General features: G+C 42.3%; 1 protein-coding gene and 1 non-coding gene across 5 annotated transcripts; one reads left to right on the top strand and one right to left on the bottom strand.

The window, feature by feature from the left end:
- Positions 1-37,622: 37,622 nt before the first annotated feature.
- Positions 37,623-61,347, bottom strand: rhbg (Rh family B glycoprotein). 4 transcript variants are annotated; one of them, XM_034696984.1, is made up of 10 exons: positions 60,947-61,347; positions 51,559-51,745; positions 49,611-49,761; positions 49,347-49,494; positions 49,088-49,254; positions 45,301-45,438; positions 44,956-45,089; positions 42,919-43,037; positions 40,635-40,708; positions 37,623-38,530 (listed from the first exon to the last, which is right to left on the bottom strand). In XM_034696984.1, the coding sequence occupies exons 1-10, from the start codon at positions 61,122-61,124 to the stop codon at positions 38,453-38,455; spliced, it is 1,374 nt and encodes a 457-aa protein (XP_034552875.1). In that variant the 5' UTR covers positions 61,125-61,347; the 3' UTR covers positions 37,623-38,452. The 4 variants fall into 4 exon arrangements, with proteins under 4 accessions (XP_034552875.1, XP_034552877.1, XP_034552876.1 ...); XM_034696986.1 differs by lacking the exon at positions 60,947-61,347 and adding an exon at positions 57,244-57,293; XM_034696985.1 differs by lacking the exon at positions 60,947-61,347 and adding an exon at positions 52,215-52,307.
- trnaa-cgc lies at positions 52,335-52,406 on the top strand. The gene has a single exon. It is a non-coding gene; the product is annotated as a tRNA-Ala (tRNA).
- Positions 61,348-72,089: the final 10,742 nt, after the last annotated feature.

Below are 72,089 nucleotides of genomic sequence, written 5' to 3'. Positions count from 1 at the left end.
GACGGGGACGGAGGGACACTGACCTGGACGAGTCTGCGGGCGTTTTCACACTCAGCCCTGTCGCAGACTTTCTACCCTGAACCTGAACCTGAGCTCACGACGCTGGTTAGTTTGTCCTTCAACTGGACTGAATATATTTGTTATTATTCCTCCTGTAAGATGTCTTCATCTTATTAACATCACATAAAAGAGTCCAGAACACTCCTGATCTCTCCAGTGTGGCTACAAGAATTAAAGTTATCTAACATTTAATCTTTCAGACATCAGAAGTCGTTGCTCTATAAACCCTCTTCTTTAGTCTTGAACGCTGCTCAGGCTTAATCTCTGCATAATAGTATTTCTGCAGCAGCACAGGGCCTCAGTGGGGCCCGGTGGGGCCTCCGCTGTGAGGCGACCATGTCAATTTATTTGATCCCATAAGGTTAGCTGTTGTACACCTTAATCCACATGCACGCCTCCTCCCTCTTTATTCAGGAGCTCTGATTGGATTACACCACCGCTCAGCCTGTGTGCGTGTGTGTGTGTGTGCGTGTGTGTGTGTGTGAACTGCCTCTGGCTCTTTTCACACACATCATTCATGTACAGCAGCACTCTCTCTGCGGCTCCACGGTTTAATCTTCAGCAGCTGATGTGATTTTTCACGTGAACGAATCAGGAGTGACGCTGAAAAGAAGATTTCTCTTTTGACTGTTTTTACGTCTCTTTAGGATTCATGAACACAAACACAAACGTCTAAAACAAAACTGAGCTCCTCTAAGAATAAATGCTACAATAACTTTTACAGTCAATGTTAGTTTGTATAATCAGAAAAGAGGAAGTGATTTAAGGTTTTATATCTGAGGCGAAGGGAAACAGAAAAGCTTGATGCTCATTTCACTTTCAACCCGTCTCACCACATCTCTCCTTCATGACTCCTGACGGTGGCGGTGCTCACATCCATCCTGCAGTTTTACTTTTAGAGGCGTTTTAATCCTTCAGTCATCAAAAGTCATGATGCATCTTTACATGACGTCTTGCAGTGTTCTGGAATTATTGGGTTCTCTATGATTCCCATGGACGTGTGAGGATTGTTGCAGTTAAAGAACAACTCAAGGGAAGCACCGAATTATGCCAGACCCTGGAATCGATCCTGCAACCAGCGCTGCTATAAGCTTAGACTGCCGGGGGAAAGGACACGAGGAAGAGAGCGCACATCTCTCCAGTATAAGCTCCCCATAAAATCTAGACTAATTTAAAATCCTTCTTCTGACCTACAAAGCCCTTCATGATCAGACACCTTCATATCTTAAAGATCTCATAGTGCCCTGTTACCCCTCTAGGACACTACGCTCCCAACATGCAGGCCTGCTCATCGTACCTACAGTCTCTAAAAGCAGTATGGGAGGTAGAGCCTTCAGTTATCAGGCCCCTCTCCTTTGGAATCATCTACCAGTCAGGGTCCGGGAGGCAGACACCCTCTCTACTTTTAAGAGTAGGCTTCAAACTTTCCTTTTTGATAAAGCTTATAGTAAGAGCTGGATCAGGCTTGGACCAGGTCTTAGTTATGCTGCTATAGGCTTAGACTGACACACTGGGATCCTGTCTTTCCCTCTCTCTCCTCTCTCTGCCTGTCTCTCACTTTAACTCTTCCTGTCCCATTAAAGTTACTAACCATAGACCTTTCTGGAGTCCCTGAGCTCCCTTGTCTCGTAGGTTCCTCTGGATCTCTGCTGTAGATTCCTTTTTGGGGGTCTGTTATTCATCCTTTCTTTCTTTCTTTCTTTCTTTCTTTCTTTCTTTGTTCTTTCTTTTATTCCTCCTCCTCCCTCCTTCTTTCTTTCATTCTTTCTTTCCTTCTTTCTTTCCTTCATTTATTTCATTCCTTCTTTCTTTCCTTCCTTCCTTCTTTTTTCTTCTTTATTTCATTCTTTCTTTTATTCCTCCTCCTCCCTCCTTCTTTATTTCATTCCCTCTTTCTTTCCTTCTTTCTTCCTTCCTTCCTTTCATTCCTTTCTCCTTTCTTTCTTTATTTTAACTCATTCCTTCTTTCTTCCTTCCTTCCTTTCTTTTGTTCATTTTTCCTTTCATTCCTTCCCTCTTTGTTCTTTCCATGTTTCTTCATCCTCTATGTCTCCTTTTCTTATCCCGTCCTTTCCTTCACCATTTCTTCTCCTCTTTTTCTTTCTCCTGGTCTCCCTCTCTTCTCTCTTTTCTTAGACCTTTCTGGAGTCCCTGAGCTCCCTTGTCTCGTAGGTTCCTCTGGATCTCTGCTGCTGTGGACGTGGTCCAGACTCCAGCTGCTACAACTACTACTATCCGTCTCCCCACTATCATCTCTCTCTCTCTCTTCATCTCCCTCTATCCCTCTCTCCAACACGGTCTCAGCAGATGTGTGTCTAACATGAGTCTGGTCCTGCTGGAGGTTTCTGCCTGTTAAAGGAAGTTTGTCCTTGCCACTGTAACTTGCTAAATGCTGCAAAGTGCTCTGCTCATGGTGGATTAAGATGAGATCAGACTGAGTCCTGTCTGGAAGATGGGACTGGATCTGATCCGGTCTTGGTGTTGGGTCTTTGTTAATAATGGAACATAGAGTACGGTCTAGACCTGCTCTGTTTGGAAAGAGTCTGAGGAGAACGTTTGTAGGGATTTGTTGCTAAATGAGGAAAACGTTGATGATTTAAAGACTCAGCATGGAGTGAAACAAAGACATATTTATTTGATTCAGACTTTGGTCGAACAGAAATGATCCTCTTAACACATTTCATCACCTCGGTCTGAACCGTTGCAGGAATCAAACTCCACGTTAAAGAGAAACCCCGGGGATTTAAAAACGACGAGAGGAATAAAAACCTGCAAATGAAGCCATGAGCTCACCTGCAGCTCCACCTCTTCACCTTTCTCTCTGCATTAGCTCTCACGCCGAGGCGGAGGGGAATCGTCTGGTTCAGGGTGATGCATGTTTTCACGGGGAGCTAAAATCTCCTCTGGGTGCAGATCATGAGAGTAGATTTTACATTAAATCCACACTAAGCGCGCCGCAAATTTGAATAATGGCATTTTAAAATCCTCTTCTGAACGCAGCCCTTTTTCTGTTTATTGCATATCTAACGGCTGCAGCGGGTCTGCAGATCCTCCCTCTGATGAATCTGAGCGTTAACACTGAAACATAAAGTTTGAAATGAAGTTTAGAAACTTCAGAGCGAGAGGTCAGACTGGAGGAAAACAGCGGTTTTGTTTTGACTCGTGTGTGCGTCCCTCTCAGAGCGGGTTATGTAAAGATTTGACAGTTTTGTTTTCAGATGCATGCTGTATATATAGAACTGTGGAGAGGCATTAAAGTATTCACACGGCTGAATAGTTGCACATGGTTGCCTAGTGATAAGATAAAGCTGGAGAAAAGAGCGACTGTGCGTCTTCTCGCTGTAAAAATATAAGTGAATAGGTTGTCAAATGTCTATTGTTCTTTACAAATCAAGAAAACACAAAGTGCTTCACAGTCAGTGATTACATTTGACTTGAATGTTTTTATCAAACCCACATGATGCCGAGAGGCAGACTGAGCTATGACTGAAAGTTTAACACTCTCAGGGTGCGGCGCTTTGACCTCTGACCTCGTCCCTTTTGGTACTTTTCTGACACCTCCTCAAGCTGAGTATCCTGGTTTAGATCGGATCCAGTTTTTGTATTTGTGTGTTCAAACATCACATCCTGATTTTAGATTTTCAGGTTTAATGAAACCAGACTTTACTTCCTGGAAAACTCTGAAAGAAGACGTGATGCTGTGGCATGAATGCAAGGCGTGGCCTCAACCGAGAGTAGGCTGAGAGTAGGCTTCAAAATCTGAGAGTATAGGCTTCAAACCTTCCTGGGATCCTGTCTTTCCCTCTCTCTCCTCTCTCTGCCTGTCTCTCACTTTAACTCTTCCTGTCCCATTAAAGTTACTAACCATAGACCGACCTGGAGTCCCTGAGCTCCCTTGTCTCGTAGGTTCCTCTGGATCTCTGCTGTAGATTCCTTTTTTGAGTCTATTATTCTTTCTTTCTTTCTTTCTTTCTTTCTTTCTTTCTTTCTTTCTTTCATTCCTTCTTTACTTCCTTCCTTCCTTTCTTCCTTCCTTCCTTCCTTCCTTCCTTCCTTCCTCCTTTCTTCCTTCCTTCCTTCCTCCCTCCCTTCCTTCTTTAATTCTTTCATTCCTTCCTTCCTTCCTTCCTCCCTCCCTCACTTTCTTCCTTCCTTCCTTCCACCCTCCCTTCCTTCTTTTATTTTTTCATTCCTTCTTTCATTCCTTGCTTCCTTCCTTCTTTCTTTCATTCCTTCCTTCTTTCTTTCTTTTACTCCTTTCTTTCTTTCTTTCTTTTATTCCTTCCTTTCTTTCCTTCCTTCCTTCTTCCTTCCTTCCTTCCTTCCTTCCTTCCTTCCTCCCTCCCTTCCTTCTTTTATTCTTCATTCCTTCCTTCCTTCCTTCCTCCCTCCCTCACTTTCTTCCTTCCTTCCTTCCACCCTCCCTTCCTTCTTTTATTTTTTCATTCCTTCTTTCATTCCTTGCTTCCTTCCTTCCTTTCTTTCATTCCTTCCTTCCTTTCTTTCTTTCTGTTCTTTCTTTCTTTCTTTCTTTCTTTTATTCCTTCCTTTCTTTCCTTCCTTCCTTCCTTCCTTCCTTCCTTCCTTCCTTCCTTCCTTCCTTCCTCCCTTCCTTCCTTCTTTTATTCTTTCATTCCTTCATTCCTTCCTTCTTTTATTCATTCCTTCTTTCTTTCCTTCCTTCCTTCATTCATTCCTTCCTCCCTTCCTTCTTTCATTCATTCCTTCTTTCTTTCCTTCCTTCCTTCATTCATTCCTTCTTTCTTTCCTTCCTTCCTTCCCTCTTTCTTTCATTCCTTCTTTCTTTTTTCCTCCATTCTCTTTCATTCTTTCCTCTACTCTCTTTCCTTCCTTCCTTCCTTCCTTCCTTTCTTCCTTCCTCTCTCTCTTTACATCTTTCTTTCTTTCATCCCCTCTTTCTTTTTTCTTATTTATTTAATTCCCTCTTTCATCCCTTCTTTCTTTCTTATTCCTTTCTCCTTTCATTTATTTCTCTTTATGTTCTTTCTTTAAAAACAGACACGAAGGCGTCTTAGTTCTGGAGTGGGGGAGAAACTTGAGTTGGTAATGAAATAATTCTATGAAACTTGATGTTTCTGAGAGAGAAAGCATTGAATCTGGAAACTCAATGATGACAACCCTGTCCAACCAATCATGGCTGAGGTCTCTGAATCTCGTCCTGTGCAGCTGCGACATTGAAAGCCGCTCTGAGAACAAATACACACAAAACAAGAACACAACCAGAGCCTGGGGTCAAACCCACAAGGTCACCTCCTCTTTTCTTCCTCTGCCCTTCTTCTTCTGTCCTTCAAATCAGCAGAAACAGGAAGGTCTGAAGTGACATTTCACCCTGGGAGTCAAGGCAACCTTTTTTTCCTCGCACCTGAGACGCACAAAGGAAGGTGGACCCCTGACAAAGACTCTGACCTCAGCCTGATAAAGGGCTGCTGGGAATCAAACCATCCACATTGGACCACATAGGGGGGCAGGAAGAGGAAGTCTCAGCTTGTCACTTGACCTCTGCTGTGTGACCGACCGTCCCCTGGGAGAGAGGACGGCAGAGGACGGAGCGTCTTGATGGCCTCCTGCAGCCGGCTGCGAGCTCGTCCTGGACAATGAGCAATCAGGAGTAAGTGTTGGTGATTAGGAGCACTCAGGGCAGCAGACCTGGTCTCCTCTGAACCTGCTGAACCTTCATGATGATATCAGCCTGCAGCGAGCTCCTCAGATCCTGCCTACAGACGGACCTGGAGGCGTCTGTTCAAACATTCTTTTTTGATGCATAAGCACGATGCCCGCCATCCTTTAAAGCAGTTCTTCTCAAAGTGGGGTCCTGGGACCCCTGAGGGTCCGCCAACCATAGCGTGGGGGGCCGTGAAATAATTTGAATACATTTCTAATAAATGATCAATTGTGCTGTGTCATTACAAACAGCATATCCACCATTGTTCTGATACCTACTGGTGTCTGAAGGGATATGTGAGTCTTGCTCCTGTTCATTTTCTGAAAGTGTTTCAGATCAATTAGTTGAAAAGTCTAAATGCTGTCATGTTGAGTCCACAAGGAATGAAATGACCCTCTGTTTTAAAGGATACAAGTGGGATTTACTTGATTCAAATTGAAGTGTTCTCTGTTTATCACTATGGTACAGGTCTGAAGGATTTACAATGATACGTTTTACAATACAAATAGTTCCAAGGGAAACTCAGAGTGTAAATGGTAGTAAGCATGAGCTTTAGTGATGGGAAGTTCAGCTCTTTACAGAGAGCCGGCTCTTTGGACTCGGGTCCCAAAGAAGAGCCGGCTCTTTAGACTCCCGAACAGCTCTTAATTTAGGATCTTTAGTAGCCGAATGTTTGACCTTAACTTTGAAAAAAAGAATGGTTTGTGTTGAAAAACCCTTTAACAGTGTTTTTATGAGAAGATTTATAACTGACCGATTATGTGCGTTTATTCTGTTACAAAACCATTCTCACCCTGGTTAGGGTTAGGGTTAGGGTTAGGGTTAGGGTTAGGGTTATGATTAGGATTATGATTAGGGTTAGGGTTAGGGTTATGATTAGGGTTATGATTAGGGTTATGATTAGGGTTAGGGTTAGGATTATGATTAGGGTTAGGGTTAGGGTTATGATTAGGGTTAGGGTTAGGATTAGGGTTAGGATTATGATTAGGGTTAGGGTTAGGATTATGATTAGGATTATGATTAGGGTTAGGGTTATGATTAAGGTTATGATTAGGGTTAGGGTTAGGATTAGGGTTAGGATTATGATTAGGATTATGATTAGGGTTAGGGTTAGGGTTAGGATTAGGGTTATGATTAGGGTTAGGGTTAGGGTTAGGGTTAGGATTAGGGTTAGGGTTAGGGTTAGGGTTAGGGTTAGGGTTATGATTAGGGTTAGGGTTAGGGTTAGGGTTAGGGTTAGGGTTAGGGTTAGGATTAGGGTTAGGGTTAGGGTTAGGGTTAGGGTTAGGATTAGGGTTATGATTAGGGTTAGGGTTAGGGTTAGGGTTAGGGTTATGATTAGGGTTAGGGTTAGGGTTAGGGTTATGATTAGGGTTAGGGTTAGGGTTAGGATTAGGGTTAGGGTTAGGGTTAGGGTTAGGGTTAGGGTTAGGGTTATGATTAGGGTTAGGGTTAGGGTTAGGATTAGGGTTAGGGTTATGATTAGGGTTAGGGTTAGGGTTAGGGTTAGGGTTAGGGTTATGATTAGGGTTAGGGTTAGGGTTAGGGTTAGGATTAGGGTTAGGGTTAGGGTTAGGGTTAGGGTTAGGGTTAGGGTTAGGGTTAGGATTAGGGTTATGATTAGGGTTAGGGTTAGGGTTAGGATTAGGGTTATGATTAGGGTTAGGGTTAGGGTTAGGGTTAGGGTTAGGATTAGGGTTATGATTAGGGTTAGGGTTAGGGTTAGGGTTAGGGTTAGGATTAGGGTTATGATTAGGGTTAGGGTTAGGGTTAGGGTTAGGATTAGGGTTAGGGTTAGGGTTATGATTAGGGTTAGGGTTAGGGTTAGGGTTAGGATTAGGGTTATGATTAGGGTTAGGGTTAGGGTTAGGGTTAGGGTTAGGGTTAGGGTTAGGATTAGGGTTATGATTAGGGTTAGGGTTAGGGTTAGGATTAGGGTTAGGGTTAGGGTTAGGGTTAGGGTTAGGGTTAGGGTTAGGATTAGGGTTAGGGTTAGGGTTAGGGTTAGGGTTAGGATTAGGGTTATGATTAGGGTTAGGGTTAGGGTTAGGGTTAGGGTTATGATTAGGGTTAGGGTTAGGGTTAGGGTTATGATTAGGGTTAGGGTTAGGGTTAGGATTAGGGTTAGGGTTAGGGTTAGGGTTAGGGTTAGGGTTAGGGTTAGGGTTATGATTAGGGTTAGGGTTAGGGTTAGGATTAGGGTTAGGGTTAGGGTTAGGGTTAGGGTTAGGGTTAGGGTTAGGGTTATGATTAGGGTTAGGGTTAGGGTTAGGGTTATGATTAGGGTTAGGATTATGATTAGGGTTAGGGTTAGGGTTATGATTAGGATTATGATTAGGGTTAGGGTTAGGGTTAGGGTTAGGGTTAGGGTTAGGGTTATGATTAGGGTTAGGGTTAGGGTTAGGATTAGGGTTAGGGTTATGATTAGGATTATGATTAGGGTTAGGGTTAGGGTTATGATTAGGGTTATGATTAGGGTTATGATTAGGGTTAGGGTTAGGATTATGATTAGGGTTAGGGTTAGGGTTATGATTAGGGTTAGGGTTAGGATTAGGGTTAGGATTATGATTAGGGTTAGGGTTAGGATTATGATTAGGATTATGATTAGGGTTAGGGTTAGGGTTATGATTAAGGTTATGATTAGGGTTAGGGTTAGGATTAGGGTTAGGATTATGATTAGGATTATGATTAGGGTTAGGGTTAGGGTTAGGATTAGGGTTATGATTAGGGTTAGGGTTAGGGTTAGGGTTAGGATTAGGGTTAGGGTTAGGGTTAGGGTTAGGGTTATGATTAGGGTTAGGGTTAGGGTTAGGGTTAGGGTTAGGGTTAGGGTTAGGATTAGGGTTAGGGTTAGGGTTAGGGTTAGGGTTAGGATTAGGGTTATGATTAGGGTTAGGGTTAGGGTTAGGGTTATGATTAGGGTTAGGGTTAGGGTTAGGGTTAGGGTTAGGGTTAGGGTTAGGGTTAGGGTTTGGATTAGGGTTAGGGTTAGGGTTAGGGTTAGGGTTAGGGTTAGGGTTTGGATTAGGGTTAGGGTTAGGGTTAGGGTTAGGGTTTGGATTAGGGTTAGGGTTAGGGTTAGGGTTAGGGATAGAACTGAAACTGAGCAAACAGAACCAAACTCATGCAAACAGAACCAGATCCGAACCAAACCAAACCAGAACCGAACAAGAACCGAACCAGAATCAAACCAGAACCAAACCAGAAACAAACCAGAACCAAACCAGAAACAAACCAGAACTGAACAGGAACCGAACCAGAACCAAACTTGAACAGAACCAAACCAGAACCGAACCAAAACCGATCTAGAACCGAACCAGAACCGAACAAGAACCGAACCAGAACCGAACCAGAACCAAACTTGAACCGAATCAGACCCGAACCAGGACCGAACCGAATCAGAACCGAACCGAACCGAACCAGAACCGAACATAACCAAACCAGAACCGAACCAGAACCGAACCAGAACCGAACCAAACCAGAACCAGAACCGAACCAGAACCAAACCAGAACCAAACCAGAACCAAACTTGAACCAAACTTGAACCGAACCAGAACCAAATTAGAACCGAACCAGAACCGAACCAGAACCGAACCAAACCTGAACCAGAACCGAACCAGAACCGAACCAGAACCAAACCAGAACCAAACCAGAACCGAACCAGAACCGAACCAGAACTGAACAGGAACCAAACCAGAACCAGAACCAAACCAGAACCGAACCAAACCTGAACTGAACCAGAACCAAACCAGAACTCAAGCAAACAGAACTAGAACCAAACTGGAGCAAACATTATTAATGTCCTCAGCTTGGATGGTCTGATCCGGTTTCTCCTCTCAGTGAGTATTTGCCCGGTCTTTGAGAAGAACCCTAACCCTAACCCTCTCAGAAGGAACAGATGAAGCCACGATACACAGCCTCCCCTCCATCACCTGGATCCTATATCCTCACATGTGATTGGCCGCATGGCCGCCATGCTGACCAATCAAAACAAAGTTCTGTTGTGAGCAGAGCTGGGGCTGAGCACTGAGAGAGCTAAGCAGGGAAAGGAACAAACTGGGAGCCGGCTCTCTCTGGATGTGAGCCGGCTCTTCTGATCCACTATAAAGCATCGACTCTCAGAGCCGCAGCTTTTGATCATGACACATCACTAATGTGTTTAATCTGAGTTACAATTATGAGGGGGTCCTTGGACTATGTTCTCACCTGTAAGGGGTCCCTGGCTCCAAAGAGTTTGAGAACCCCTGATTTAAACAGCCTAACAGGTGAGGTAATCCTGCTGTTAGCACCTGTAATGGTCTACCTCCATTACATGTAATGCTTTGTTGGGGCGTTAACCTGACTCATGCAGACCGCTCATCCATTTGTTTTTCACCGTTAGTACAAACGGCCCGTTTTCATCACTAATGGCTGGACGTGCGTACGGGCCCAGGTCGACGTGACATCAGAAATGAATGTCCGGCTAATATTTACAACCATCTTTAATTAGACTGGAGATAAATTTATGAGAACATTTTCACAGCAGAATAAGAAACTTCTTGAAACCCACAGCTGCTGCTGCTGCTGCTGCTGCTCGGATCAAAACTCCACAGTGGATCCAGAAATCAGTCTCTGCCGCCAGAACACCCTCACCGCTCTGTTCTGATGATAATTAGCTTCTGCTTTAAAATCCAGAGCATATCTGCCGTCTTCAAATATCTGAAAACAACAGTGTTGTAATCAAAACGGCTTCAGTGTTGAAGCAGACGCAGCGATTACCATATGGTGACAGCAGAGCGCACAAAGACGTTCCCAGGCTTTGACGGTAAAAAACAGAGGACGCCATTGATGCTGCTGTGAATGCGATGCGCCCGTAATATGCTGCATATGTTTCTCATCCCGGTGCAACTCTACAGGATTAAGCCTGCAAAGCCAGACACACACACACAGACACACACACACACACACAGATAAATACACGCAGAGACTACGGCCTCACGAATCTCAGGGTCCCCCTAATCATGTTCCTACCATGGGTGCCCCTCTCTTCATTAAAACTCAGACAAGAAAAGGGGGTGCAGACGGGAGCAGGGTGCCAATGAAAGGCTGCTGAGACCGAGTCCTCCAGCCTGTCTGGTTAGGAGTGTGGGAGCGTGTGTGACGGTGTGTGTTTCTGGGAGCAGGGGGGTTGTATGGGAATTGACTCTGGTATTAAACTGATTGAGAGACAGCCACCCGCTCTCCTCCCCCGGCCTGCAGGACGGGACCGAGGAGAGGAGAGGCGAGGGAGCCGCCGACTTCCACCGCAGCAATTTGCTGTCTGGGTGGCACAAAGGAGAGGTCAGAGGTCAAATAAGTGCAGTGACATGGGGGGGTGCTTTCTCATGATAATGCTGCCACAAACAACTCTGTGTCATTCCAGGGATGTCAGAGGAGAAGTTTATGAATTCTGATGCTCTGGGGGAAGAATGACGTCTCAGAGGAATACATGGAAATAAAAAAAAGGAGCGTTACGCTGAATTTAAGAAGTGTGAATCACAGACAAACATCCTGCAGACCAGCCGCTCTGACACACATGTTCAAAACATCACACTCTGACACATCCTGTCCTGAGAGTCAGATTCTTATCTTCCTAGTTTGATGTCTTAACCTGACTTCAACATGCACTTACTTCAGAGGAGCATAAATTAAGAGCATGCATTGTGCATTGTTTGCAGAACACACTCCAAAGAGAGCACACAACAACGTTACATAAGGTCAACACGGCTCTGCAGCGTCTGTTTGACATGTTATTCCTCATCCTTCAAACTGAATGCAGACGTCTGGATGGAACGTCAAGCATTTAACAAGTTCTTCAAATCCACAAGATGTTCAAGTGCTGTCAAAGTGGCATGATTTGCATGAGCCCTTCAAAATAAAATCACAAGTTAAAGCTCCAGTAGGGGATTTTAATGTGGTTTAAAACAGACGGAAATATGCAGATATAGCTCATGAGAGCACAGCAAAGATTCATGATTAGTGATGCATTTAAAGACAGCAGGATGCCACATGTGCTGGACAAAATCAGCACAGATACAAGAGGTATTATTTGGTCCACAGGGGGCGCCAAAATCCAAACAACCTGAATGCAAAGATGTCTGGATGGACCGTCAAGCATTCAACAAGTTAGTCTAATTCACAAGATGTTCAAGTGCTGTCAAAGTGGCATGATTTGCATGAGCCCTTCAAAATAAAATCACAAGTTAAAGCTCCAGTAGGGGATTTTAATCTGGTTTAAAACAGGCTGGATTTAACGGGGATGTTTTTTTTTACTTTTTCCACAGCAAAGATTCATGATTAGTGATGCATTTGACGTTTAAAGAAAGCAGGATGCCACATGTGCAAGGACAAGATCAGCACAGATACAAGAGGTTTTATTTGGTCCACTGGGGGCGCCAAAATCAAAACAACCTGAATGCAAAGATGTCTGGATTGACCGTCAAGCATTCAACAAGTTAGTCTAATTCACAAGATGTTCAAGTGCTGTCAAAGTGGAATTATTTGCATGAGCCCTTCAAAATAAAATCACAAGTTAAAGCTCCAGTAGGGGATTTTAATCTGGTTTAAAACAGGCTGGATTTAACAGTCTCATTGGATGTTTTTTTTTTACTTTTTCCACAGCAAAGATTCATGATTCATGATGCATTTGACATTTAAAGACAGCAGGATGAGATTCTTGGATGAGATCAGCAAAGAGACAGGATTTATTATTTTGTCCACAGGGGGCGCCAAAATCAACACAAACTGACGGTTCCTCACAGGAGCTTCAAAGTGCTGCAGCACCTGCAAACTCTGATGAACAAAAGTCTTTGTCAGAGCTTTCAGGAAACCTCTTCCTCAACCAGCCAAGTGATGACAGGGCAGATTTAAGACATCTACAAATTAGAAAGTTAAGAAAGCAGGACATCACTGCTGGAGTTCTCATATACAGATCAACCTGAAGGACCACTTTCATAAAGGTTTACCTTGTTTTTTGAATCTTCTATGTGAAGCTGGCGGCCTTTGACCGGCTGCAGGCTGCAGAGCTCAAACACAAGCTATCTATAGTATTTCACAGAAGCAGTGTTACTATCTGACCTTTGATTGATTGATAAGGTTTATTTTGGTCTGCATCAACAACCAACACGTCCCTCCATAACATAGGAGCCATGTAAATATTTCAAATAAAAGCAAAAAACAAAACAATCACAGAGGGATTCATCAAGAAAATATATAGAGAGTCCAGCTTATACAGACACACACATATCGATCTGTACATGCATACATACACAAGTACATTCATGCATACATATAAACATGCATACACATCCACATATATTTTAGCCAAGTCCATGCTGACCGAAAAATGTGTATTCAAAATAAATGCATGTGAACCCAAAATGAACACCACAAAAAAAGAAGCAACTAAGTCATCTTTCTTCCAACAGGAGGTGTGGATGGCAGCCTCACACACACACTCACCCACTCACACTCACACTCACAGCCGGCCTCTCGTCTGAGGCTGGCTCCCCTCACGAAGAGGCCGAGGGATCAGACCTGTCTGAGAGGCAACAAGCCGACAGCAGCTCCTTCAACCATCCTCTGAGAGGCCAGAGAGAGAGAGAGAGAGACGGAGAGGAAGAGAGGAAGAGAGGAAGAGAGAGGCCCCTGCACACGCTGCAATCCCATAGCTGTCTGCATGAAGAGGCCGTCTGAATGCAGGAGAGGAGCCGGCTCAGGTCTCAGCGCTTTGAGGACGTCTGAGCCGTCGACATTCTGCCCTCCAGTAAACGGAGTACTCACTCTGACTGCAGGTGTGTTTGATGCATGAAGCTCCACCTGATGGAGGAGACTCTGGGGGAACAGCAGGGACTCAGATTCCTGAAAAACAAGAAGAAGACATGGAGATAAATATGTAGCGTGATTTGTCTTTGTCAGTCTGAGGTAAAAACACAAAAACTATTAATGTACCAGCTCTTTCAATAGAAGGAGGATGAATAAACACTCAAACACCCTCTGTAAAACACTCATACTGTCACACTTTATCATCTGTTCAGGCTCAGCAGGTGTGATAGGCTGATATAAAACCTGTACATGCAGACTAGCAGTTATATTTAGAAGGAGCTCAGCCAGACGAGAGTCACACAGGTGAGAAATAAAAGAAGAAGAAGCTCACACCCTCATGTGTTCACGGTGCAAACCACACAAGCAGAAGCTTCAGAGATGGCAGGTTAACCATGCAAACATAAGAGGAGATCACATGTAGACATTAGAGTCCACACTACGACCATGTGCATGTGCAAAATGAGTAAACTCAGAAGAAGGAAGAAGAAAAACTTGTGCACAGATAGAGAGATGGTGCTGACCCGTCCTCTGTGGAGGAAGTGAGTTTTAGCCGTCTGAGTTAAGCACCATATATGCAGTCTGTAAAAACCCTACTGTCCTGTGAAGGGACATCCTGGGCCTTCTAATGATGTCTCACTTGTGGGGACAAGAACTTTCTTTTCAAAATAGCTGCAATCTCAACTTCCACATTTTATGGCACCAAAGGAGGGAAGGGATCTTTTATTTGTTGTTGCAGATATCATGTTTCTCTTGCTAATAATTGAATTGATTCTTCAATGTTAGAGTCTTAACCTCAGTTTAGTAAGATTTCACAAATGTACAGTCATTTTAACCCTTTCAAAACATGACTTTTATTCAGTGTCCTTTGGAGTGGACAGCAGGACTAAATACAACAATTTCTACACTCCAGGAAGCAGAGCTGAGTGAGGCTGAGGATTTTACCTACACACACACACTCACACACACATACATCAGTTAAAAGCTTGATTTAGGTGACTATCAAGGGTTGAGGATGCAGTTTAAAATGATATGTTAATGTTCTGATGTGTTCCCACCATGCAAGGGTCTTAATGTTCATGAAATGACCAGAAATCTTAACAGAAAAACACAAATCCATAAAATGATATAATAACATTCTGTGTCTCATCAAGACCTGAAGTCCACTACGAGGGACAGATGATCAAAGTTAAATAAACAACATTATTGGATTGCTGTAATATGTTTCTTTCAACCACAATATTATCTAGAAAAAAGAATAACATCCAAACCTTTTTTCTTCTGGGTCTCAGGAGGTTGAGAAGGTCGTCGGTTTCATTCATAAGAATGAGGAAATTCATCCTTTTATTTAAGATGTGTCTCAGCTTCTTTTCTTAGCCTCCACGTGCTGCTACTCCCAACATGTTCTGATTGTTTTAAGATAAAATGTTTGGTCCCTTCTTGAAGAGAAAGCTTGGAGAGTAAAATTTAAAACCCACGCTCCTGCTGTTCTTCTTGTAGCTCTCTTTTTGTTCAACATGTGGTTAAAAACTTCTCCTCTCAGTGTCTGAAAGCTTCTCCACAATCCTGCTCACACTCCAGAAGCTAACAAACACCAACCTGCAGCAGATCACTCCTTTCTTTGGTCCTCATCCTGCAGACATGTTTGTTCATTTTGAGGTGGTGTGTCTTCCTCGAGAAGCCTCATGCTCAGGTGAGTTACATCAGGTACAGCATGACTGTGTCGCTGCCCCCTGCTAGATCGGGGTGGGACTGCTTGAACCTGAAGAAAAAACACTGACAGTGTGTTCCCTGTCATTCCTTTTACTCTGAGACATTTCCATCCATCTTTATTTTATCATAACAGAAAGAACTGTCTGCAACTTCTCTCTGTGACGGTTTGTAAGAACAGGAAGCAGAGGAAGGACCCGAATGCAGAGGAGAGCAGGCAGGCTGATGCTTTTAACTTCATTTATATTTTATTAGAAAGCTTGAAAGCATCAAAGACATCATGCACATGTTTCTGAGTGTGATGTAACGTAACTGATGTGATGTTTTAATGAGAATAAAAATAAGGAGAGTGGTCTGAGTGATTTCAAACACAGCATCTAGAGGCAGTTAGTGGTACTGCAGCCAGATTTTACCATCTGGAGCAAGAAGACTTTCATGTTTAACATTAAACTGCATGCTTTACTTTAAAAGAGCAGAGTGTTGGGTTTAGTAGAATCCTCAAATGAAGGTTACAGATTAAATGCGATCACTCCTCCATAAGCCCGGCCTCCTGAAAGCCTGCAGAGCCTACATGAGCCTTTAAAAGACTTAAAAAAGGAACCCAAGGAGCGACAGCTTTGTTTGTTGAAGAGGACCCTCTCCCTGTCAGAATAAAAAGCTCTTACAGGAACGATTACATATATCTTTCTTATGTAATTCTTACTATACATTTATGAAAACAAATCATGAAAATGGTTTTTAATTTATCTGCAAATATCCCCAGAAATCCTCCACACTTGTCTCCAGGCAGAGAGAACACACTCCTCTGCACCTGTTGATAGATTTACTGAACACTCAAGTTAATTCAATCAAAGCAGGAGCTTCACTTTTTACTGAAACTAAACTTTTTTTTCTTGTTTTGAATTTTATAATTTATGTTTTTATTGAAACAGAAAGTTTAAAATGTTAGATCTTAGGAGAATAGACAGGCTAGCTGGAACAAAATTATTTTATTACAACAGGAATAATTAAAACTGTTATCCAAACAAAAGAAGAAGAAGAAGAAGAAGAAGAAGAAGAAGAAGAAGAAGAAGAAGAAGAAGAAGAAGAAGAAGAAGAAGGAGAAGAAGAAGAAGAATTATTATTATTATTATTATTATTATTAATAATAATAATAATAATAATAATAATAATAATAATAATAACTCAATAATAAGTTCTGTTCCGTCTTTTTGCACTGTATGTGGATTTCAGAGCTGTAAGCACTTCCTCATGTTGTGTTCTGAAGTGTTTTTATTATATCTTTTATGTTTGAAATTATTTTCTTTGAATTTTCTTAATTAATTAATTAATTAATGTATTAATATTTATGTTATTTAATTTATTTCCCTGTCTTTGCAGGGGTCAGTGTGTCTGGTGTCTGGTCTGTCTTTGAATGTCCTTTAAGACTTTAAAGTAGCTTGCAGGCCTTAAGCACGTGATGCCGTGCATGCTGCATCATTTTAAGGGCCTAAATGTATGAAAAGGAAAACCTGAAGAAATATAGAAACGTATTATTTTTAAAATAAATATATTATTATTATTATCATTATTATTATTATTATTATTATTGTTGTTGTTATTAAAACCTACAGTAGCCCACATGTCTTGGTCCAACAGATCTCCAGTGCAGCCAGTCAGTGTCACAGTAACCGTCAGTTCATATCCTCAGATTCATTTAGACCTAATCACACCTCAGACCGTGAACTCCTCTATTAATCAGCTGAGACACTCGGGCCTGCTCCTGATGGAGGGATCAGGTCTGCAGGTTTTCAGGGGGTTTTGTTTACGCATGTAGTCCAGGTTTGGTTCGACGTCCATAAATCTGCTTGAGAGCCACGCTGTGCTCTTCTGTGTGAGAGTTAGTTCCAAACCCTGTGAGGCCTCCAGAGCCTGATCCATAAAACACACCCGGGGTTACAGAGCGCGCAGCTCGGTGCGTAAAACTTCATTACTCTGGAGTGTTAGCGAGGTTCTCACTCTGAGGGAGGATCTCAGTCTGACAGAAATCCAGCACCAGGCTCAGATCACAGATAACAGCTTCCAGGAAGACTTTAAAAACGAAATCACTGACTGAACTTTAATCTTTCGTTTCAGTCTTTGTTTTAAAAACACATTTATTCGATCTGCGTCTTTAAAAATGAAGCACGCGTAAAATGTGCCAGATTATTATATTTAAAAAACACTTTAAAAATTAAATATAATCCCTCAAATAAGTTGTTTTATTTTTAACTTTATTTTTCTAGAAAGGCCTCAATAACATACATTTATTTATTTATAACAGATGCTGTTTTAAGCTTTATTTTAAGCTTTAGAAATAAAAGTTCAAATTTAAATTCTGGTAAAAAAAAGAGGAAGATTTAAAATAATTACTGAATGAATAACTTTCTCGTTTCAGCTGCATGTTCAGTCTTTGCTCTTATTTTTTAAAATTCAACTAAAGGTGCATTAAAACAATTTTGAAAAAGAAACACACTTGCAAATGTAATTTTTCTGCACTTTTAATCATTTAAAAAAACTAAAATAATCGAAAAGTATTTAAGATAATAAAATAAATGTATTCTGTTTAAGCAACCTTAATAAATATGATTTAATCCAGTGAATTAAGTCCTAATCTGAGTGCAGTTATTAAATGTTAGCAGGCAGGATTATATGTGACCATTAAGGTGCTGAAAAGTGTCTTTTTAATGATGCTGCATGTAGAAACGGGCTCCTGAGTCTGTGTGTATAACACGAAAAAGGCGGATTGAACCTCCCTACATATTTCATATGACGTAGTGGCTGCAAGGATAAAAAAAAACAGTGTTTTAAATGTTTGTATTTACATATTTAATTATAAAACAGGCAGGAGGCCTCGGATCTTGGTGGTGCAGGGTCTCTCTCTCTCTCTCTCTCTCTCTCTCTCTCTCTCTCTCTCTCTCCCTCTCTCCCTCTCTCTCTCTCTCTCTCTCTCCCTCTCTCTTGTCTGCTGAGGGGTGTCTAATCAGGGGAGACAAGCGGCTGACGGAGTGACGATGCTTAATTGGCATGGAGTCGTGGGAACGCGTAAACAAACAGCTGCCATTTTCATTTTGCAACCCCCCCTCCTCCTCCTCCCTCTCTCTTTCTCCCCCTTTCTCTCCCTCTCTCTCTGTCTTCCCTCCCTTCCTCAAGAATAAAAGGAGAAGTGGAACAGCAACCTGGCAGCTGCAGGGAGGCTGAACTGAAGGAAGGAGAAGAGTAGAAGAAGAAGAGGAGAAGAAGAAGAGGAGGAGGCCCACATTGGAGATTAGCCTCCTTTAATCCGCCCCTCCTCCTCCTCTTCTTCCTCCAGTGATGGGAGGATATATACCTCCTGAAAAATGTCCTCTTCACATAAAGGAGGACACATTTCTGAGATAAGCCGTGCGTGAGATTATCCCTCTCTTATTCAGACGCAGATCTGATGAAAGATCTCTGAAATGATCAAGTTCTCATCACACGATGAAGAGGATCTGTTAAATTCATTATTATTAAGACTGGTCCTTCATCTCTGACTCATTTCAATATCTGGATTCTCTCTGACTCTCATAGATAAATAACGTACACGTCTAAAAGAAGTTCCCACAGTAAGAACACAAACTGTTAGTACTTTTTATCCTCCTCAAAAGAAAACGTCCCTTTTTTTAATCTCCTGTGAAAACATGTTCTTATTTAGTGTCCTACTTTCCTCACTAATGCACTTTATGAATGAGTGATTTATTTAAAGATCTATTCACCAGATGGAGAACACTCTGAGTCTGAAGACACACATTCACTCTGCTGGTGTTGATGTTTGTTTTTGATGAAGACTTTAAAAATTGAAAGAAGCAGAAAATGAAAAGTCTTGAGTTTCTCCTCAGGCTCGCTCAGTTAGTGTGGATCTCTGCAGCCTTTCATCCCCTCCTTTATATGATACCAGCATGTCATATCCAACATTTAAATCCCTGCATGTGTTATAAAACCAGTCCACAAACAATAGACTTAAGCCCTGATTGAAAAGAAGATTAATTATGTCTTTTAAAGTTGCATGTCTCCTGGTTGGCTCTTGTGGTTAAGGTGAATAAATCAGCTGATCACTGAGGATCACAGGAGATCTGATCTGACATTTTTCCTTCAAAGCTGGACAAACAGTGAAGCTCAGAACAGGCACATGATGTACAGAGTTAAATCTATGGATGAGAGAGACTCAGATCTTCTTTTCAAGAGACAGAAGCTGAATGTTTTAAGATGATCTCTCACTCAGCCAGCTTCATTCTCTTGCTTTTAACTTCCTTTAATTGTTGTGTCTTTCTTATTTTGGTTTCAACCGGGACCCGGGAACAACATTTTGTTCCAACCCTTGTGACAGCATGACAACCTTGAATCCTTGAATCCTGACTCGTCTGTCTGGCTCATGCACGTGCAGAATGCTGCAGATTGTGTCCTCACCTGGAGGGATGCTGTGCAGCAACATGCACCTTCAGTCTGTGAACATGTACTTCCATTGTTCACCTTTTCTTCCTGTCTTATATGAAACTAAACTTTGCAGTGACTTCACTTTGGTTTGCATGTACCTGTTGCCTCTTTTACTTCTCCTGGTACGGATGATTCAACCTTGAAAGTTTCTGAAAGTTGCTAAATTATTTAAAAAGATGCATGTGCATAAAAAGTCCTCCCTCCATGTTAACTTCTGCAGGAGACTTACTTCCATCGAGTGCTGGAAGAAGATCCTTTATTTGAATAAAAATGGGCAATGCAAATATTACTTCTCTGCAAGTAAGGGTCTGTAAACTCTAAATCTAGAGTAAATACGGATTCAAGAATAGTTCACAGTCCTTACAGAGCTTGTTCATGCATGCAAGAAGCACAGTCGTGTACTCAAGTCCCACGAATAACAATAGAAATGATGCAAAAGCAGTGTAGGACAACAGCAGAGAACAGCATGGATGTCTGAAAGAGGTTCACACAGATCATCTTCACTCTTCTCGTCTTCTTCAACTTCACCTTCTCCTGTTGTCACTCTTCCAGCTTTGCTCCGCTTGCATGTTACAAACCTCACCTGTTTGCTTCCTGGAGGTGAATTTTCTCCAATCAGCTCACTCTGACTTCTTGCAGAAGTTTTGCCAGGATGCCTGCAGGAGAAACTCTGGAGAAAGTCGGGTGAAGAGGACAAGAGCACCAGGGCGCTGGTGGCTTATCGGTCTAAGTGCCCCACATACAGGGCCATAGTCCTCATCGCAAGGGCCCGGCTTGACTCCCGGCCGTGACCATGTCCTGCAAGTCTTCCCCGCTCTCTGCTCCCCACATTTCCTGCACCAAGGAGTCTGCAGTGGGCGATGTGTTTAAGGTGTATCAACAACGAGAAACTGTGGTCAGCTGCTGTTTGCATTTGCATATCGATCTCACACCAAATAGAGAGTTTAAATGATGCACATGTGTAAAATGTCGCTCTAACAACATGCAACTTTATGCCAAAACTCTTCCCTGAGGTGCTTTTCCTTTGCAAGAGATGTGCACTATCATTGTGAGACGGTGCACCTGACAGGGACGGAGCAAAGTGACTACTGGGTGAAGTATTCAGGAGATGATGCACCAGGGATTTCATCCTGTTAAGGTGTCTGCAGAGAAATCTAGTCTGCTGATCAGCCTGACTGACTAAAGGAAGAGAAGCTGTTAGCTGTCTTTACTCTGCTCTTGAAGAAGTTCATTGGTTCGGTGAGGGAGGTGTGCTTGAAATGGAGCCCAATCACCGAGCGACCCCCTCCTGCATGAAGACAATGATAGGTGGGATGAAGGAGGAGGAGGACGAGGAGGAGGAGGGGGGGCGAGCGAGCGGCTCCCTGCTCAGCTGGACAGATTTAAGCCTTCCAGGAACCTTTGATATGTTTCTTTGAGTGACGGGGTTTTTGTTTCTCCGAGTGGTATAATTGGGTTGTGCAGCGGCGAGGGGACACCTCTGCAGAGCCACAAATTACATCATTTGCAGAGTTGTGTTGCAGACGACGTGCTGGTGTTTGGAGGGAGGAGGAGGAGGAGAAGAAGAAAGCAGCACGGCCACAATTGGGCCAATGAAGCATATCACGCGCATTCACTTTGCATTCGCCACTTCCTTCAAGACTTTTCTTTCTTTGATTTCTTTGCGGCTCGGCGGCGCTCCTCACATGCTAATAATAGACTTGTCCATCAACTGTCCCCTCCCTCCGAGTTAATTGGCGCTGAGCAAAGAGAGCCAGCGTCGCTCTGAAGCCAGGCCATCATTAGATCAGTGGATGCTCACCATCCACGTCTCACACACACCCCTCTGATGTGCACACACTCGCCCCACCTGCTCTCTCAGCACGCCCCCCCCACCCCTCCTACAGAGCGGACCCTCCCTTTAATCGTACCGTGGTGTTGGCCCCGAGGGGCTCCAGAAGGCCGGACTGCCTCCTTTCAGATCTACGCCTCAGAGGCCGCCATGATCCGTTTGTGACTCCATCACTCTCCGCCCCGTCCACTGACCTCCTGCTCAAACCTGGTGATTAGATTTATCTGCACAATGTTTGTTTATTTAAGGTCCTTAAAGTCTCAGGATTAAAAACACTTTATCCTTGAGTAAAGCGTCATTCTTACAGATTCTTTTGCTCTTCTCTGTCCTGTCTGCTTCAAATTAAAACACAGGCTTCCCTCAGAGAAGCATTAATCTGATTTAATTCATCTTGACACATAGAAGCAGAACTCAAGAGGATGACGAGCAACAAATGGTTTCAAAATCTGTCTGAATCTCCCATCGCCTTCAAAATAAAAGACACACCAACCTGAGGGTTACACTTTCTAAAAACTGTGTGGGATATGTTCCCCTTTTTTTCCTTCTTTCTTTTCTGCCTGTCTTAATTCAGAACCCGGACCATAAATGACCTGATAACTACATTTTCAAAAGACAGAAATAAAACAGAAATGCACGATTCGGCCTCACAGGTTTGATAACTTTGTGTCTTTAAGTTTGTAGAAATGAAGGAGGAAGTTAAGATGACCAAAAGGCCGAAGCTGGATCAGATTCAGGGATTAAATCCTGCAACAACCTACACCTCAAAAAACAAAGAAACTCCCCCCATTAAAACAAGAATTTTGCAAAATGATTTATTTTGGCGCCTTGTGTGAGTCTGCATTATTTTAATATTTTCCACGCTCACCTATCCTTTTAAAACCACACAAAACAAAGAGTTCTTCGGCCTCCTGAGGCCTCTAATCCAGTGACTCAGGACAGGTAATGTGTTGAAATCATACCTGGAATTACAGAAACAATTAATGCCTCCAAACATGAAACAAACAGCCGAGTGTAACACAGGAAGGGGATGTTTGAGTGAGGAAAGATGTGAATTAACAACAATCAGGAGAAACAAAACCAAGAGGGAAGAAAGAAAGGTCTTTAGAGTGATGGAGAAACAAAGCTTCATGCATGAGTCCTGGACCGTCTCTGAACAATCACGTCCACAAGTTGCACGTTGGACGTTGGACGTTTTCCTAACTGCTGTGAACATGTTTGATTAAAGGGAGAGGAAGTCTGGGTGGATCAGAAAAAAAAAGGGGGGGCATGAACAGTTTGGCAGGAAAAAAGAAAAGGGTTCCTCACGTCTTTGTGAAGAGGAAAGACAGAAGCAGACTTTTATTTTTATTTATTGTATTTTTGGGGCATTTTCACCTTTATGGATAGGACAGCTGAAGAGAGACAAGAGAGAAATATTGGGGAGGACATGCAGTAAATGGTCAAGGCTGGAATCAAACCTGTGACCTCTAGGAAGAGGACTACAGCTTCTGTATGTGGGGCACTTAGACCACTAGGCCACCAGCGCCCCGACAGAAGCAGATTTGTAACGTTTGAAACAAACAGCAGCGTTCAAAATGGATAGGTTTTCTTCTTCGGTTGCAGCTGAAAGTCCAGCATTTGAAGGTGTGAGAGCAGATTAGTTGGATTAATGTGCAAAACAATGGACGACGTGTTTCCACCCTCTCCTGTCATGCAAAAGTGAAGACAAAACATCCCTGTATGATCGTGCTGCAGCTTTTCAGAGCGAGAGATCAGGACGGATGTAAAGAAAAGGAGTGTTGAGGTTCACGCATGAGTCCTGGACCGTCTGTGTACAATCACGTCCACAAGTTGCACATTGGAGAGTGGACGTTTTCCCAACTGCTGTGAACATGTTTGATTAAAGGGAGAGGAAGTCTGGGTGGATCAGAAACAAAAGGGGGGGCATTAACAGTTTGGCACACGTCGAGGAAAAAGAAAAGGCCTCCTCTTGTCTTTGTGAAGAGGAAAGACAGAAGCAGACTTTTATTTTTATTTATTGTATTTTTTGGGCATTTTCTCCTTTATGGATAGGACAGCTGAAGAGAGACAGGAAATTTAGGGAGCAGAGAGACGGGGAGGACATGCAGTAAATGGTCAAGGCTGGAATCAAACCTGTGACCTCTGGGAAGAGGACTACAGCCTCTGTATGTGGGGCGCTTAGACCACTTGGCCACCAGATTTGTAACGTTTGAAACAAACAGCAGCGTTCAAAATCGATAGGTTCTCTTCTTCGGTTGCAGCTGAAAGTCCAGCATTTGAAGGTGTGAGAGCAGATTAGTTTGATTCATGTGCAAAACGATGGCCGACGTTATTCCACCTTCTCCTGTCATGCAAAAGTGAAGACAAAACATCCCTGTATCATCGTGCTGCAGCTTTTCAGAGCAAGAGATCAGGATGGATGTAAAGAAAAGGAGTGTAGAGGTTCACGCATGAGTCCTGGACCGTCTGTGAACAATCCCGTCCACAAGTTGCACATTGGACGTTTCATGTTGGATGTTTTCCCAACTGCTGTGAACATGTTTGATTAAAGGGAGAGGAAGTCTGGGTGGATCAGAAACAAAAGGGGGGACATTAACAGTTTGGCACACGTCGAGGAAAAAGAAAAGGCCTCCTGAAAGTCCAGCACTGAAGGTCTGAACCTTTTGGAGGTGTGAGAGCAGATTAGGTTAGTTTGATTCATGTGCACAAAGATGGATGACGTGTCTCCATCTCTTCCTGTCATGCAAAAGTGAAGACAAAACATCCCTGTATCATCGTGCTGCAGCTTCTTGGAGTGAGAGATCAGGACAGGTGTACGTGGAAAGGAGTTCACAGAGTCGGTCACATGATTCAGACGCTGTTGATTTATTTCTCTAAGTTCATGCAGAGATGATTCTTTTCTTTCTTTCCTTTCTCACTTCACCAAACACAGATTATCAGAAATGATCTTTACGTTGTGAAATATTAGTGTGAGCTTTGTGAGCCTGCAGCAGCTGGACACTGGTGCACACACACACACACACACACACACACACACACACACACGTGCATGCATGCATGGTTCAGTGTGCAGAGGCGGATAAATGTGTCCTTTTTGGAGTTTGTTTCTGTGTGTGCAGCGTTCAAACACAAAACGCCGCCTCATGCCCTCCGTGCCCCTCGGCCCCCTCCTCCTCCTCCTCCTCTTCGCTGGCAGCTCTCCCGTGATGCCCCTGCCCCCGGCTTCCTGCCTCTAATGGCCGTCTCTGTGTGCCATCTCGGGAAGCCTGACATCCCCTCCAGAGGCAGAGGGCCCGCCGTTAATGGAAGCCATTGATGGGCGAAGAAAGGCTTCTTTGTGGCGCCGGGGGCAGGCGTGGGCACCCGTTTGCTCACACACAGCTTCCCCTCCGCACACACTGGGCCGGCCGCTCAGAACTGCGTGCCAACAGCGGAGATCGAGAGACAGGAGCTGCAAAGTGCCCCCTTACCGGGGAAATGGCAGCGAGGGATGGGTAGCGAGGGGGAGAAGGAGGGTGGGTGGGTGAGAAAGAAAGGGAGGGTGAAAACGACAGAGTTGGCAGAGAGGAGGGGCGAAAAAGAAAGGCCGAGAAAGAGCAGGAGAGATTAACCGAATAAGACAAATTCAATTGGTGCATAGGAGGGACGGATAAAAAAAAGGGACGTGAAGGAAATGGGGGTACAAACCTCGCAACCAAACACAGAGCGCGAGAGAAAAGGCGCCCAGAGAAAAGGGAAATTGAGCAGCAAAAACAAAGAAACGGAGGTGGGGATCGCCCACGTCAATGAAGCTGGGTGGCCCTGCAGGAGAAAGAAACGGTGGCAGGGTGCTGGAGGTCTCCCTCTGCCACTGTACGGCCTGTCAGCCTCTCGCTGGCTCACTCCCCTCTCGGTGATTTATAACACCTGAATTGTTCTCCTTTAACAGAGTGGTGAATGGGAGAAAAGAGGGGGAGCTGCCCGCATGCCAAACAGGGCCGCGGTTATTGATAACCAAACAGATGTGTCCAGTTTGGAATGAACATCTGACGCTAAATCTGGGCTAACGGTTTTTGTTGTCAGGGAGTTACTGTACGCTGGCAGCCGGGCGCTCAATAGAGACGCCGGGTTATTGTGTGTGATGCTGTTTTCATTCAAGCTGCTGCTTCCTGGCGCCGGGCTTCCCAGGTGACGTCTCTTCTTCTTCTTCTTCTTCTCCTTCTTCTTCTGCGCTTTGTTGGCTGTGAAAAGGCTGCATCAGAAATCCCAAACATCCTCATTACATTCATTTAATCACACCTCAGCTCTGAATGCACATTTAGAGGCTTATGTGCAGAAGAAGAAGAAGAAGAAGAAGAAGAAAAGACAAAAGGGAGCTGTTGTGCACGTCTGAGCGTGCTCGGGCTCGGCTCGACTCGACGTCGCCACCTACTGGCTCGCCATTCAACCTGTCGGGGCCACCTCGTGTCTCCCCGCTGTGCAGCACGCCGCCTCCTGCATTGTTCGGGCCCCGCTAATTCATCCCAGCATCCCTTCTGCTGCTAATTTTCCAACCACTGGCAGCGTGCCATGGCCGGAAGTCGCTGCCATGCAACCCCTTGCGCCGTGTATCCCTGCGCCACCGTGGGAGAGCGGGGGGAGAAAGTAGTGCCATATTTGTCCCAGTATGTCATCTGTTTAACACGCCTGATTGGCTTTCACACCGTCGCCTCCTAATTAATATGCGGCGGCCCCTCGCCCCGCCTCCGCTCGCCATGCACTAAGACAAAAGCGTATTGTGTGAGCACCTCCTGTTTTAATTACGCTCAAAAGGGAGCCGTGCAAGGGCTTTTTCTCTGTGTGTGTGTGTGTGTGTGTGTGTGCTTCATTTATGAATGCATGAGCAATGACTCTGTGTGTGTGTGTGTGTGTAGTCCACGAAAATGTACGATGTGCACTGAGGGATTCATAAAACGAGCACATTCATCGTCATGTCATCCTGCACGTATGCCCCTGTGTGTGCGTGTGTGTGCGTGTGTGTGTGTGTGTGTGTGTGTCCTTAAACAAGAAGAATTGCCACAGCGAGGGGAGGAGCTGCTGTCGTCCTATCCCACCGGAGAGAGAGAGAGAGAGAGAGAGAGAGAGAAAAGTGTTGTTGCTTGTTGCCTTTATGCAAATTGGCATCCGATGAAGGTTTTTTGGGCGAGCCACAAAGAGGGTTTGTGGTCGCAGCGCGGGGGGAGAATGGGAGAGGTTAGGAGGGGTTATGGGGAAAAGACAGGGACTAAATTCCCATCGGCGTACCAAGAGACATCATGTAGCATTCCTCTCTTCCTCTCCCCTCTTTTCATCCCTCTCTTCCTCACATCTATGACCCGGTTATTAATTTGCTTGAGATTAGTTTGCTCGTTAATTAACGCATGCCCCCCATCTTTTTCCTCTCGCCCGTCTCTTTCTCCGGCGATTGTATCAGCTTCGGAGTTTTTCTTTTTTTTTCCTCTGTCTTTTATCAGTTGCTTTCTTTTCTGTCTTTTTCACTGATGAGAATGAGGTAATGTGCAGCATGAGGGGAGAAAGAGAAGAGGACTGGGTGGGTCCCCCATCGCTCCTTTTCAAACGCAGATGAAAAGCTCAACGACTGAATGTGACGTTAGGAGTTGTTGAATAAATTCATAATTTTAATGCTGAATGTGAGCCAAAGATCTGGGTTCATTCACAGCTTTCAGACTTATTCTAGAGCAGACGAGTCCTCAGAGATTTAAAGTCTGGAATAGTCACACTTTGAATCCGTCTTTCCTTTCTGCAGGAGTCAAATCAGTTTCTGTTGGTCGGTCATATGAAGACACCTGATGCTGTGAGGTTCAAGACTTCTGCTCACACCTCTTCTGAGTGACTTCAAGAGAAAGTGTGATCTTCATGGTTGTAGATCTGACTCGGCCAGTTTGATATCAGAGCTCAGAGGGGAGCAGGAAGGTGGCGCAATGTCATGCAGGGTCTCCAAGAAGTATAATCGACTGGTGTTTCAACAGGCATTAGCTGAATGAAGGAAAGTGCAGCAAACATTTCACTTAGAACTCTTCCATCCATCCATTATCTTGACCAATGGAGCCAATCCCAGCTGACTTCAGGCTGAAGGCAGGGTACATCCTGGACAGGCCACCAACCCATCACAGGGCGAACATGGAGAGACAGACAACCATTCACGCACACACTCATACCTACGGGCAATTTTGAGTGACCAATTAACCTGATGAGCATGTTTTTGGACTGTGGGAGGAAGTACCCGGAGAGAACCCTTGCATGCACAGGGAGAACATGCAAACTCCACACAGAAAGGCGCTGCCTGACAGGGGACTCGAAGCAGGAACCTTCTTGCTGTGAGGCAACAGCGCTACCCACTGCACCACCGTGCAGCCCCCAACACTCTTATTTCTGTCACCTCTTAAGATTCCTCTTAAAGAGATGGCTCTGTTTATGAAGTGTGGGGTATGAGGTACTTGCAGTAGTAAGAGGATCCCTGTCAGCTCGACATCTTTTTGATGAGAAACCGGCTGAAGAACCAAAACGGCAGCTAGGCTATGAGCCGTTGCAGACGGGGTCGGCTTACACTAACGTAGGTTTGAGTATACGCTCTATCTGCAGAACTTGCAGCAATTAATTTTTTTTGATGGAGAACCACTTTGTCAGAAGAGTCATGAGTTTAAGAGGAGGGATGACAGGCTGCAAAAGGACTAGGGTTAGTATCAAACCGGATTTGCTGCAAGGACTGAGGCCTCAATGAATGACAGCCGAATTCCACCAAATCCGTCCCAGCACCAGATCTGATTCTATTCTAGTCGATGTGTTAACTTCCACTGGATCCGCTCCGTTGCGTACCGGCTGCGTCTCTGATCCGGCAGGTCGGAGTCCTCTGGATCAGATACACAAGATTTCTATTTGTTGCCGGATGCCGGAGCACGATGCATCAATCTCAACAGAGCAGATGGAGGGGGACAGGAAGTCAGGTTTCACCAAAACAAAATGAAAACATCCGGTTAATTTTCAGAATAAAACACTCTGTGTTATCACCAGATCGTATTTCACTTAACTACAACAACAAACCAAAGTCATGATGAGCGGAGCCAGGACCTGGAGTCAACAGGTCAGAGGTTTTCAGAGGACCAGAAAGACAACATGGATGAGGAGAGGAGGAGGAGGAGAATCCTTGATTCAGTGATTACAGAAGGGGAAACCTCGATCACATGACTCCAGCTGTCCGGCGGTCTTGCTCCGTGCAGGACCAGACACGGATCGGCTGGCATGAGACTGTATCAGGTGCTCGTTGCAAAAGACAGACAGTGATGAAGTTTGACTCCTGGTGTTTATATGACTATTAAATAAAGATATTTTGTATATTTTGCATCCTCTAAATATTATAGTATTTGCATTTTATCAGGTGAAGTAATGATTTGTCTTGGAGTCGTAAGCAGAGTTGCACAGGACGGCCTGTAGAGTCATGAGCTGAAACATATTCTGCACTGAGAATCTAAAAGAGGATCAAACTGCGATATAAAGATGTCAGATGTCTTGAAGGAGCGGTCCGGTTTGAGTACAGGTGTTGTAAAACTTTCCTGCACAGACCTCAGAGGTAACATGCAATGTGCAGAGACGGGCCTGGCGTGACTTCCCCTCCTCGGCCCCCGGTGAGGCCCTGCAGAGCCACATGCTCCTCAATGGACTCACTCAATTAACAGGCCATGAAGCCCTCGACCCCTCCCGACCCCTCCCGACCCGCAGACCCCTGAGAGTCACGAACCACAGAGGCATGCGTGTGGTGGAGGCTGCAGGTTGGTGGGGCGGGGGTTTCTGAGGGTGTGAGGGGGGTCAGTCAGTGGCCTTTTGTTCCGGCGGTGTCCAGCCTGCCCCCCCTTCACCCCTGGTGTCTTTCATAAGGAGTGTGTAATAACTGCCTTTGTTGGTTTTTCCTCTTGTAATGGGTCCGGTGGGAGGCCTTGTTAGTGCGCGGGGTGCAGAGCCAGGGGACCTCGCAGGAACTCTGGGATTAGAGGCCGCCCCCATTCTGCCCCCTAAACGTGATCCCTCTCCGTCACAATGGTCATTCAGCCGGGCGGTGAATATGATTTCCTCACATCCTCCTAATTGCTGAAGCTTTTTGTTCCATCTAAGGGTCTTAGATTTTTAGTTTGCTTAGTCATCAGGGGCAGAATTAAAGGCCCAGTATGCAGTTTGAGGAAGGATAAAGAGGAGTGAGAAGCACAGAGGGACACGTCAACGATATAATGACCTCAAAGAAGGAAAGTAAGAGAGACCTTTAGAACAAAGCCTGAGGAGACCTGCTGATTAAGGAAGGACAGTTTGAGTTTCTAGGAATTGCTCCTGAATCTGTCCGGCTTCATCTTAGAAACATGTTTGTGCAAAAGGGAAAGCAACAAATGAAACAGATCAGGTACGACGGGGCAGCTGAAGTTTTGGTGCACGAAGCATAAAGATGGCTGGATACAAATTTGGAGCTTTCGTCCAACTCATGCCGAAAAGATTCTTTGCTTTGAAGCTTCAGACTTGGTGAACACATTGACATCTGGCAGCTTTTACTACTTATCTCAGTCTGAAAAGTCTGAGCAACAGTCTGCTTTTCTTCAGGTGTACTGCACTCAACATTCAAACTTCAGTCCAACTATGTTGCAGATTAAGGCTGTCACAGTTTCAGATACAGGATGAATCTGCATGAAGAAGTATCACCAGAAATGATCCCAAGTCAAATCCGGGCCTAACGCAAGATTCAAAACCTGCAACTGAACCTGTGATGGAACCATTTGGGAGTCGTAGTTTTTCTGAACCCCTTTTCTTCGAAGCTTCAGAGTCTAAATTCTGGCTGTGACCAATTTTGGAAGATGAAATGATGTTCTGTAACAGCCAAAATTCCGCCAGATCCGTCTCTGATCCATCACGGCACCGGATTCTAGTCAATGTGTTAACTTCCACTGGATCCACTCCGTTGCTTTCCAGCGGCACGGAGCCGGACCACAGCGGATCAGAGACGGACGTGACACGGATCTGGTGGTAGTGGTTGTTTTCACTCAAATGTGAAGAAACAACCTGATTCAAGTGGAGCACATACTCAAAAGGAAGACTCAAGACACTTTAAGGAACCTTAAACAGGCCCCAAATCAGACACTGTCATGTTCCTCTTTGTGGGATACGAAAGACAGACAGTGATGAAGCATCGCTGTTTGACTCCTGACGTTTAAAGAACTATTAAATAAACATATTTGGGATATTTTGCATCAACTAAATATTGTGGTGATTTCATTTTATCAGGTAATATAGCACAGAGCCGGACCGCAGCGGATCGGAGACAGACCGGACATGGATCTGGTGGAAGTACCGTGTTAGTCACAGGTAACTACGCCCAAAAGAAACGCCTTCTTTTTGGATCATTCAACTCCATGTGAAACCACAATTTACAAAATAAACCTCATGCTTTAATAGAGGAGACTTGGAACTAGAGATTAAGATCATAAACTCATTAGGAACATTTTCACAGAGGGAAGAAGTAGGCTCTCTTTCCTGTCTGTTTTTATTCTCTTATGTCAACCAGGGGAGTCGCCCCCTGCTGGCCATTACATGAAATGCAAGTTTTAGGCACTTGTTTGGAACCAGTTTAACTTTACTCCTTTTAGATTAAACTTTTATGGATTACTCTCACTGGCTCAAAATCTTAAAGCGGTCATACTTGCATCAACGACTGCTAATTGCTCTTCAGCGTGAGGTTGTTGTGCATCATATCTCGTGTTTTAGGCTTCCTTCTCTGCCTTTGAATCACAAACCCAGCCGTGGAGATGTATATGCATCCTGTTGTTTGACTGATTGTGAAGAAACAGTCATAAATTGTCACTAAAGAAGGAATCCTGGTGATTGATGAGCTTGTTTTAGATGTTAAAATCCTGCACGATCATTTTCATATCGTCAGCATAAAAATGAGAGAAGAAATTCACGTTTCCTTCCCGTCTTTGTGAATGAGTTTGGACTATTCACATTTAAACTATGGAACTTTAACAAGAGGACATCTCTTAGTATGCGTCTCCGGACCTGGTCCCGTCCATAGATCTGACCTGAGGGAGGTCCAGGCGAGGCCGGCTGCTCTCTGCTTTCACACGCTGGATTGGTGGACCACAGGCGAGCGGTGAAAGAGAAGTGCACATTAGAGGAGCCTGAAATGAACACTGCCACTATACTTTTGTTGATTTGGCATTCACACAGCTCGCCATTTTTCAGGGAGGAAATTCAAGTGAAGCACTCCCGAGCACTCGTGGAGCACTGAAGGCAATTCCCCCCCCCTCAGTCAAGTGGCTGAAACCCTCTCCATCTGAACAACTTCCTGCATTTAGTCAGCACCCCCCACTGACACCCCTGCTCCCATCACCGCCCCGGCTTAGCTGGCATCAGTCACAACCTCTCAGCGGGCCGCGGCGAGGAGGGGGCTGAGACCACCTCTCTGTTCATGGATACGATCTGGAGATAAATGAAAATCAGGTTTTTCTGTAACTCGTGCAGCAATGTGTTGAATTCACTCTGATGAGCGTGCACTTCCTGATGAACCAGCAGAGTGTTGATGTTTGTGTCTGGGCTGCAGGATCTCAGAGGAAACTTGAGCACATGGAATAATTATGCAATCAAGACATTATCAGTGTCCTCTGGAGAACGAATGCAGAGATCTGGAGGATAAAACGTTTAGGAAGGTTTCACATTTAGCCTTGCAAACATCTCAGCGATGTGTGTACAACGCTCTTCTTTCAACATCTCTCTGCAAAGTTAGGAGTTCTCTCTCTTCTCTCCTCTCTATCTGAATGAATCAGGAGAATAAAGGGGAGGTAGAGCGTACATCCCAATCCAGCAGGGGTTAGCTCTAGCCCCAAAAGCCTTCCCTCCCTGGCTCTACCTTTCCTGTCTTTCTTCTAACATCTTTCTATTGCCTCTTCTCCCTGTTTTCTCTAACGTTTCTCCTTTCTTATTCCATCCATCCATCCATCTTCCTCCGCTTATCCGAGTCCGGGTTGAGGGTTGGAACGTAGATTGACTGGTAAATTGAGAGCTTTGCCTTCCAGCTCAGCTCTCTCTTCATCACAACAGACCGGTACAGAGTCAGCATCAATGCAGACGGCGCCCTGATCCATCTGTCAATCTCACGCTCCCTCTTCCCCTCACTCGTGAACAAGACCTCAAGAGATGAAAATAGGGAAGTAGGGGAAGGTAGAGCATACAACCAAGCAGGGATTAGCTCCAGCCCAAATAGCCTCCTCACCCTGGCTCTACCTTCCTCATCCATCGAGCATCTTTGTGTCGACTGGTCTCCCTGTTTACTCTCTCTTCTAATCTCTCTTCCTCAATAAAACTGGGAAAGTAGGTGAAGGTAGAGCGCACATCCAAGCGGGGGGTTAGCTCTATCCAAAATTGCCATCTCACCCTGGCTCTACCTTCCCTGTCCTCTTTCTTACACCTCTCTCTTCTCTGTTTTTCCCTTGTTCTCCTCTTTTCATGTGGGTAAGTTGAGCATCGTGAGCTAGAATGGAGAGGCCTTGCTCTAGCATCTTTGGTTCACAGGCACTGGAGCTAAATGTTGACCAGGTTTGGAAGTGTTGCAGGCCTCAGGGAGCCTTTTTTTGCAACAAATGTTATTATAATCAGGAATGGCACGAATATATCATGATCTTATTTTTCTTCATCTCAAGGAACCTTTATGAGTTAAGCTACAAGGCACAAAGGTATATCTGGGTCTTTATAAACACAGAGATCTGTATCTAAATTCTTACACATCATTCTGTCACTGGGTTAGATCCCCACAGTGGTTTTAGTCTCGGCCCGTCGCGGCCTCTGCAGGTCTGTGAGCAGTCTGAGGGCTCCCATGGGGACCAGCAGACCCCGAGGGAGCTGATTAACCCTTTATGTTCACTCCTGTGACGAATAGCAATCACATTCAGAGTGCAGGCCGAGCCCCAGGAGGCTACAGCTGCTCACAGGGACTCTGCTCTGCACCATTCCCATGGCGTGCCTTGCTCAAGAGCCTGAATGAAGAAGGTCAGGATGCTTGGATTAAACGTGATGTTTCATTAAAGCTCCAGTGAGGGAGTTTTATCTGGTCGTGAAACAGACTGAAGGTAACAGTGATTGATACAGAATTTATCTATTTATTCAAGTTGAATTCAGGCCAGCCACAAAATAGGAAACACAAAAATATTGAGCTGGAAAAATGGATCAGAGCAGGGACAAAGGCTCTCCTCTACAGAGACCCAACCACCATGGACCTGAACCTTTTAAAGCAGGCTGCCTGATCACCGGCCCAATCAGGAAGGAGCTCTGTAATCACTGCTACCTTAACTCAGGTGAGCTTAATCACCTCACCTGAAACTAAACAAGACTCAGTTACTAAACACAATAATAAAGTACAAACATTAACCCTGCAGAGAGGTAAACCAAACACATTTCACTGAGGAAGCAAATCAACAACCTTTAACCTGAACAGAAAACAAACATCTAGTTCTAATAATATATATTTTTTAATTATATGAGGATTTTTTTCTACACTTTTATTCTGTTTATTTGCATTGCATGTTATTCTTTAATTTTTTGAATGATTTAAAAAATGTAATTTTTATTATTATAATTAGTATTTTCAAAAGCTGGAGGTCCATTTTTCCTAAGAGCTTTTTGTTTGTCTGATTATATAACATTTTATAGTTTTAACAAAAGTGCTTGAAGGGTGTACACAAGAGGAAAAACAGCAAATTTTAAATTTTAAAAATCATTAAAATTGAAAAACCTCTCCCTGTCGACTACAATTAAAAACTATTTAGTTCATATTTAAATATTTGACTGAATTTAAGCAAAACAGATGACTTGCTTGAGCTAGAATGTAACATAAATCTAAAAAAAAATGTTAGTTTCATTCATAATTTAATATTATGACGTTTTAAATGTCAAATCATTTTAATAACTAAAAAAGAAAAATGTATGTTATAATTTTTTATTTTTTTCTAATGCATTATTTTCATCTTTCAATCATCCCAATTTTTTTAAATGTACTATTATTATTATTATTATTTTAAATAAGAATTTAGTTTCAGTCTTAATTTAACATTTTGATGTTTTAAATGTCAAATAATTAAAATAACTAAAAAAGAAAAATGTATGATATAATTTTTTTATTTTTTCTAATGCATTATTTTCATCTTTCAATCATCCCAATTTTTTTAAATGTACTATTATTATTATTATTTTAAATAAGAATTTAGTTTCAGTCTTAATTTAACATTTTGATGTTTTAAATGTCAAATAATTTTAATAACAAAAAAGAAAAATGTATGTTATAATTTTTTAATTTTTTCGAATGCATTTTTTTCATCTTTCAATCATCCCAATTTTTTTAAATGTACTATTATTATTATTATTTTAAATAAGAATTTAGTTTCAGTCTTAATTTAACATTTTGACGTTTTAAATGTCAAATAATTTTAATAACTAAAAAAGAAAAATGTATGTTATAATTTTTTTATTTTTTCTAATGCTTTATTTTCATCTTTCAATCATCCCAATTTTTTTAAATGTACTATTATTATTATTATTATTTTAAATAAGAATTTAGTTTCAGTCTTAATTTAACATTTTGATGTTTTAAATGTCAAATAATTAAAATAACTAAAAAAGAAAAATGTATGTTATAATTTTTTTATTTTTTCTAATGCATTATTTTCATCTTTCAATCATCCCAATTTTTTAAAATGTATTATTATTATTTTGTTTTTTTGTTTGTTTTGTTTTGATGCTCTGGCAAAATATGGTCTTACACTTTTTACACTAATAAAAATTGTAAATTGACAGATCCATCAGCATTCTAGCAGCTGCTCTCCACACTGATAGATTAAAGCTGCACTTACTGGAATACTGCAAGAAAATACAAATAAAAGATGTCCAAATCTGCAGCCTTAAATCAAATGAAAGGTTTTTTTTAATCATTATTATTTCCCCTAAAAAATGAACATTGCAGCCCAGCCTGTACCAACGATATGATTCTGATATATCCACTAAACTTCTCCTAAAAGAACATTATCTTAGCTGTCGTTCTCCAGTCCTAATTAGATGTTCTCCTGCAGCAGTCGTAGCTCTCTCCTCCAACAATAGAAGTTAAAACAATAAACATTTCACAATATAATTATATCTGTTAAACAGCCCGCTAAGTATTTCTATTTCTGTTTGTCAGGGCCTTCAACATACTGCAGGTATGATGCCAAACAAGCACATCTCCGGAAGACGAGTTAGACAAAAGAATAATTACCATAATCATGATTATTTTTCTCTGCATTTTAATTAGCCCTATGAAGCTCAATTAAGCTCTTCAGTACGAGCGCCTATTCAGTAAACAGCTGTCCACCTGTCTTCTCCTTCCTGGGAAAAGACTGTGGCGCCTGTTCACGCCGAGGTACCATCACCAAATCCTCTCTGAGTGTGCGTGTGTGTGTGTGCGTGTGTGTGTGGAGGGGGGGGTTGGGTGAGGCCCCTGCAGCCAGGGGCCCCGCAGTGTGACGGGCGCTAAATGCCAGGGAGGCATGATAACAGGAAGACATCATTAAGATATGCTAATAGATTGCTTATTAAAGTTAAAGCATTTATGAAATATAAACTTTGATATGAAAATACACAAATACAAACATTGTGTCTGTTATCTCTCCCTCTTCTGGTCTCAGTGACTCTGTAGAGATCAGCAGCTTAGAGGTTCTCTCTCCAGGTCTGGATCACAGGACAGGATGTTGCTCCTCTTCTCCCTCTCAGAGATGGTTGATGGTTGGGGGTCCAGTAGCTCCTCAGGCTGCTCTCACATCTGTGCTAACCGCTAACTGTCATTATCTCCCCACGACCAAGACCAGCCTGAGACCACACTAAGGTTTTTACCACAGGGTCAACAGGCAGAGGGGGAATGAGAGGGACTACTTTCTGTGGATTGATTTGATTTGATATGACGTGTGTGATCAGGTTGATGAGATTGAATCACTGTTATCAGGACCAATCAGAATCAAGTATTAAACACAGCCAGGAAACATTAGTATCACTTACAAGCCAGGTTTGTTAAGTGCACACAGATAGTTGCTAACATAACATGATAAAACTGGAGTACAGACCCCAACAGACACCTAGCAGCAGCTCTCACCTGTCACTCAAAGAGACCCCGCCTCTAATGAAGCCTAAATTTAAGCCTTTATACAAACAGGTGAGGAATGTAAAAATCCACTTCTTACAGTTGTCCTGAATTTAGAAATGAGCTTTGAGTTTGGTGCCTTCTTTGTATCAGACTGTAACCATGTTGAATTCTGCTGTAACACGAGGCTCTGTCACCCCTTTCTGACCGAGGCAGTTTCAGGGCCGGTTTGGAGCTGGCACTCATTTGAGAACCGGTTCCACAGCGGCTCCAAGTCTTTGCTGGTCTAGAACGGCGAACGGCGAACCGCTTCCATCAGGGGCGAGGGGCGGGGTTGCCGTGATCAAAAACACAAACCAAACGTGTTTCCTCCATCGTCCTGCAGCGAACAAATCAAAGAGACTAATGGATCCCAAGGCAAAGCAGCGGTCGGCCGAGGAGACAAGCCACCGTTGTCCTCCATCGTTGTTGTTGTTGTGAGGGAAAGTTCACGCTAGCGCTGCTGGGAAAAGCGGTCATGTAAATCTGACGTCATGGCGTGCCTCTTCCACGGGCTCGAGCATGTGGAAAAACAAACAGGTGCCGTGTTGGCCAGCCCGGAAATACAACCCGGTTCATGTTGGTCCGAAAGAGGTATTAGAGGAGCTGACTCACCTTTGGAGCCAGCCTCTAGTGGACACATGAAGAACTGCAGTTTTTTGGACTTCTCTTCTTCTACTTGCAAATCTTATAAAGATTCCAGCTTTTTTGGGGGTGGACTGTTTGATTCCTCAAAGTGATTTCCTTTTTAATTATGCAATGTTAAGATTCATAATTCCTTTCCTTTCTAAATCACACACAGTCGATGAGAATGTAAGAAAAGGACTGATGATGAGAAGGCCTTCATCGTGACGAGGTGAGATTTAATTTCACAATCAGCTGTGTGACTCCAACATCTTCACAAGACGCTCACTGACTCCATGTTTATATCCCATCATGATAAAAACAACACACAGTTTATTTTGTGGAGTAACTGAGACACAACAAAACTCAACATTTTATTTTCTCCAAAAACTAAAAACATGATGTGACTTTAAACTCACAAAAAACTGATTCAGGCCAATTTAAAAAATGAAAAAGGTCCACCATACATACAATCACTTTAAAAAGCACGTCTCTATTCTAACTAATAAAATCACAGAGAATCCCAAACCTTAAAAACATGAGGAGATACATGCATGCATTTTGCTTCTGCATGAATAAAAACTAGAAATAAACTTGGTTTAATATCAAAATGTAACTTATTTTTAAAATATAGTTTCATCCCGAGACTCTTTTGGGCCGTTTGAACTTAAAGGTGAATTTCTGTCTCTGAGCGAGTCTGTTTGTCTTTGGTTTGACCTGGTTTAGTGGACGACTGCTCGTCATCTTTCATCAATTCGACACATTATTCCTGTTGCAGCGTTTTCACAGGCCTGCAGCTCAGAGTGGCACAGCTCCACGTCGCCCTCTGCTGGTCAGAGCGACCAACAACACATAGAACGAGGAGGTTTGCAGAATAACAAGTGTGTGTGTGTGTGTGTTTCATAATGAACAGACATTTAGCAGTTCACATGAGCTCGATGTGGGGAAGACGTCAAATATTTCACAACCTACAGGGTGTAATACTCAAGTGCTAGGATGTCAACACTGCAGAGTGTGTGTGAAAGTGTGTGTGAGAGTGTGTGTGTGTCTAAACGTTTAGTTTCTGATTTTCAGCTGGTGTCACTTCAGTCAGCTGGGCTTCATGACTCTCCTCTTCGCCAGGCACCTGAGAGAGAGAGAGAGAGAGAGAGAGAGAGAGAGAGTCAGTCTTTGCAGGTTTAAGGCCCTGATCTTGAGAACTTTCAGAAAAAATCTAAATTACTGAAGTAAGAGAAATATTCCCTCGTGCAACAAAACAGTCAATTTCTTCTGAGTCGTCACACTTTTCTTTTGTTTGTGTTTTTCTTCTTCTACATGTTTCTTTCTTTGGGTTTTTTAAACATAAATCTCTTTCTAAGGATGCTGGAAGTCTGTGGTGGTTCGGGGTGATGACAGAAAGTTGGTCTATCCAATGACTTCAAAGCAACTCTGCAAAAATGTAGAATTTTTCACAGCTGATTTCCAGGGGAAGGAATCTTAACTTAGTACTTATTAACAACACTTGATTTCAATTTAAGCCTCCACACTTAAAATCCTGCAGATCGAAGCCACAACAGCTCAAAAAATTCACTAATGACGTGCATAAACCTGCAAACAGTGATGAAACAGTCGTTTCATAACACCTCGAGGTGTCTAAACTGAGGAAATGCTCCTTTCTGCTGCAAGATGCATCACTTTGCACCAAGCCTTGCAAACTATCCAGTCATTATTATAAGTTAAAAGAGAAAACTCACATGCATAATCATCATTCTGGTATTTTTTACATTTGTATATTTAAAAAAACAGGAAAAATTGAGTTTATAAAATCATTTGAATCATGTCTAATCACCTCACTTCACATGCCTGCATTTCTTAGTCATGCTTTTGATGCTCCTGTAAAAACTTTCTACTGTCACTGCAAAATAATACACTATATAGTTAATTTTTGTGTCATTTTTGCTGGATTTTCAAAATAAAGGTCTTTGTTTAAATGGTTAATTATCAAACTAACACATATGTCCTGCTGCGGTAGACCGAGCTGAGCTGTTAGCTGAATTAATAAAGTTAAAATACACCTCTTTCCAAAAGCTTGTTTAAGATGATGAAGGTTTTAACAGTTTGGTCCATTTTGTTTGTTTTAATAAGTCACAGTCGGGGTCAATATTTCTCCTCTTTTCAAACATCCCTGATTTTACAGACTAAAAACAGTCACATTTAAAAAGATAAATCAGCTGCTGCTTCTCAGTTTAATGTATTTTATTTTCCATCCTTGTTTCTTTGCATGTAGGGAGAATTTATCTCTCATTTGGCCTTCACATATTTATTAAAAAGATCAAAATATTCATGATGAAATGATCATTAATTCAAGCAGGACAGATAATCTATGAGAACCGTATGGATGAGTGTAAATAATGAGGAAAGAGGGGTTAAATAAATATTCCCAGAGTGTATTTTGAGGATGTTTCATATTTATCTGCATCTTTAATATCTAAAGACAAAGTGAGTACAGTATTTATGAATTAAAGTGGATCTAATAATGAGTCATGTTCGCCTGATTTTACAAGAATAAAGAAACAAAGCACGATAAGAAGCAAAGCTCTGTTTGTAATTCTAACATTATGGACGTGTGTTTTTAATAACACATGAAACAAAGGCCTGATGAGCCGCAGACATGTTGCATTGTGGGTAATTAGAGATGACGTCAGCCCAAAGTGGAAAGGTCTGACATCATCCTGCTCCTGTGAGTCCACCTGCCTCATGAGAACACCTCAGAGTGGAGGATTTGCTCCACCTGGTGACCGGACAGTGCTACTGCATCAGCGGACAGAGCAGAGGTAACAGCGCTCGACTGTTATGCAGCAGCGCCACCTTGTGGTGAGAGGATGGAATGCTGCACTTCCATATCAGGGAGGTTTGATAACAGGAGACCTTTCAGTGATGTGTTCAGGACACATTAAAACCTTTACATCTTTAAAAGCTAAGGATTAAACCTGCTGAATGGTTATTAATTGCTCCAATGTTTTCTCTCTTGTGATAATTAATCCTTCATTCTCAGGATTTAACACACATGGGTGATAATCATGGGTCATAATGAAGGTGGACTGTGCAGGGTTGGCTCAGAGCTGCTGTGGAAGTATAGCTGCCAGTTTACACTCTTCTTTCTACATCTGAAGAATCGATTGAAAGACTACAGGAAGAACTCAAACCTGTAAATAAGATAAAGAGTGAACCCCTCACTCTGTCAGACTCACCTCCCAGTAGATGTTGTCCTCGAAGCAGATGGTGTCGGGAGGAGCTCCGCAGATGGGCAGCTTCAGGATGAAACCTGATGAAGGACGAGGAGACACCTTGTTAAATCATCTTCAGACACTCTTTGCACGTTTTGAAACCTTCACACAAATGTTTCTTATCATCGTGTGTCATGTTTGCAGGTTTCCTCTTGTAATGTATCACAATTATGAACAATGTATGAAATCTCATCAGGATAAAAAGCCAAAGTGTGACTTTATGTTGCAGATAATGACGCTAAAGTTTGCATGTCGCCTGTGTTTTAAGAAAAGTGGGATTCACCGTCTTAAAGGCACTATGAGGAGTTTTTCACCAGCTGAGAAACAGACTGAAACCAACACTGATGCCTCTTTATGACCTTCAAAAGCAAACACAACCATAAACAACAACACTGATACCTTCTCTGTTGTCCTTTTTAATGCCTTAAACCACTCAGAGGGGGGTAGGTGTCAGACCACATGATTGACATTTGACTTTAGAGACACCCTTTGTCGGCTGTTTTCATGGCAAATAATCACATTAAGTGATACATCTAACTGTTAAAAGACAGCAGGGGGAGGTTTTTGTTGAAGACTCTACTTTTGCATGTACAGAACAAGAGATAAGAGGTATCACTTTGTCCACAAGGGGGCGACAAAATTAATATAAATCAAAAGTTCCTCACAGCAGCTTAAGAACTATCTTTTAAAATAATTTTAATCCTTTAGAGTTCTTTTAGGGGACTTTTATGTCTTTTAAAATATGTTTCATTACTTTATCTTGACTTGTGTGATTTTATGAACCCCCTGTTTTATTTTGCTGCCCATGTGAAGCACTTTGTAGAACTGGACAGTCTGGAGTCAGTGGCTGAGAGGAGGTTGATGGACAAACTGCGAGCCATCCTGGACAACCCCTCTCACCCGCTCCATGATGAGCTGTGGCTGATGGGGAGCTCGTTCAGTCAGCGCATCATTCCACCACGGTGCAAGACTAAACGCTTCAGGCGCTCCATCATCTCATCCTGAACTCTCTCTTGACTGCTGCTGGCATTATAATGTATAATATACTGTATTATATAATTATCTTGCTATATTATATTTTGTTAAATTACATTGCTATTTTAAGTACAACCCATGGTCATATTACATACAAATATTCTTCTATTTATTGCTTAATTTGTCATTACCAACCATAAACACACCATGCCATCCTGTCACTACTGAAACATTTTTTTTTAATACTGCCTATAATTACTGCTATTTAATTTAAATTCCATTTGTAACATTGTATATATCTAAATTGTATTCTAGCTTTATTTATCTATTTTATTTTTACTTATTTTTATTTTTTTTTATTTTTTTTTATCTATTATATGTTATTTTGTTTTATTTTTTTTGTTTTATTTTTTATTTTTATTTTGTACTTTTTTATTTTATTTTTTATTTTAATTTGTACTTATTGAAACTTCTTTCTTGACTGTACTTATGTCTGGGTTGCTGTAACAACTGAATTTCCCCCCCGGGGGATCAATAAAGTAACATCTTATCTTTGTAACTTGGTTTTTGAAAAGTTCTCTACAAATATTATTATTATTTCTGTATTACTGACGGTCTTATATCAAGAATCAGGTGTTTAAACTTTAAAAACAATAAATACATTTATTAAAATACATGAACATTTCTACAAAGGAGCCAAAACAGATCAGAAAGGGAAACGTTTGCACAAAATAGTCAGATTTATTGTAGATTTGCAGCAACATGAGTCCAACTAAAGGCGACTTTAGAGGCTTATATCCATATTTATCTTAGTGGAGTGAGCAGCATTATGTGACAGAGAGTAAATGCATGGTTATATGGATACAGAGGATGAATATCTGTGTGTCTGGAGGATCTGTACTCTCTGGAGAGATGTCTGCACGATGAGGCCTAACTTTAACTTTTAAAACTACAGACTCTGCTGTTCTAAGTCTGACAATAATCCTCTGCAGCTTCACTCAGACAAACTTTAAGTTGAAGGAGTTCTCTCCTCGATGAGAGAGTTAATTGTGGAGTGAGTCAGCCGTGTTTATCATTAACCCAACCGATATCTGCAGAGAGGGCAGTGAGAGTTTTCCTTTTTTATCCGCTGTAATGAGTCATCACGGCGAGCACTGATTCATCTCGACATCTGAGTTAATTACACACTGAAAAAGTTTGGAGCTGAAACTTTGAGAGCGTTTGAAGAAGAGCTTTATCAGCATCACTGAGGGGGGGGACCGGGGGAACCTACCGGTGATAGCTCCTCCGAGCAGGGCGATGCCGAGGGTGACGGCGAGGCCGAGGGCCTGCATGCCGGCCTGAGTGGATGCTGTCCGTCCTTTCACGATCTCAGGGAACACGTCGCCCATCCTGAGACACACAGAGGACAAACAACAACAGGTCAGCTGGGATCCAGATCTCCTGGGGCGGTTCAGCTTCTTTAGAAAACATGCATACTGTAGAATCTGCAGACTAAGAACAGACTTGTTTGCTGACTTTGCTCTGAAAGCATCGGTGTGTGTAGTGTGTGTGTGTGTGTGTGTAGTGTGTGTGATGTTATCTGTACCCAAACTGTCTCAGAGATTTTCACCAAACTGAAAAATGTTGATGTTCAGGACGAACCACTGCCCTCAGAGAACAGTCAAGTTTAGTCATGTTGTTAAACTCTCTTTACTTTTCCTCTCTCTGCTCACAAGCTGCAAACTAACCTCACTTAGAATCCCTGTGAGCCAACTCAAACTAACATGTATGCATGATTCTAATCAATATTCCACCTCATGCATACACACAAACTAAGCAAATGTTGATTCTGGATCATAAACTGCATATCAGGAGTAGATATAGGCGCCGTGACGTCACCCATGGGACTGTTAACTGTTAGTTTGAAGCTTAACGTGTCACATTTTGGCAATTTGGATGATGAAACAAACCCGAGAGGAACAAGGAGTAAGAAGACGCTCAATGATTGTAAGTTTAAGATCATGATGGTGATCAGGAGGCTCGTTTTGGCCGGCCTCAGCAAGCTTTAGATTAAATGTTCTTATCGAAGACGACACCTCAGCAGACATGGATTCATGTAAGAGTACATATACTTGTGCAAAAGAGCTTAAATCTGTTTGAATGGAAATCAGCAGGGCCAGTTTAACAAAATAAAAGTCACACATTGCATTAGTATGTAGTATGGGAGGTAGAGCCTTCGGTTATCAGGCCCCTCTCCTTTGGAATCATCTACCAGTCAGGGTCCGGGAGGCAGACACCCTCTCTACTTTAAAGAGTAGGCTTCAAACTTTCCTATTTGATAAAGCTTATAGTTAGAGCTGGATCAGGCTTGGACCAGGTCTTAGTTATGCTGCTATAGGCTTAGACTGACACACTGGGATCCACTCTCTCCCCTCCCTATCACTTACTTTAACTCTTCCTGTCCCATTAAAGTTACTAACCATAGACCTTTCTGGAGTCCCTGAGCTCCCTTGTCTCGTAGGTTCCTCTGGATCTCTGCTGTAGATTCTTTTTTTCCTTTCCTTTCTTTCTTTTATTCCTTTTTCCTTTCTTTGTTTCTTCACTTCTCTCTTTTCTTTTTCCTTTCTTTCTTTGTTTCTTTCTTTCATTCTTTCTTTTCTTTATGGTTTTCTTTACTTCTTTCTCTTTTTATTTGTTATTCCTTCTTACTTTTCATTCCTTCCTTTATTCCTTTCATTAATTAATTAATTCTTTCTCTCTTTTATTCTTTCTTCTTTTCATTCATTCATTCTTTCTTTCATTCCTTTTTCTTTCTTTCTTTCTTTCTTTCTTTCTTTCTTCAACCTTTATGTCTCCTTTTCTTCACCCGTCCTTTCCTTCTAACCTTTCCTTCACCCTTTATTCTCCTCTTTTTCTTTCTTCTGGTCTCCCTCTCTTCTCTCTTTTCTTAGACCTTTCTGGAGTCCCTGAGCTCCCTTGTCTCGTAGGTTCCTCTGGATCTCTGCTGCTGTGGACGTGGTCCAGACTCCAGCTGCTACAACTACTACTATCCGTCTCCCCACTATCATCTCTCTCTCTCTCTCTTCATCTCCCTCTATCCCTCTCTCCAACACGGTCTCTGCAGATGTGTGTCTAACATGAGTCTGGTCCTGCTGGAGGTCTAGGATTCCATACAGTTAGACAGCTTTGAACACAGGTGGCGTCGCCCCTTGCTGGCCATCAGTAAGAATGCAGTTAATGGACTTGAGCATTAGTTTCACAAGTGAAATCAGGAAGCTGCGTCTCGTCTGATATGCAGTCTGTGCTCGATATTCTTGCAAACATTTACCCCTCTCCATAGATGTCCATGGTTGCCACCGAAGCGGTCACTGCTCCCACGATTGCTCCGAGGACGCCCGGCATGCCGTGCAGGTTGTGGACCCCACACGTGTCCTGGATCTTCAGTTTGCTTTCTAGTATCGGCTTTAAGAAGAGAGTGGGATATTTTGTTAGATTTGATTTCAGCTGCGAGGAAATGTATGATTTAATCCCACATCCATCAACATTAACAGTCTTTCCCAGAGCATTTATACCATTTTAACCTCAAAGAACACAAAAATCTTGGAGGACTTTTGCTGATGAATTTAAATGATCTGATCAGTCAGGATCTGATTAATCCTTGAGTCGTGCTTACAGAGAGGAACTTGAAGCCCAGCACAGAGATGACGCCCGCCAAGAACCCGACGATCATGGAGCCGAAGGGAGTCAGCATCATTTCACCGGCTGTTCCTGCTGCGACTCCTCCGGCCAGAGCTGCGTTCTGGATGTGGACCTGAAGAGAAGAACACATGAGGGTCATTTACTATGTTCAGGGAGAGCACACCTTCCCTCTCTTTCATGTTCATATATGAGAAGACAAGGCAGGGAGAGCACATCTCCCCAATCTTTCATGTGCATACATATAAAGCTAAGGCAGGGAGAGCACGCCTTACCTCTCTTTCATGTTCATAATATGAGAAGCCAAGGCAGGGAGAGCACATCTCCCCAATCTTACATGTGCATACATGAAGAGCCAAGGCAAGAAGAGCACACCTTCCCAATCTTTCAGATGCATATATATAAAGCTAAGGCAGGGAGAGCACACCTTCCCAATCTTTCAGATGCATACATATAAAGCTAAGGCAGGGAGAGCATGCCTTACCTCTCTTTCATGTTCATAATATGAGAAGCCAAGGCAGGGAGAGCACATCTCCCCAATCTTACATGTGCATACATGAAGAGCCAAGGCAAGAAGAGCACACCTTCCCAATCTTTCAGATGCATACATATAAAGCTAAGGCAGGGAGAGCACACCTTCCCAATCTTTCAGATGCATACATATAAAGCTAAGGCAGGGAGAGCACGCCTTACCTCTCTTTCATGTTCATAATATGAGAAGCCAAGGCAGGGAGAGCATGCCTTCCCTCCCTTTTACATGCATAAAGGAAAAGCGAAGGTAGGGAGAGCACACCTTCCCTCTCTTTCATGTTCATACATATAAAGCCAAGGCAGGGAGAGCACACCTTCCCTCTCTTTTACGTGCATACATGAAAAACCAAGGCAGGGAGAGCACACCTTCCCTCTCTTTCATGTGCGTGCATGAGAAGCCAAGGCAGGGAGAGCACATCTCCCCAATCTTTCATGTGCATACATATAAAGCTAAGGCAGGGAGAGCACGCCTTACCTCTCTTTCATGTTCATAATATGAGAAGACAAGGCAGGGAGAGCACATCTCCCCAATCTTTCATGTGCATACATATAAAGCTAAGGCAGGGAGAGCACGCCTTACCTCTCTTTCATGTTCATAATATGAGAAGCCAAGGCAGGGAGAGCACATCTCCCCAATCTTACATGTGCATACATGAAGAGCCAAGGCAAGAAGAGCACACCTTCCCAATCTTTCAGATGCATATATATAAAGCTAAGGCAGGGAGAGCACACCTTCCCAATCTTTCAGATGCATACATATAAAGCTAAGGCAGGGAGAGCATGCCTTACCTCTCTTTCATGTTCATAATATGAGAAGCCAAGGCAGGGAGAGCACATCTCCCCAATCTTACATGTGCATACATGAAGAGCCAAGGCAAGAAGAGCACACCTTCCCAATCTTTCAGATGCATACATATAAAGCTAAGGCAGGGAGAGCACACCTTCCCAATCTTTCAGATGCATACATATAAAGCTAAGGCAGGGAGAGCACGCCTTACCTCTCTTTCATGTTCATATTATGAGAAGCCAAGGCAGGGAGAGCATGCCTTCCCTCCCTTTTACATGCATAAAGGAAAAGCGAAGGTAGGGAGAGCACACCTTCCCTCTCTTTCATGTTCATACATATAAAGCCAAGGCAGGGAGAGCACACCTTCCCTCTCTTTTACGTGCATACATGAAAAACCAAGGCAGGGAGAGCACACCTTCCCTCTCTTTCATGTGCGTGCATGAGAAGCCAAGGCAGGGAGAGCACATCTCCCCAATCTTTCATGTGCATACATATAAAGCTAAGGCAGGGAGAGCACGCCTTACCTCTCTTTCATGTTCATAATATGAGAAGACAAGGCAGGGAGAGCAGCAGCAAAGACCCCCGAGGCACAGAACAAAGCAAGCATCACTGACAGTACTTATGACACTGGTAAAATCAGACCCAGCAGGAAGGAGGAGCTGGGTGGAGGAGGGTTATAAAGTGGTTTGCAGGAGAAGATATGAAAACCATTTAGCTGTTTGCTGATGTTCACTGTAGATTATAGACCAAATACCGACTGTGAAAATATGTAGTTTTAAGTGAAAACTACATATTTATTGTGATAGTTTATGCTCAGGGAAGCTTTAAAAATACTTTAGCACTCAATATTTTGACTTTTTTCCAACATAGAATGAAAATATAACAAATTACAGACACATGTAAAATCCCAAACACAGTTAGCTTCAAACTTAACCAGATTAACAAAATGTGCTCTCTTATTTTAGCCTTGGGCTCGGTCAGGTGATTATAGGAGACCGAAAACTATCACAAAATGTTGAGTAAAGCGATCGCAGTTATTCCACAAAACTCAAAGAGTAATGCCAAGGACCCAGTGAGCATAATACATGGCAATAGAAAAGGATAACGCCAAAGACTATTTCTGCAGAATGCTAACATGTAACCAAAGTAAGCTAAGGTGGCTAGTTAGCTGCTGGAACCAACAGAGACCTTCAACATCTAACTTGTTGAAACAAACTGAATGAAGCAGAACATCTGGAACTTTAAAAAGAATCATCTTTTTGACGATGTGGAAGCCTCTTAAGGATCTCTGAATATTCATTTAGCACAGCCAGATGTGTTATAACCTTTTACTCTCTCTTTGACACAAAGAGAACCTTTATTTTGAGAGGGATGAGAGTTTCCGGTAACTTTCAGACACCAAGTCTGTTCCTTTTCCGCTACACGCAGATGTGGCGTCAAACCGAGAATACATGGGAGGGTTATCAGCCGACTCCATCAGCTCATAATCCTATCTTCACTATCAACAGGCCTCATGGTATGCCGTCTCTCTTGTCATGTTCATGGTTTGATCGTTATCGACGCAGGAATGTCCCGCGTGGACGTGAGGAAGACGTACGGCTGACAGCTGAGCGTGATACGGAGTCTGGATCACATGAGGCTCCATGTGACTCGTCATCTCTCAGGGTCGGTGGTTGTTTATCTTCAGGTGACATGTGACTCTGTTCTTTCGAGTAACTCAGATCTCTTGTGATGATTAGCAGAGAATGATCGTGATTATGAAACGTCTTTCTCACCTGTTCATCTGGATTCTTTCTTTACTCTCTGAGTCAACACAAGAGCGGACTAATCCCAGGACGCAGCTCTCTTACATGCTGCTGCAAGCTTGCAAAACTAACAAGGTTTGTTGGAAAGTTGGAAGATATACCGTAAATGCAACCCAAGGCAATAAAATGCAGGCCTGCTTGTGGTACCTTCAGATTTAAAAATAGTATGGGAGGTAGAGCCTTCAATTACCAGGCCCCCTCTCTATCTTCATCTCCCTCTATCCCTCTCTCCAACACGGTCTCAGCAGATGTGTGTCTAACATGAGTCTGGTCCTGCTGGAGGTTTCTGCCTGTTAAAGGAAGTTTGTCCTTGCCACTGTAACTTGCTAAATGCTGCAAAGTGGTCTGCTCATGGTGGATTAAGATGAGATCAGACTGAGTCCTGTCTGGAAGATGGGACTGGATCTGATCCGGTCTTGATGTTGGGTCTTTGTTAATAATAGAACATAGAGTACAGTCTAGACCTGCTCTGTTTGGAAAAGCATCTGGAGATGTGTTTTGCCGCTTACTGGGGGGCTGCTACAAGCTTAGACTGCAGGAGGACATAGCATTCAACGCTCCTGAGGTCAAGTTTCTTTGTCTTTTCAGATTGGATTTAGGAGTGCTTATTTAATTCAGCACTAATAATCCAGGGTCCTCACCATGTCCAGCTTGCCGTCGTGTGCCGTGAGGGAGGACATGCCGTAGGTGGCCAGAGTGCAGGCTGCCAGGGAGTAGTAGGTGTTCATGGCTGTGCGATGCTGGTCGTCTCCGTGAGCTGTGACGGCAGAGTTGAAGCTGGGCCAGAACATCCACAGGTAGAGGGTACCTGAGAAGAGGAACAGTTATAGTATAGTATAAAAAATGGTAGTTACAACTGTTCCTAAGGGGAACCTGCTGCTGCTCAAGATGGAAACTCACCGATCATAGCGAACATGTCCGAATGGTAGACCGAGGAGTTTCTCTTCTGGCTCTTGTCCAGGTTCGGCCGGAACAGGACCCGGGTCACCATGAGACCAAAGTAAGCTCCAAATGTGTGGATGGTCATGGAGCCTCCAGCGTCTTTTGCCTGAAACACAGTTCAAAATAAAGATGTTTCATTCTTTGGAACTAACCAGTCACGTCTTTTGTGATCTGCATCACACATTAACAATAAAAGAAAACATCTCTGTGTTTGTAACTCACCCCCAGAAGGGTCAGCAGGATGAACTCGTTGACAGCAAACAGTGTAACCTCAAACATGGCCATGATCAGCAGCTGGACCGGGCTGGTTTTACCCAAAACAGCCCCGAACGAGATGAGCACTGAACCCGTGCAGAAGTCAGCGTTGATCATACTGAAAATGGAAATCATGTTTCATCAGCAGCTCGTGCAAGGCATGGAAAAGTATTCTTATGTTTCAGCTGAATGCTCCAACAAAGAAGTTGTCATTTTTTGTTAGTGAGGGGTTCTCATGATCTTTTTTGCCCCATGCAAAATATGAAGTCAGTTTTGTTCTCAAGGCCATGAGAGTCAAAATATCATTCAAAGCTGCTTTAAATATAAATTCAATAATAAAAAGGCAGGAAATTCATTGCTTGACTTATGATAGAGCAAGAAACAATGGAATAATTGTTAATAAAAAAAAGGGTTGATAAATAATCTCTTCCTTAAAACATGTAAATATTCCCCAAATTTGCTCATTTTGAAAAAGTAAAAAAAAAAAATTAAAAAAAAAAGTAATCTCTTTTTTTGGGGGAAAATTTCAAAAAAGTAAGACACATAGTCCGGCCAAAAATGGACATTAGTGGCCCATTAAAATCAGCATTTTTTAATGTCTGATTTATGAAGAATATTCTATTCTATTCCATTCTATTCTACTATTTTATTTTATTTTATTATTATCTTATTTTATTGTATTATGTTATATCATCCATCCATCCATTATCTTGACCGCTTATCCCGTTAGGGGTCACGGGGGGGTGGAGCCTATCCCAGCTGACTTCGGGCGGAAGGCAGGGTACATCCTGGACAGGTCGCCAACCTATCACAGGGCGTGTTATATCAAAATATTATTATTTATTACAACTGATCATGTTACTATTGCTACAGACATATCCGCATACCCATATAAATTTATTCGTATTGCATACAATCTATCATAACCATTTCATAATCACACCATGTCAACTTCTCACTACTGAATAACATTTTCTTTCTGCCTGTAATTACAACTCTTTACACCATGTGTAACCTTTGCATATATGTTTAAATCTGTTTTCTAATTTGTGTTTATCTATTTTTATTTAAATGTTTACATTATTTAAATGTATTCTCTATTTGTGCTCTATCTTCTTGCATAATGTCTGTGTTGCTGCAACAACCGACTTTCCCCCGGGGATCATTAAAGTATTATTTTATCTGATCTTATCTTAATATTATACAATAACAGTAAAGTTGTCTTTACATCATTCACTTTGTAAACACACTACAATGTGATTCCTGTATCGATGGGTTAGTTGAAGACTGAGGGGGTCTTAAATCTCAGAAACTGTGTAAACTTCATGGTTATAACAACCATCAACACCGACATGAAGCCAATGTGTAAGTGCAAAGAACTGCAGTTCCTCAAGTGTCCACTTGAGGCCGGCTGCAAAAGCCAGAGAATCATCATTAGGTCCCATGTTAACATATCAAATACTTACAGCAGTTGCATGCAGCTCATGCATTTATTTGTATGCACTTTGAAAGGGAAGGTTTAAACCACATCTCTTTAGATGATTTATAATGTTTCAGGAGGCGCTAACACTTCTCTGTAAACAAACAGCTCTACCTGGAGTATTGATATGTACGTCTGTTTGTTTTTTACCTTATCTACATTTAGCTGTGGTTGCAAACTGAGAAAGGTATAAGTAAAGATTTTGAGAGTAAAAATATTTGTTTATGTAAGCAAGTCTTTGTGGACCTTGTAACATGCCTCAGGACGTGTGCAGGCCTTGTGTGCGTGTGTGTGTGTGTGTGTGTGTGTGTGTGTGTGTGTGTGTGTGTGTGTGTGTGTGTGTGTGTGTGTGTGTGTGTGTGTGTGTGTGTGTGTGTGTGTGTGTGTGTGTGTGTGCAGTGTATGTGCATTCATGTTACTATGTGCATCACGTACCTCTCCACCCCGATGTGGATCTTTCCATGATGCATGCCGTGGAAGAAGCCCTGCATAAGCGTCGCCCACTGCAGAGCAAAGGCCGCGATCAGGAAGTTAAAGCCCACGCTGCCGAAGCCGTACCGCTGCAGGAACGTCATGAGGAAGCCGAAACCGATGAAGATCATCACGTGCACATCCTGGAAACCTGCACGGTGTAGAGAACACTGTCTGAGAACACGGAGGATAAGAGCCCCGAGGGATCGATGCTGTGTGTTGGTGTTGTTCTTTGTTTTGTTTAGGGGAGAAGAAATATTGACCAATGTAACTGGAGGGTTCAGGGCTAGAAAAAAAGAGTGAAACAAACAAAACCTGATGGATGGATTCCACAAAAACTCCTGTCTTTGTTGTCATCAGTGTTGTTTTTAGTATGAGGTAGAAAAGTAGTAAATTATAGCTTTAAACTGGATCCTGTGCGGGGTTCCTCAGGGCTCAGTTCTTGGCCCACTAGCATGAATCTTTACTTTAAAGACAATGTTTCCCTTAGCATGCATTAATATTATTTTGATATGCAGATGACACCCAACTCTTTATAGGGAACACGTAATGTCAGGTCTATCTATTGGCCTTTCCAAAACTGCCCCTTCACCCTCTGCTTTCACACTCCCCTTCCTTACACTCATGTGGAGGGTCTGCCTCATCAAGTGCCATCCCAAACCTCTGATAGTGGAGTGGAAGGGTTGTTGGACCCTCCAACCACTAGGCTGCACTCATGCAGGCTCATTGGTGAAGTATGTGGGGATGTAGCTCAGTGGTAGAGCGCGTGCTTCGCATGTATGAGGTCCCGGGTTCAATCCCCGGCATCTCCATCTTTCATACATTTCCCTCTCTGCGGTTAAATGAATTCTTTCTGACTCTGTGACTCTGTTTGTCCATCATCTTTGTAGATGCTCCATGAATTAAAGTTGCTAAATTGTAATCTGACTGACATAAAGTGATTCTATTCAGATACAAAATAACACATACAGATGTATCTAAAAGTTGAATATATTGAGGATCTAATGAGCCCCCTTTCAGTCTTGAAAACTGCTTGTGTTCATATATTTTGGGGCATTTTTGCCTTTATTGATAGGCCGGGAGTCGAACCAGCAACCTCTGTGACGAGGACTAGAGCCTCTGTTTATGTGCCAATAGGCCACTTGCTCCCTGCAAGTGTTTTAGATTTACAAGAAGATACATTATTATTATTACTTCATTTTATTATCTATTTTTCTTTAAAGATTATTGTGTGTATTTATATTATTATTGATACAAGTATTTTGATTAATTAATTAAACTTTATTTATTTATTATTATTACTATTATTTGTATGTATTTATCCATTTTTATGAATTTTAATTTATTTAAAAACAATTTTTTTTATCTTTTTAATTTTCGGACTAGGTATTTTAAAAACACTTTCTTTTTAAATTAAATACTTGTGCATGGGATCTGCCTCTGATTGAAAATAATGAAAAGTCTTCAAAAAATAAGTTTTCTTTTTGATGTAGTTTCTCAGACATTTGTACCTTTTATTCTTTTATTATTAAAAACTTTCTTTTTCTGCACATTAGTTCTCCTTTGTTTCACCATCGTGACAGAATGATCCAACACAGGACAGGGGAAACAGAGGAACTAAATACACAGAGTAATTAACACAGGTGAGGGGCACAGGTGAAACTAATCAGGTGAATCAAAAAGGAGGGAAACACACAAGGGCAGGAAGTAAAGTAACTGGAAACACAAGGACTACAAATTAAACAGGAAACACGATAAACTGGACGAATAAACACAAGAAAATACACAAAGGAATGCAACATGAGACATGGATCACTACACACAAGGAAGACAGAGGACACAGACAGGGAGGAAACAAAGCAAAAACCAAACTAAAGATCAACTCCTGACTCTCTGCAGGTCATGAAGAGACATCAGTATGAGAGGGAGACGACTTCAACATCCGTTTAAAACTCCTCTCAGAGCCTTTAAAGATAAAACTGTTCATCACTTGTCCTTTGAGTGCGGATCCCATCATTAAGATCAAACTCAAATCTGCTCCTTGACAGCCTCCATCAACGAAAACACAACACGACTGCCAACCACCGAGCTCTGTGAGGGCTTTGTCACTGCAAACAGCTTTTCTCTGTGAACAAGCACAGTTACATAAGCTTTGGTGAAAAGGGGAATCAATGCACAACGATGGCAGTGATATCAGGGATGGAAAACATCACTTTAAAAGCATCATTCAGAGTCACAACAGAGCTGTGTTTCACATCAGAAGAACTCTAAATGTGAAGATAATGAACTCTCTGAACTCGTCACTGTCCCGGTTCACACACTTTGTGAGCGCTGCTTTCTAACTGTCCTTATTTGTCCCTAACCGCCTCACACAATATTGCACTGTGCCGCGGCTGCTGTCTCCATGGTGACTGTCAATTGGCATGGCCCCGAGGAGGTGTCGCCAGTGTCCCTGTTGGCATTTTGGCCCAGATACATGCACCGGCATCCGAGGAGGACACCACACAGGGAAGCAATGAGAGGATCCGCTGGGTAGGATTAGTGTCTCACTGTCATGGAGGTCTGTTTGTGCTTCAATAACGTTATCCACGGATGCATGTTCTTAAATTTGAATTCAGGTTAGGAGATTCAAAAAATGTAAATCACATGATATCATATAACGTGTGAAATTCAAAGTACAAGAGTCTTCATAGAGGATCTCTTGGCTGGTACTGGTGCAAGGAAGGTTTATCTAAATCTCAAAGGATAAGCTCAAACCACAACTCGGTCTCAGCAGATGTGTGTCTAACATGAGTCTGGTCCTGCTGGAGGTTTCTGCCTGTTAAAGGAAGTTTGTCCTCACCACTGTAACTGTCTGGATTCTTTCTTTACACAAGAGTGGACTAATCCAAAGACTCAGCTCTCTTACACACTGTTGCAAGCTTGCAAAACTAATATGTTGACACCAGGTTTGTAGGTAAGTTGGCAGACAGGACAATAAGATGTAGGCCTGCTTGTGGCATCTTCAGTCTCAAAAAGTAGTATGGGAGGTAGAGCCTTCAATTACCAGGCCCCTCTCCTTTGGAATCACCGAACAGGCTGAATCCAGGAGGAGCTTAAAACTTACTTAAAGCTTACAGTGAGGGCTGGCTCAGGCTTAGACCAGTTCTTACTTGTGCAGCTATAGGCTTAGCTCTGGGATCCCATTTCTCATTATGGTGTTGACTATACAACGAACAAATGGCACTGTTAGTACATAAATAAGATCTGCTGCTGCTCCTTTTTCGTGAGTTGGATCCACTCAAAAAAAAAAGTGGGGTTATTTTCCCAATCCTGTGATAGTTCTCCAATGATCCTGGTAACTAACAGTAAGACAAATGGCAAAACATGAGTGGGATTGTCTACTGTTGCCCGTTGGTGAGTTAGATCAAGATCTGCAAAACATTTAAAAGGTCCCAAACATTCAGAATATGGAAGCTTCTGCATTGTTTCTGTAGTCCAACTCTACAAAGCTATATGAATCTGTTCCTGTGGTGATGTAACAACTGGGGGGATTTGCATAGCCATGCATGCAAAACCACTCCTACTCCCTTTCCCAAACAATTCTGCTTCCTCTTTTGTTAGTTGCAAGAACCAACACAGAGGTCTGTATTCTGTCCCTCCATTGGATGACTAAAGACAAAAGTGGTCGCTTTTTTATTTTTGACAACAACCGGCTACAGTTGGTGCTAATTTGTTTGTTTATGCTAACCACTTCACTTCAGACTGCTTCAAAATTGAGGGTCAGTATAAAACTGGGTTTGCATCAACAATGACCATCATAATAAGATCTTCACCATCAGTGAACTGGTGCAGATTCTCCTGGAGCGCTCGCCATGTTTGTTTTGGTGTTTTTCCACCTCTGCATCTGTCTGCAGAAACCTAGAGGCTGCAGATCCTCCACAGGGGGCTGCATTTGGGATGTTTTTTGCAACTTCATTCACAACTTTACTCAAAAGACAACTAAGACATGTTGTAAACTTCTAGAAATATCATTATATGGGAGCTTAAATTGGCTCCTCCTTGGCCACTACACCTTTCCACCTACTGTCATCAAAATCAGGTCAGTTTCAGAAACAGACTAAAAAGCATTAGCTGAACTTCACTCCTCCTCTAAGTTGCAGAAAAACAGAAAATCTCTCTTGGTATTTGTTTTTCTGCTGCATGGATCCGACCTCTGACCTCTCTGACAACCACAGCTCGGCCTCATTCATCATTCCACTGCCCTGTCAACCTTCAGGTGATCTTTGCTCAAGCGGTAGACTTGTAAGACCCATTATCATCCTATCAGTTTAAATACCTCCCTTATCTCACAGGGACATATAGAACACACGACACACCGACTACTGGACCCCCCCAACACACAACAGATCTACAAGCTGCAGGTGATCCTGCTTCAGACAAGAAGAAGAAGAAGAAGAAGCTCAGGTGTATTCTGTACGTCTGTCTTTACTCTGACCTATAGACGACCTGCAGAGAACCTGTTTACAGTGGAGTCTCCTCCAGGCGTGCAGTCTCTACTGAGGATGAGGGTTGTGTTTACACAGCGCTGAGAAATGAAGGTGAACTCGTGGTTCAGCTCCCATGACAGTAAAGGTGTCAAGTTAAAGATTATCTGGAACCATTAAATCTAATGGACCTTTACCCTCTGCTGTTATTTTCCTAACCTCGACAGTCTGTTAACTTCAGGGGTTTGTAACAATGCTGAACGGACGTTTTTTATTGGTTGAAGCAGACGCCCACCTCTGTGTGTGTCTGGGTAATAATGACTCTAGTGTCAGAGGAGTTGAATCAAAGCATGCAAACAATAAGGCCGGAGTGGAAAGAAGATATCACGTTTAGCTTTGATGTTATCGCCTCTCTTCAGTGAACAGTCAGAGTTAAACTCACTGGGATTATTCAGGCAAAAACAACTGTTTCTTGATTAGGTTGTAGAATATGCGTGCCAAGTTGAATATTTTAAAATAATTCTGACTTGTAAATTTCATAAAATCCTTCAACAACTACCAAATATGAACAAACCTTTATGAAACTGTATATTTTATGTTTTGCACAGTAAGGCTTTGAGTAAACGGCCAACATCAGGTTGTTTAGCAGGTACCCTATGTTGGAAATGTGGAATTAGCATGCTGGTACACTGACTGAGGCTTATTTAAAGCTGGGGTTAGTAGTCAGATTTAGATCCACTTTTTTGGTTGGCCAGGGGTGCAGCTCGCTCGGCTGGAAGCTTCACTTCCTGGTGGCTGGCTGCAGTATAGGTGAAAATCTCTGTCTCCCCCATTCATTTGAATGGGGCTGCAGTCACACTTTAAAAAATAAATACACGTGGTACGAATGTTTCTCCCATCCGTAGTCCAAAATTCTCTACAGCGCAGACTCTGGCTGCACAATGGTTGCAAATTGGAACGGGGTTTTTTGGCTTCAAAACCGTACAACAGGAGAAGGCGGAGCAACGCTGTCCATTTTATATACAGTCTAGGGCACATGTGTCAAACACAGCGAGAGCGGAAGCATTGACCATAAACTACATCTCCCACAATGCATTTTGATTATGTGTTACGGGTGTGAGGGTGAACCCAAAAGCAGCACACTGGAGCCCGGAGGAAACAGCAGGGAACAGTCTTTACTAACCCGGTCACACAATGTCTGTTGAGAAGCTGGTTTCGCTGTGTGGAGGATCAGGCTGGAAACAGACGAGGAGCAGGCAAATCTCTTGGTCGGGGACAGAAGGCTGAGGTAGTTACCAGGGCAGAAACGAGGAAGGAAGGTCGGGGACAGGCAGGGTCGAAACCGGGAGATCAGTCCGAGGAAAAGTGCTGGAGAGTCTTGCATTTGCAGTGAGAACAATCTGGCACTGAGTGAGCTGAAACCGGGACTTAAATACTGGCAGCAGGTAATGAGAAACAGGTGATTTGTGTTGGCTTAATGAGGAGAGTGTGGCTCAGGTAAACGAAGGGGAGTGGAAATGTAGTGGGCTGAGAGGCTGAGCAGGTGTGGCAGGTGATAACTGTGACATTATGTTACCCGCGAAATGACGGCATCACACCAGGAGAGTGCAGCGTAATCTACAGCGGTATTTACTACAGTGACTACAGGTTGAGTCTGTACAAGTGCGTACAAATCACCCCAAAATGTCCAGGAAGAGAAAAGTTGACTCAGATGGCAGTTTAAAGACAGATTTGGAAGGGGAGTACATGTTTGTGCTTCAAGGTGACTAGACTAAAACTATAATGGGCTGAAAAGACTTAAATTTCACTAAAACAGGCAAAATGAACAGTGGTTACAACTGGCCCTTTGAGGGCAACCATAATGCTGATGTGGCCCTCGCTGAAAATGAGTTTGACACCCTGGTCTAGGGGTTAGACGGAGTCCTGAGGAAATGCTACATCCAAATTCATGCTAGTTTTCTGTCGCTACCAACCCCAGCTTTAAATGTCATACATTTGGAAGCATTAAACTTCTATTGGACAAACTTAAAACTTGAGCTAATTGTGTTTTAAAAAAGTGAGATGCTTGATTCTGATTGGGCAAAACCCCTTGACAATGGTTATTAACTTCCACTAACATGAGCAACACCAGACTGATCACAAACTGATCACACGTCATGTCAAATCATTTCCGGCACATTTAGCTTCCTGTCGTTGACACCATAGACCATTAGGTGAGGTTAAACCAATTTTTTAACATTGTGTTTGTGTTTAAGTTAGTAGCTGGGTAATAAGCAGGATAATGTATTGCACACAACAAATGCAAATATTCAAAGTTGTTTAAAGCAAAGAAAAACACACCTGCTGTCGTTTTAAAGGGAATCATCTTCAAGATTATGTCCACAAGTTTTTATAATACGTAGGTATTAAATCCTACATATTCATTCAGTCATTAAAATAACTCACTCCAATAAATCAGGGCATGTCTGAAGCTTTGGGAGAACTTGAATTCTGGATTTATTTGATATTTCAGAAGTGCTTAAGCTGCTTTATGAAGAGCTGAACACACAAGACTAAGAATTTTAAGGTTTAAGAATTTTTTAATCTACCAGCCTAAAAAGGAGGATGACCCTTTGTGTTGGAGGCTTTATATTGTGTCTCACATCCTTCAGCTTTTCCCTTTCAGTGTCTATCTTTATTTACTCCAAATTGTAGTAAAATTAATATTTCTCAATCAAAGATGAAAGTATGGGTGAAGCAATGGCCACCTCAAATATTCCACCTCTTGTTTGTGTCTGTGTGCGAGAGCCTGCAGATAAGTTCAGCCTCGGGTTAGATCTTAAACCTTTAAGTGAACCTGAGTGAGTGACAGGAGAGAGGGGGAGACACTACGACAGTTAGCCACCTGCAGCGCCGGAAGGAGAGAGAGAGTAACATGTTTGAGATCTGCACATTCCCCTCGTTCTCCAGCCTCTCACAGGACACCACCGAAGAGAGAGAGAGAGAGAGAGTGAGACGCTCAGGTGAACCTGGCTGACAGCTCCTGACTTGTCCAGACACGCCTCCCCCGCCCGCGTGCTACCTGGGGGGAAATATTTAAGGTGGAGCTGAGGAGATTACTGACTCTGTTTCTGTTTTAACTGCAAGAGGAAACAGTCGCACAGCAATGACTGATGACCCTGAAGTGGGAGAGATTGCTCTAATGTCCTCCAAAGGAAAGTTGTAAGGAGGGGGTCAGGGTGGGTGGGCTTTGAGGAGGCAAAGTGTAGGACTTTCACCTGAGTCCTGTGCATGGTGAGGTGTAAAGTCAGCTGCAGAAACTGTACATATCTGCATAAATTTGGCATTTTGGGTAAAACCTTCTCATTTATTCCTTGACTCTATCTTGAATTTGGCTTTGCAATAATAGTGGTCTCAAAAACCCTTTTTCTTTTTCTTCACCCAGTGATTAATAAAGGTACTGCAGGTCTTTTTAAAAGGACATTACTCTCCACCAACTGGTCTGGAGTGGAACAACAAGAGTTGATTTTAGGAAGGAGCAAAAATGTGAACAAAACTGTAAGACACACAGCTCTCAAGAACAACTCATAGATACCAAATAACTGTTTATATGCAAGCTGTAACAACACAAGTGTTTAAAAGCAATCATTAGGTATGTTTTAAAAGCTTTAAATGCTAACATAAATGTATAAAACCAAATGCATATGGACTTCATGCTGCAACCATACACTGTTTGAGTATATTAGGGAAACATGCATCAAAATGTCTCCGTGCATGCTTGGTTGCACACTTCTTGTTTCTTTGACAGCATTAATGAACACTGCACACTCTGTGATGTTCCATCCAGCTCACGAAGACAGAGTAAAGCTTTTGTGTTCTTCCCCATCAATCCATACAAATCTGGAAATGAACAATCAATGGATCTGCTTCTGTGTGACAGCAGCGAACTGGAAGACATCTCCATGAAATGTTCTCTCAGAAATAAAAGAGACCGGTCCAATTAGTGGAAACAGCGAGCTGCTGCTGCTGCTGCCACAGCTTGACAAAAATCCAAACACTCGACGGAGCTGCATGCAAGAAAGGAATACTTACTGGTGTTTGAGAATCGCTGACGGAGCATGTAAGAGGGTTAGAGTGTCTCTGTTAGTGTCATTAGAAAGACAAAACAGTGAAACCTAACTTTCCTTACACCTCAACAAAAACACAAATGACCCAAATTCAGATTTTCTAATCTTAGCTTGATTTTTTAACATTGTCTTTTGAACCACATGTTCATTCTTCCTCCATTAACAGGACTAGTTATGGTCTGCATAATATTTAACGACATATCCCCAATTTTGTTGACTTAAGGATCTCATCTGGGATCAAACTGCACATAAAAAAATAGCGTGTGTCCCTGTTTGTGCTCATGCATGAAGTTTAAAGTTTAATTACTGTTTGCAACACTTACATGATGTTACCTTTTGCAGGTAAAGCATGCATTCAACTTTTTGAAACACTTTTCAAACACTCTAATCCTGCTAAGCTTTTAAAGGTTTTAATGCAACCAATACTGCGCTAATCATGACCCTACAAAGGTGCTTTGCATGTCCTGAAAGTTAAGGTACAGGAAGAAAGTCATCATGGAGATTCGACTTTGCAAGTGTAGCTGTAGTGGGATGAGTAAAATGTCATTTAGAATATTCTATTAGATGTAAAACTCGTGCATTTTAAACCCAAAGTGTATAAATGCTGACTGTTTTTGCAAACTTTCCCCTTAAGAAGGAAACACTGCAGACTGTTAGGACTTGCTCTTGAAATCCCCTGCAGGATGCTACCTCTACAAAGGTGCACACTGGCATTTAAAGCATCCTGACCCTTTAACCTCTGACCCTGGACCTCCACACACCCACAGGAAGAACACTCACTTGGGTAGCGGTAGTAGAAGTCGTTGTCATAGTCAGAGTGGGTCTGGTTATGCCACAGCTTTGCATCCGTCTCGTGGTCGTACTCTACCAATGCACCGAAGAGGATGATGAGGATGATCTCCAGGATGAAGCAGACCACCGGCAGCTTCAGCCGCATGTTGGTCGAAGAGTCTGTCATGTTTTCTTCCCGGTGAGACGAGGAGGAGAGGCGAAGTGAAGTTCCTTACAGGAGGAGGAAAGGGGATTAAAGCTCCAGCACAAAAAGTTAGACAGACCCTGTCTCTCTCACACACACCCCGGGGTGTCCTCAGTGCAGAGACAGGAGGCTGGTGTGTGTGTGTGTGTGTGTGTGGTTGTTTGAGCGTGGAAGAAGCTCCCAGGAGCTGGTCTTTCATGTGTGTTTTTGCTCTGCATGGTCACACCTACTGGACCTGCCTTCTCTATGAATAATGCAAGCTCAGTCTAAGCCCCGCCCCCTGCTACTGTACATCTTAAGGTGGTCTGAAGAGCTTTCCTTCACCTGAGAGCAGCTGATAAGAGATAACACATCACTATGAAACTGGTACTTGATGTGTTAATAGTTTCACCAATTAGTGGGCTCCCCTGACATCACAGAGTCTCCGAACAGTGCTCACTCTGGAGTTAGGGCCTGTGTCCACTGACAGCTCTCTGTGCTCTGTTAGGGCCTGGTTTTTGTACAAAACCAGTGTAGTTCAGCCTTTTAGAGGTCACTTATGAAATATCTGCAAAACTAAGAAGGGTCTAGTTGTACATTGGTATTTACAGTGGCCAAAAATGCTAAATAAAAGTACATTTAAAAAACAACAACTCATAATTGTAAGCTAACTCGCACTGGAGCTAGGGCCTGTGTCCACTGACCGTTCTCTTTGCTCTGTAAGGGGCCTGTTTTTTTATGCAAAACCAGTGTATAACAGCATTTTCACTGCATATTAATAAGATATCTGTAAAACCAGGGAGGGTGTAATTGTGCATTGGTATTTACAGTAGACAAAAATGGTAAAAATTAAGAACATTTAAAGGAACAGTAACATCTTATAATAGGAGTACAGATTAAATTCAGCAGTTGTGCTAATTCCTGCATATACACATTGAGGCATACTGCTAAAATGTTGATTTATGTGCATTGTTGAAATGAAATAAACTCCATAAATGAATAATTGTTAACTAGCTTGCTTGGGAGTTAGGGCCTGTGTCCACTGACAGCTTTCTGTGCTCTGTCAGGGCCTGTTATTCATGCAAAACCAGTGTAGTTCAGCCTTTTAAGAGGTCACTTATGAAATATTTGCAAAACTAAGAAGGGTCTAGTTGTGCATTGGTATTTACAGTGGCCAAAAATGCTAAATAAAAGTACATTTAAAAAACAACAACTCATAATTGTAAGCTAACTCGCACTGGAGTTAGGGCCTGTGTCCACTGACCGTTCTCTTTGCTCTGTAAGGGGCCTGTTTTTTTATGCAAAACCAGTGTATAACAGCATTTTCACTGCATATTAATAAGATATCTGTAAAACCAGGGAGGGTGTAATTGTGCATTGGTATTTACAGTAGACAAAAATGGTAAAAATTAAGAACATTTAAAGGAACAGTAACATCTTATAATAGGAGTACAGATTAAATTCAGCAGTTGTGCTAATTCCTGCACATACACATTGAGGCATACTGCTAAAATGTTGATTTATGTGCATTGTTGAAATGAAATAAACTCAATAAATGAATAATTGTTAACTAGCTTGCTTGAGAGATAGGGCCTGTGTCCACTGACAGCTTTCTGTGCTCTGTCAGGGCCTGTTTTTGTACAAAACCAGCGTAGCTCAGCCTTTTTAGAGGTCACTTATGAAATATCTGCACAACTAAGAAGGGTCTAGTTGTGCATTGGTATTTACAGTGGCAAGAAATGCTAAATGTAAGAACATTCAAAAAAACAACAACCCATAATTGTAAGCTAGCTTGCTCCGGAGTTAGGGCCTGTGTCCACTGACAGCTTTCTTTGCCTGTTTTTTTTTAAATACAAAACCAGTGTAGCTCAGCATTTTCAGAGCTCATCATCATATTTAAAAGATATCTGAAAAACCAGGAGGGCCTAATTGTACTTTGATTTTTTACTTTAGCCAAAACTGCTAAATTTTAGAACATTTAAAGAAACAGTAACAACCCATAAAAGGACTGCAGATTTGATTTAGCTATGGTGCTAATTCCTGCATATTTACATTTTAAATGTTAGCTATCTCCTTTGAGAGTTAGGGCCTGTGTCCACTTATAGCAGCAGGTTTTTTGTGCAAAACCAGTGTAGTTTAGCAGTTTCAGCATATCTATAAGACATCTGTGGAACCAGGGAGAGTCTAGTCGTGCATTGGTATGTGCACTAAATGTAAGATGTAAGAATATTAAAAAAAAAACAGAGAGTTAGGGCCTGTGTCCACTTAACGCTTTCTTTTCTCTATCAGTGCCTGTTTTTTGTACAAACTTGTGTTTTTCAGTGTTTTGAGATCTGAGCATCCTAAGTGCAAAAACATCAGCTGACAGTTGACAGTTTTTTTTCAAAGCTTAAAGGGGCTGGTAGGACTCGGTCAGTGTCCCCTGCTGCACAGGAAGAAGGTCCGGCAACAGCAGGAGGATGCTCATTAGCTTTCAGGGCCAAACGTGCGAACAAAAAAGGTTTCAAACGCCTTCAAAAGGAGGGGGAAGACATGAAAAGTGTCTGCATGGACTGTTTACAACATCAGTTCATAGATGTTACCTCCTTCTGGTGAGTGTTAGTCATGATAAAGGCTGAATGTTACTTCAACCACAACAGGAAAGACACTATAGTCAAAGCTAGCTGTGCCTCCAGGAGTGAAATGATGATCATTTCTGGCTCCCTTATAAAACTATAGAGGTTCAGATTAGGGTTAAAGAAACCTGCCGTGTGCTTTCTCTTCTTCTTCTTGTAAAGTTTGATAAAGATGTCACTCACACCTGTATCAGCGCCCTCCATCAGCAGAGACAGTCTTTTCTTCAGACAGAACTGAGAGGAATGTTGTTTTGATTCTGGGGAATTTCAACTATTATCTCCTGAGACCACAGGCGTCAAATAAAAGACGTGAACTCTGCAGAAACTGCTTTTTAGTCTGAACAGCATCCGGTCTGACCAGCAGGCTGTCGCCAAAGTCACCTGACCCCCAAACCATGTCTTTAAGAATAAAACTGTATAACATTGGTGAACCCAGGAGACCAGGTTCTGGACTTTAAAGTGAAATGTTTTCCCATTCTTGCCTGATAGAGGATTTCAGCTGCTCAACAGTTCAGGGTCTCCTTTGTCATATTGTGTGTTTTCAATGGGGGACGAGTCAGGACTGCAGGCGGACCAGTTCATCACCTGGACTCTTCTACTACAGAGCCATGCTGTTGTAGTCTGTGCAGAATGTGGTTTTGCTGAAATCTGTAAGGTCTTCCTGAAGAAGTCATGGTCTGTTTTCCACTACAGAGTCGTGTCTGTTTTTAATGCAGTGACTTCCACTACAGAGTCATGTCTGTTTTTAATGCAGTGACTTCCACTACAGAGTCATGTCTGTTTTTAATGCAGTGACTTCCACTACAGAGTCATGTCTGTTTTTAATGCAGTGACTTCCACTACAGAGTCATGTCTGTTTATAATGCAGAGACTTCTACTACAGAGTCATGTCTGTGTTTAATGCAGTGACTTCCACAACAGAGTCATGTCAGTTTTTAATGCAGTGACTTCCACTACAGAGTCATGTCTGTTTATAATGCAGTGACTTCCACTACAGAGTCACGTCTGTGTTTAATGCAGTGACTTCCACTACAGAGTCATGTCTGTTTATAATGCAGTGACTTCCACTACAGAGTCATGTCTGTTTATAATGCAGTGACTTCCACTACAGAGTCACGTCTGTGTTTAATGCAGTGACTTCCACTACAGCACTACAGAGTCATGTCTGTTTTTAATGCAGTGACTTCCACTACAGAGTCATGTCTGTTTTTAATGCAGTGACTTCCACTACAGAGTCATGTCTGTTTATAATGCAGTGACTTCCACTACAGAGTCATGTCTGTTTTTAATGCAGTGACTTCCACTACAGAGTCATGTCTGTGTTTAATGCAGTGACTTCCACTACAGAGTCATGTCTGTTTTTTAATGCAGTGACTTCCACTGCAGAGTCATGTCTGTTTTTAATGCAGTGACTTCCACTACAGAGTCATGTCTGTGTTTAATGCAGTGACTTCCACTACAGAGTCATGTCAGTTTTTAATGCAGTGACTTCCACTACAGAGTCATGTCTGTTTATAATGCAGTGACTTCCACTACAGAGTCATGTCTGTTTTTAATGCAGTGACTTCCACTACAGTCACGTCTGTGTTTAATGCAGTGACTTCCACTACAGAGTCATGTTTGTTCTTAATGCAGTGACTTCCACTACAGAGTCATGTCTGTTTTTAATGCAGTGACTTACACTACAGAGTCATGTCTGTTTTTAATGCAGTGACTTCCACTACAGCACTACAGTCATGTCTGTTTTAATGCAGTGACTTCCACTACAGAGTCATGTCAGTTTTTAATGCAGTGACTTCCACTACAGAGTCATGTCAGTTTTTAATGCAGTGACTTCCACTACAGAGTCATGTCTGTGTTTAATGCAGTGACTTCCACTACAGAGTCATGTCTGTGTTTAATGCAGTGACTTCCACTACAGAGTCATGTCTGTGTTTAATGCAGTGACTTCCACTACAGAGTCACGTCTGTGTTTAATGCAGTGACTTCCACTACAGAGTCATGTCTGTGTTTAATGCAGTGACTTCCACTACAGAGTCATGTCTGTTTTTAATGCAGTGACTTCCGCTACAGTCACGTCTGTGTTTAATGCAGTGACTTCCACTACAGAGTCATGTCTGTGTTTAATGCAGTGACTTCCACTACAGAGTCATGTCTGTGTTTAATGCAGTGACTTCCACTACAGAGTCATGTCTGTGTTTAATGCAGTGACTTCCACTACAGAGTCATGTCTGCGTTTAATGCAGTGACTTCCACTACAGAGTCGTGTCTGTGTTTAATGCAGTGACTTCCACTACAAAGTCGTGTCTGTGTTTAATGCAGTGACTTCCACTACAGAGTCATGTCTGTGTTTAATGCAGTGACTTCCACTACAGAGTCGTGTCTGTGTTTAATGCAGTGACTTCCACTACAGAGTCGTGTCTGTGTTTAATGCAATGACTTCCACTACAGAGTCGTGTCTGTGTTTAATGCAGTGACTTCCACTACAGAGTTGTGTCTGTGTTTAATGCAGTGACTTCCACTACAGAGTCATGTCTGTGTTTAATGCAGTGACTTCCACTACAGAGTCATGTCAGTTTTTAATGCAGTGACTTCCACTACAGAGTCATGTCTGTTTTTAATGCAGTGACTTCCACTACAGAGTCATGTCTGTGTTTAATGCAGTGACTTCCACTACAGAGTCATGTCTGTGTTTAATGCAGTGACTTCCACTGCAGAGTCATGTCTGTGTTTAATGCAGTGACTTCCACTGCAGAGTCATGTCTGTGTTTAATGCAGTGACTTCCACTACAGAGTCATGTCTGTGTTTAATGCAGTGACTTCCACTGCAGAGTCATGTCTGTGTTTAATGCAGTGACTTCCACTACAGAGTCATGTCTGTGTTTAATGCAGTTACTTCCACTGCAGAGTCATGTCTGTGTTTAATGCAGTGACTTCAACTACAGAGACCATGTCTGTGTTTAATGCAGTGACTTCCACTGCAGAGTCATGTCTGTGTTTAATGCAGTGACTTCCACTACAGAGTCACGTCTGTGTTTAATGCAGTGACTTCCACTACAGAGTCACGTCTGTGTTTAATGCAGTGACTTCCACTACAGAGTCACGTCTGTGTTTAATGCAGTGACTTCCACTACAGAGTCACGTCTGTGTTTAATGCAGTGACTTCCACTACAGAGTCACGTCTGTGTTTAATGCAGTGACTTCCACTACAGAGTCACGTCTGTGTTTAATGCAGTGACTTCCACTACAGAGTCATGTCTGTGTTTAATGCAGTGACTTCCACTACAGAGTCACGTCTGTGTTTAATGCAGTGACTTCCACTACAGAGTCACGTATGTGTTTAATGCAGTGACTTCCACTGCAGAGTCATGTCTGTGTTTAATGCAGTGACTTCCACTGCAGAGTCACGTCTGTGTTTAATGCAGTGACTTCCACTACAGAGTCACGTCTGTGTTTAATGCAGTGACTTCCACTACAGAGTCACGTCTGTGTTTAATGCAGTGACTTCCACTACAGAGTCACGTCTGTGTTTAATGCAGTGACTTCCACTACAGAGTCATGTCTGTGTTTAATGCAGTGACTTCAACTACAGAGTCATGTCTGTGTTTAATGCAGTGACTTCCACTACAGAGTCACGTCTGTGTTTAATGCAGTGACTTCCACTGCAGAGACATGTCTGTGTTTAATGCAGTGACTTCCACTACAGAGTCATGTCTGTTTATAATGCAATGACTTCCACTGCAGAGTCATGTCTGTTTTTAATGCAGTGACTTCCACTACAGAGTCATGTCTGTTTTTAATGCAGTGACTTCCACTGCAGAGTCGTGTCTGTTTTTAATGCAGTGACTTCCACTACAAAGTCATGTCTGTTTTTAATGCAGTGACTTCAACTACAGAGTCATGTCTGTTTTTAATGCAGTGACTTCCACTACAGCACTACAGAGTCATGTCTGTTTTTAATGCAGTGACTTCCACTACAGAGTCACGTCTGTGTTTAATGCAGTGACTTCCACTACAGAGTCATGTCTGTTTATAATGCAGTGACTTCCACTACAGAGTCACGTCTGTGTTTAATGCAGTGACTTCCACTACAGAGTCATGTCTGTTTTTAATGCAGTGACTTCCACTACAGAGTCATGTCTGTTTTTAATGCAGTGACTTCCACTACAGAGTCATGTCTGTGTTTAATGCAGTGACTTCCACTACAGAGTCATGTCTGTATTTAATGCAGTGACTTCCACTACAGAGTCATGTCTGTGTTTAATGCAGTGACTTCCACTACAGAGTCACGTCTGTGTTTAATGCAGTGACTTCCACTACAGAGTCACGTCTGTGTTTAATGCAGTGACTTCCACTACAGAGTCATGTCTGTTTTTAATGCAGTGACTTCCACTACAGAGTCATGTCAGTTTTTAATGCAGTGACTTCCACTACAGAGTCACGTCTGTTTTTAATGCAGTGACTTCCACTACAGAGTCATGGGTTGTTGATTGTCTCAGTGGTTAGAGTTACAGGTTTCACTTTTTGTTACAGATTGTTGATTTAAAGAAACGACCCGTTCGGTAACGTTCTCACAGGAAACTGGAGGAGAACCAAATGGAGTTCGACCTTAGACCTCTTGATTGATTCTGTGTAACTGTGTTATGGATATGGCATGAAGAGGATGTATAGAAAACATGCTCATAAATCATAAATCAGACATTTGAATGATCAGATATGATCAGGTTTCATGAGACACTTCTTCCTGTGTGATATCTCTTTCTCTTCATCTCCCCTTTCATCCTCTCTCTTTGCCCCTGAGTGTAAATGAAGGTAGCTGTATTGCTCATTCCTTGCTAGGCGTTGGGGTCAGTTCAGTCCTGCAGCTTTATAAAACATGCACCCTCTCCAGTTTATCATGATGGACTAATGTGATTACAGGGACAGCAGCTTTTTGTTTGTTCTTCTGAGAGATGCCACAAGTTTCAGTCATTCCACAGTTTACGCAGAGGACGAAACTTCATCACAGATCCTTACAGATCCTTGCGCCGGTCTCGTGCTCGGTCTTTGTAATCATGTTAGATTAGAGATAGCAGTCAGCAGGTCCCTTACATTCTTTAGTTTCATAGTAAATGTTGCAAGACTTTGGTATGATTTAGTGTGCAACATTAGACGTTAAATTAATGAGTATTGCTTTATTCGTCATTTCATGTGGTTTAATTAATCATAAATAAGACTTTGATCCTGTCTTGTGTGTCTGGTCTGGTCTTGCCCACTTGGTCCTGGTCTCGTTGGTCTTGTCTGTCAGGTTACACCCTCTCCTGTTTGACTCATGAGCCAAGTTTTAATCCCTCTCCTGGTAATTAAAGGTGTTATGTGCTCACACTGTGTAAAGTTGTGTTAGATCATCCTGGCTGTTTATCTTATACTGGATTAACTGTCAGACTCAGAGATGGGCACGGTGTAAATCCCTTTATTTTAACATTGTGTTAAAAATAAACATTAGATTAGTTTAGACAGTATGGTGTGATATATTGGTGGATCCAGACACTGACTTTTGCAACACAGGCAGAAAAAAAGGAACAGCAGTTATTTATCATTTCTATCTCTATCAATCTTTTTTTTTTTTTTGTATAAAAAAAATAAATGAAACATTTTAAATATGTTCCTTAATTTACTGAATACTCATGATTGTTGCCTGTTTCTTACTTTTTCAATGATTTTTGCATTCAGTGTGTAACTTTTAATATTTTCATGATTTTTGCTTCAGATGCAAAATTGAATTGTTTTTGTAATTTTGGCATTGAACACTTAACATTTTTATGATTTAGATCATTTTTATTTTCAACATGATTTTTGCTTCAGATGTAAAATTTGTCCTTACTTTTTCTTCCGACGCAAAAATTTCATTTTGCTTATGATTATCACATCAAATGCAAAATTTGTTGTTTTTTTTCCTTGAGATGCATTTCTTTTTTATTTTTCATAATCTTTGCTTTAAATTTAACCTTTTTACTATTTTTTTCATTTTTGCTTCAGACACAAAATTCTATCTTTTTTTTGTATTTTTCCCTCCGTCGCTAAATGTTTACTTTTTTCAGGATTTTTTGCTCTAAATTTAACATTTTTACTATTTTTTTCATTTTTGCTTCAGACACAAAATTCTATCCTTTTCTTGTATTTTTCCCTCCGTCTCTAAATTTTTACTGTTTTCACGATTTTTGGCTCTAAATTTAACATTTTTACTTTTTTTAAATGTTTTGCTGCAGAAACTAAATTCCATCTATTTTTGTATGTTTTCCCTCGGTCGTTAAATTTTTACTTTTCTCCATGATTTTCACATCAAATGCAAAATTTGCACTTTTTTGTAATTTTGCATTAGATGCAATATTTTACATTTACCTTACTTTTCACACCAGACGCTAAAACTTGTATTTATTTACATGATTTTCACATCAGCCACACAATTTGTGGTGCAGTGCTTAACACTGTTGCACCACAAAAAGAAGGTTCCAGGTTTGATCATAAGCCAGTCTTCCTGTTTGGAGTTTTACATGTTCTCTCCATGTGTGTGTGTGTGTGTGTGTGTTTGTGTGTGTGTGTGTGTGTGTGTGTGTGTGTGTGTGTGTGTGTGTGTGTGTGTGTGTGTGTGTGTGTGTGTGTGTGTGTGTGTGTGTGTGTGTGTGCTCTCTGGTACTCTAACTTCCCTCTAGGTGTGTGTGCGTAAGAGCCTGTACAAGACTGGCGACCAGTCCAGGATGTACATTCTTCTTGTTCATTATAGCTGGGATTGTCTCCAGCCCTCCTAAACTCAGATGGTGTGCACTGTATAGGTGATGGATGGATGGATGGATGGATGGATGGATGTTGACTTACTCTAAGGATTCGTATTATGCATGAAGTAAAATGCAAAGACTGATGTTTTTGAAATGCACACATACTGGGTCTGAAACGAGCGTGTCCGTCCTCTAAAAGCTCCCACAGTTCACTACAACAGCCCCACTGTGCATCAGTGTGAAATACCTGCAGCTTCCTAATGTATGTTATCTCTGAGTTACATCACAGGCAGGTTTGGTCTTGTGTTTATCTCTTCTCATCTGGTGCCAGGCCTCTTGTAGCCTCCATGGTGTTACTCTTGATGCCCTTCCCTCCGCTGATCTCCAGATTGTGTTATCAGTGGGCCCCGGAGCCAGCCTGCCGCAATGATGGAGCGACAAGAAGCTCCCACTTCCACGGTGAGAAAGAAACCTGTGGCACGCACACTTGGACTCCTCGAGTGTCTGAGCGGAGGCGAGCAAAAGAAACACACTTCAATGAAAGAGACACAGTTTCTATGTCGTACAATGATTCATAATAATGGTGAAATAATGTTAAAATCAAGTGCAAATTATTTGATGTATCTGGAGCCTATTTATTAATGTTCTTCAGGATGAGGATCTGTCACACATCTTGAGCTAGGCTGTAAAGAATTTGCAATGTCTGTGATTGTGGTTGGACTGTTTTCTGACAGAATATTTGTGATTAACAAATCATCTATAATAATAATACGTTCTATTTATAGAAGCGCTTTAAAAGTTTCTGCAAGACACTTTACAAGAAAATAAACTATACAATAGAAAGGAAAACAGTGCAAAAAAGCAACAAAACAAACAAAAATCAACATTTATAGTTTAAAAGTCTTTGTAAATAGGAAGGTTTTGAGTCTGGATTTGAATGTGGTGAGTGAGGGAGAGAATCTGAGGTGTTGGGGGAGAGAGTTCCAGAGGGTGGGGGCAGTGACAGAGAAGGCCCTGTCCCCCCAGGTTCTGTGCTTGGGTTTGGTGAGAGGGGTGAGGAGGTTGGCGTTGGTGGAGGGATTGTATGGCTGCAGAAGGTCGGTGAGGTAGGAGGGAGATAGGTTATGGAGGGCTTTGTAGGTGATGATGAGGAGGATCTTGTACTGTATTCTAGAGGTGATGGGAAACCAATGGAGGTTCTGGAGGACTGGGGTGATGTGGTCTCTGGAGCGGGAGTGAGTGAGGAGGTGTGCAGCTGAGGCGTGGATGAGAGTTTCAGGGAGGGGCGGAGACGGCGATGTATTTGAAGTGGAAGAAAGCAGTTTTTGAAATATTGTTAATGTGTTGTTGGAAGTTGAGGGACTGATTGAAAATGATGCCAAGGTTATGGATGTGTGTGGATGTTGAAACAGTGGATTTATCAATAGTGAGTGAGAAGTCTGGGCGAGTGGGAGTGAGGGATTTTGGGCCTATGATGAGAATTTCTATGGCAATGTACTCCCTTTGGTCATCTTTATTTAATACAGACAATAATAATAATAATGTAACATTTTGTAATTAAAGTTTTTTTTTCCTTGTATTTTTATATATTGTTTCCC

The sequence above is a fragment of the Notolabrus celidotus genome, chromosome 12 (assembly GCF_009762535.1).
Source record: "Notolabrus celidotus isolate fNotCel1 chromosome 12, fNotCel1.pri, whole genome shotgun sequence".
Lineage (NCBI taxonomy): Eukaryota > Metazoa > Chordata > Actinopteri > Labriformes > Labridae > Notolabrus > Notolabrus celidotus.
The sequence above is the reverse complement of the archived record's forward strand: the minus strand, read 5'-3'. Positions and strand labels throughout refer to the sequence as shown.

Excerpts from the sequence above, each read along its gene's own strand:
- rhbg (XM_034696984.1), bottom strand. The coding sequence starts at position 61,124 with ATGACAGACTCTTCGACCAACATGCGGCTGAAGCTGCCGGTGGTCTGC. Across the intron at positions 49,762-51,558 it reads ATCCACATCGGGGTGGAGAG|TATGATCAACGCTGACTTCT; the intron begins GTACGTGATGCA and ends TTCCATTTTCAG. Across the intron at positions 49,495-49,610 it reads TCCTGCTGACCCTTCTGGGG|GCAAAAGACGCTGGAGGCTC; the intron begins GTGAGTTACAAA and ends ACTGTGTTTCAG.